General features: G+C 38.3%; 1 pseudogene; it reads left to right on the forward strand.

The window, feature by feature from the left end:
• Positions 1–16,721: 16,721 nt before the first annotated feature.
• On the forward strand, positions 16,722–45,414 carry LOC115275288 (annotated as a pseudogene).
• Positions 45,415–72,089: the final 26,675 nt, after the last annotated feature.

Genomic DNA, 72,089 nt, shown 5'->3' on the forward strand with positions numbered 1-72,089 from the left:
TTTTCTGTTTAGGCATGCCACTGTGACTTAGCCATAGTAGTAGCATGCATTGAGCTCTTACTATCTGCTAGCACTTTGCTAACCCCAGTAGTGGCATGCCGCCTCCAAGATGACCTCCGCTGATCCCACCTCTTGGAATTCACACCTCCTGTAATCCCTTTCTCTGAATGTGGACTGAATTAAGTGACCGTGACATGATAAGTTTTCAGCCACTAAGTTTTGGAGTAAATTGCTACACAGTAACCAATAACTACTACAACTTTAGATATATTATTTCATCTTTATAAGAGTCCAGTAAAGTATTATCATTACTATTATGAAGAAAGACTGAGAGGTTAAATATCTCATCCAAAGTAATACAACCAAGGTGAAATAAGGGTTTAAACTCAGATCTTCCTGTCTCCAAAGTCACTTCTTCGAACTGCTAAGCTATTCTGTCTCAGGTGATGGAAATTTTAAACAGTAATGCATAAATAAACCTTAGGCTTCTCTCATTCATCAGAAAATTGATGTCATCGAAATCCTTTTTCAGAAATGTAGGTGGCCATCATCTGAACTTTGCTTCTGGTTGTAGGTGCACATGGATTACAGTGTTGATGTGGGATTCCACGGCATTGCTTAATTTCTCATGCCCTCTGATTCCTCTACCTCCTGCAGAGCCTGCACTCTCTGTTGCTGGCAGCCCTTTAGGAAACTTGGCCATTTTCTCTCCCCACTGCTCTTCTGCTATACTCTTGAGAATCAGTCTCACTTTGCTATTGAGCATCGGTAATGCTCAAGAATTCTGGAAAAAAAAAACATCTCTCTTATTAAGTTATAAATATAACCAAACTCATCTTGATGATGATGATGATGTTAGATTAAAATGTTCCCTAGAGGTATTACTATAATAGTTTTTCTCCATTTATATATATTTAAATTCTCCTTCATTTAAAAAAGTGTTTATTGATTTATTTTTGAGAAAGACAGAGCACAAACAGAGGAGGGGCAGAGAGAGAGAGAAGGGATCAGAGAATCTGAACCAGGCTCCCAGCTCTGAGCTGTCAGCACAGAGCCTGACATGGGGCTTGAACTCATGAACCCTGAGATTCTGACCTGAGCTAAAGTAGGATGCTTAACTAACTGAGCCACCCAGGTGCTCCAAATTCTCCTTTATTTTAAAAATACTTTCTTTTCAACCTGGGATGGATTGCATGATTTATAGCAAAGTAAAAATAGACTCTGAATAGGGCTGAGAGGGATTTTCTTGTGCATGTGCTTGTGGTCATTGTTTTGTTCCCATATAAGTGCATGGCTCTGTTTTGAATGACTAGGATCTGCCAAAAGTTAATTTCTACCTAAGTAGGATATTACTCTAGTTTTTCATTTCATTTCATACTATTTCAAAAATGGACACATTCCTTCTCATTTTACTCCTGAGTAACTCCAGCAACCTTCTATTTTTTCTGCCAATCTTCCATTCCTCTCTCGTCCAGCCCCTCTGTGACTTCCTGAAACGCATTTCCAAAACCCTACTTACATCATGGTGTAACCTGATGGGGGCCTCCGGCATATCTTTATGAAACAGAGATCTCTTTCTGGGTTTAAATATTGATTGTTTAAAAAAACTAAAATGAAATTTTTAGAGTGAGGACATAGCTAGTTAAAGTTTATCTGTTAAAAATTATCAAATAGGTTTATGATGACCACTAATTGTGATTTATATTAAATTACATTCAAGTGTGAAAATAAGTAGGGAAAAATATATGATTTCTAATGAATAGTAACCTCTGATTACTAGCATTTAAATGGAATATAAATACTTTCAATTAACATATTGTGTTGCTTAAGGTGTATTAGTAGTAGTAGAAGCAACACTGGGGAGGCACTTGGCTGACTCAGGTAGTGGAGCATGTGGCTCTTGCCCTCAGGGTTGGGAGTTTGAGCCCCACATTGAGTTTAGAGATTAAAAATAAAATCTTAAAAAAAGCAAATTAACACTGGTGCAGTGATAGTAGGTATTTGATGGAATACCTATTGATTGTGACAAGGACCTTACAAACATTGTCCCTATGATACTAATATTATCCTACAATCTATAGCTTTATCTTAATTTAGTTTCACAAATTAGCTTACTCCTTTTTTCCCCCCAGATGCTTAGTAACTATCAGTCCTGTTTTTATCAGTCAATAAAAGTCTCATGTTTCTTGCTCTTCTCACATAGGCGTGTGCAATACAGCAGTTTAGGGAAATGAAATATCTTCTATCATGAAATATTACACTTCTCTAAATCAAGATGTATTATAGCTGTTTGAAACTTCCACCTGGGGGAATTTTCTGTCATACAAGTCAAAGAACTTCTATTTGTTCTGCCTAGTTTAGCTTTTCTCTCGACTTTGCTGAATAAAATAAAAAGATGTGACAAAGGGAGACATTAATATCCACAAATCCATCTCTGCAGAAGTGAAAATCGGTAGCTTTTATGATTCCTTTGGCAAGGGACTCCTTTTAAAAGGGAGTAGCAATTATAAATAATACTAATAGCTGTGGCTCTAGTAATAGTAGTCCATTTATCTTAGAACTTTTTTATGTACTTTTATTTTTCCAAGTGAATCAAGATAGAATAAAGTTCATACTGTCTTTATTATAGTTGTTATGTGGAAGTGGGTTAGGGAAAAAAAGTAATTTTTTTTTGTCGGTTACAGTGTGCCATAAAGAATCATCAAGCATAACTTGTTATAATGCTCTTAAAGTTCTCAAATCTCTATTATTTCCAAACTTGCTTGATTTAGAATAGTGACCTTGGGAGGTATTTTTAGATAACAAAGAACTGAAAGATAAAAACACTCCAATCTGTTAAAAATGATTACTTTTAAGTATGTGGTTAAATAGAAGCTAATCCTCCTAAGTATATCCTTCCCAAAACAAGTCCCCATATACTTCTTGAAAATCATGTGGTTGAAATAATTTAGAGAAAACTCAACAATTGGTTAGAAACATAAAATATAGGGGTGCCTGGGTGGCTCAGTTGGTGGAACGTCCAACTTCAGCTCATGATCTCATGGTTTGTGAGTTCAAGCCCCATGTTAGGCTCTGTGCTGACAAACAGCTCAGAGCCTGGAGCCTACTTCAGATTCTCTCTCCTTCTCTCTCTCGCTCGCTGGCTCTCTCTCTGCTCCTCCCCTGCTCATGCTCTTCCTCTGTCTCTCAAAAATAAATAAATAAATGTTAAAAAAATTTTAAAAAGAAACAAATTATATTAAAGGAATAAACAAGTTCACCACCACTGTTAGTTCTGCACTTTCTGTGTTGGGGCACATGATATGAAAGTAATATGTAGTAACAGTGGAGTTTTGAAGAACTACTGATTGAATTTTTGAAAAGTCAAGAGCAAGATGAACTATATCTGTTGAGAGAAATTTTATCACATCAAATCAAAAGATTCATGCCAATGAATGAAAATGAAATAGTGAAACAATTACTAGCTTAGGTGTTTTATATCTTCAAAGGATAAATGCCTTTAGTAGTCTCTTTGGTTTTGCATATGTGTGATCATTTGCCCAATTACATGTGGTTGTTTCAAAAATCACTTCATGCTATGTTCTTTCAACCAGTAGGTAATTCTAATAAATAATAAGCAATTTCTCAGTGATTTTGACTGTTTGTATCATTATAGTCATTATAGTGCACTCAATACGTTTGGTACAGTTATCAAATAAAAAAACTCATACCCCACAAGCCTGTCCACAGTCTTGAGTGGCCTAAAAGTCTTGTCAATGGTGTTGTCAACTCAGAATCAACAGAATTTTGCATCTTATTCTTCCTAATTAGTGTTCTCATGCAGGATCCATATTATCTGTATTTTTGTCCATACTTAAGGGCCTCTCCTAAACTTCCAGGCTTTGTATCTTAGTTTCAGTTTGGATTCAACTCTTACCCATATTGCTCACCTAGAGCCACAGTTTTATCAGTGTTTGCTTTATCATATGCATCCCATCCTCCTTTCCCCTTTATAATCTCATTCATTCAAAATCTTTCAAATCACTATGTTCTCATCATTTTGCATAAAATTGTTTAATACTACCCAATAACATATAGGACAATATCCCCAATCTTTAACCTGACATTCAAGATATTTCATAGTATAAACTAAAGTAAAGATGTTCTGTCTGATTTCCCTTTCATTTCCTTCACATTCTACTGCAACCAACTTTATCCTTATCTGTCTTGGAAAATACGCTTCTCTTTCCTGCTTCTGTATTTTCACTTCTGAGGTTTTCTTTGCTTCCATCCCCCAATGCCTGTCCCCTTTGAAGGCCTGATAACCTCCTTAGATCATTTTCATTTGTGGCAATCATTCCTGCATTTGAAGTCAGAGAGTCTGTTAATCTCCCTGTTACTCTGTGTACTTCTTTAGAATAGAACCACACATACATTTCTGTTGTCTCTCCTTTCGGCATATTTTAGGGCCCTTGAGATATTACCTAACCTATTATTTAAAGTGCCTACATGAAGCTCCTTAGGTGAATTCAAAATGTGAATTTTATTATTCCAAAAGACATGCTGTGACACCTCTTATACCTGTCTCAGATGCTAGTTTCATACTAAGTCAGAAGTATATCACTTAGGCTCTGAGATATGTGGATTATGGCACTCAGAAGTAGTGAAGATTTTTGTTAATGGAACTTTTCAATAGAGCCCTTGGTTCTACAGGCCCATTATTACTTCTATGGCCATTAAAGAATGAACAGCAAGTTTAGTTTGTTTTGGATGAATATGTATGTGGGACAGATTAACATGCAATTAATAAAAGTTCAGAGGCAACAAAGAATGAGATTTTGAAAAAAGTATGTCACAAAGTCTAAACTAATGAACTTAAACTTACTTTGGTATTTATTTTGAACCTCTAAATAGTGGTATCACTTTTTTCTTGAACTGTTGTGTATAGTTTCAAATGCTTCAAGTCTGACACCTACTAACAAACAGTCTTTCCAGATGTCCCCATAAATTATCAAAATGTTTCAGAAATTTTCAGTTTTCTGTACATTAAAAATACATTTCCCAAACAACCTCTTGCACATAGTAAATTATTTGACCACCTGTACATTTGTACAGGGAAGACAGTTATTGTCCACATTGGCTCAAAGGATTCCAAATGGACCAGAAAGTCAGTAGACTGAAATAGATAATTAAAAAGTAGCTATGTTTTAGAATAGATCTAAGTTCAACTAGACTGAATACCTAGACCTAAATGATAGAAGAAACTGGGAATTGCTTTAGGTTCAGAAATTGTATTGAGTAAGAACGTATCATTCCAGTAAGTTTAAGTCCTCATTAGTTATAGTATTTGACAATCTGAAACACTAAGTCATAATATAACTCAAGGGAAATAGTATAATTTTCCAAAATAGAAGTGTAGAGGAATATGATGTGTAGACTAAAATGAAGAGTTTCTGTTGATCCATGGGCTGTAGATTTATTTTGGAATCTTTTCTGAGTGGTTAATGGGTTGAGAGTGGGAAGGAGGGAGTGTAACCCATATGATGAGGAGGTAGTTCTTGGAAGACAAACTGATCTGTGTTCCAGACCTTGCTTTTCCATATAATAGATATATATACTAGGAAAACCACATAACTTCTTAGTATATATTCTCATTTATAAAGTGAGGATTCTAATACCTCCTTCATAGTGTGATAATGAGGATTAAATTAAGTAATGTATGCAAATTACATAGCACTGTGCCAGGCACCTGGGCAGTTTTATTAGCTCCTTTCCCTACCCTTGGTAATAAAAATGATCTAGTTATAAAATTATATTGTGGAAAATGAAGATTTTATTATTTTTAAGTAGTAAGTATTTGGATTATTGTTAATAGAATAATGATATATATAAATATGGCCATTTGCTCCCTCATATGCTTATCCAATAGAAATATAATGTGAGCAACAAATATAATTTTAAAGTTTTTAGTAGCCATATTTAAAAAGCAACAAGAAATAGGGGAAATTAATTTTAATATATTTTATGTAACCTAATATATCCAAAATACCGTTTTAATATGTAATTAATGTGGAACATTTTTTTAAGGAGATACTCTGCATTTTTTTTGTACTATATCTTTGAAACCCAGTATAGCCACACTTAAGGTGCTCAGTAGCCACTTGCGAAAGTTCTGCTCTATTTGACTATGCAGAACTAGGTAATTTTTGTGGAAGAAAATGGGAAGCAGGCAGAACTCTGCAAAACTTAAGGCCTAACCCTGAAACAGATGGTTTTAAAAAGTAGATCATTCATACTAACAGAAACTGAGATAGTGTTAATTGGACAGGGTTATCCACCAGGATTCTTACTTTCAAGTGATAGAACCAGCCCTGGCTAATTTAAATAGAAAATCAGATTTATTAAGGCTAGTAGATGATTAACAATCTCTGTGACTGCTAGAAAACTAGATCTGGATGACATCTCTAGACATAGAGATGAAGTCCAAATATTCTGCAGAACTGGTCCATCAAGACAACATTGCTGAGAATGCGTGTCTCCACTAGAATTGTCTCCTTGATCAATGCTGGACAACAGAGATAATGCTAGAACTACTTTCACTGCTGCTGCCTTTGGGAAATGGATTCATCCACTGTGTTTACAGCCAATATTGACACAATGGATTCTGCACACTTCCCGCTTCTTTGCATCCCAACTTCTAAGCTCATGTCTACTCTGTGTGCTATTGGGAGCATCTGGGTCATGTGACCTAGCTGCAAGGAAAGCTGGGGAAAAGAAGCTTTCAGTTCCTCGAATGAGCAGTAGTCACTGCCTCTCATCAAGATTCAAGGAGTAGGGAATTCCCCACTTGTCCAGTGGGGTGTGTGGGGCTGTTATAGTCCAAAAGGAAGACATTGTCTGCCTTACAAACCCTTACATGGGTTTTCTGACCCAGCGACATAGGATGACAGCTTCTGACGATTAAACAATTTTAGAAAAAATAATGTAAATTTTTTTTATACATGGAAACTTTTCTTTTTAATATGAATGCAATACCCATGGAACTTGGGACTTTGTTTTATGCCAAAAATATAATATGAGGGGATTTATAAAATCTGTATATTTGACTTTTATTTTTTTCTGAAAAGATGAAGTTCTAAGTATTTAGAAATCAGAGGATATTTCCAGACCAAATACATAGGAGTGAATGTTCTTTTTGATATTAAAAGTAATTGAAATACTTAAGATAATTAGAATATTTAGGAATCTGAGTAGACTGATAAGTAATACCCTTATTCTCTGCCTGAGTGCAGAACTATTGGAGACAGTTGCTTAAGTCAGTCAGATATTACTTTTACAGCTAGTTTGAAGAATGTGGCTTAAATGAGAGGAACAAATGAGGTTGCTACATCCATCTCTGAGGTAGATGGAGACCTACCCAATAGGACTCCCACCCACTTACTGATTTAGATGGCCAGAGAATTAAGAGACTAATCCTCAATGTTTAAGAGACACAGTAGGAGCCTCCATTTGATTTAGAAACCTGATCTACTGATTTCTCCTCACTAGGTACTGGGTGAGCAGTGAGAAAGTGCTAGTGCAAAGGTTTAGAAAGCCTTACTCTACTTGAAATCTCTCTATAGGGAATCTTGAAGAATGAAGTATAGTCTCCATAACATTTCCAACTTTTTGCTCTTTTAAACCAGATGACTTAGCAATTAGCCTATGATTCCCCAGGGATGTGATGTGAACCCCAGGGGAGATCACCTCTTACTCATATGGTACTTTGACCCTTTGAAGCCATTCTCTTAATTCTGAGCTATGCAGCTTCCTGGGACCACTGGTGAACAGTGTAGACTTTGGTCCAGAAGGTTCTAAAAATGAGTAAGAATGGTATGTTATTTCAATGACTTCCAGGACCTTGCTTTCCCCATTGCATAGAGATCATCTTATCTCCTCCCACATTATATTTAGACACATGGTCTACTAGACCTCACCAGATATGCAATCAGATTATAAAACCACATAAAGATATTCCAATAGCAAAATGCCACTAATACAAATGGGACCTACATGTGAATATCTGTGCTATGCTATTATCAGATTGCCTGGGAAAAACTAAAGTTCAAAGATTAAAAACGCAAATTAAATTCTAGAATTCTTAAGTTCAATTCCAAAACAATTAAAGCCCCAAATCAAATTCTCTTGTTCCTGTGAATTATAAAACCAGTGAATTAAAGTTCAGTTTTGTTTTCTTCTACCACTTTTTATATAATAAAAGTCTTTTAAAAACATGACCCTGAAGCTCACTTGGTGGCTCTGCATACATCTGTCCCAGGTCCAGAAACATTGGTCTATACTACAGTTCCCAACATAAAGTCATGTACCGTTTTAGGAGAAAATCTGGTCAGCGACGTGGTAAACATTGAGTGGAGCCAAACAGTTCCCAGTCACTCCTGATAGATGACTGTTCTAGGTGACATGTTGTTACATTTTGTAAGGAGCAGGGAATCTTCTGTTCCTAGTTAGAATGAGAAATCAATTTCTCATTTTTAAAGCAGGGATGGCCACTATTCCAGGGCAGAGTCTGCAGCCTTATGCTCCAGGATTTGCCTGGCATACGCATGTCGTTCATGCTACAATTGGCACGCCAGACAGCAGCTGACAGATCGAAATTCTAGCCTGAGCTTCTTTAGGTAATGGTTATGTTACAGGTAATAAAACACACACACACACACACACACACACACACACACACACACACACACAATGGTACAAACCCAGCAAAATTTCCTAGGCTTCCAGATGTCTGGAGGATATTTTAGAAGACACTCTCCTTAAAGCTGAGGTGTTCTTTTATACCTCCCAGTATTTCTCAAATTAAAGGGATTATCCAAATCAACTCTTCCTCCAATGCAATGATCTCATCCCTTTGGATCAAAGTCCCATATGGTAGCATTTAAGAGCATCCCTGTGCAGGTTCATGTGCCCGTGACCACTAGTAAACTCCATGGGTGCTATGGTGTAGAACATATTCTAGATCATTTGGATGGATCTTATGTATTATGTGATTGTACATTCTTGTATTTCATCGTGTGGTAAATTTTCATGGTCACAGTTCACTGTGTGATCAAACACCATTTTTTAAAAAAATACATTTTATAATACTTGTGTTATTTCCCTTTCCCTTTTTGTAGCAGAAGTCGAACTCTGAAATATTATTTTGATGATAACCAACCTAATGATTATTTTAGGAATCACTCCCTGATTTATGATCCTTTTCTTTTTAAGACAAAACAAAATGTCAGCTACATTTTTTCCTCTTATACTTGATACAAGAGCAACCGATGAAAGCACACTCACATATAGTATCAAAAAATATACCTATCTTGGGAGGAAACCAAGTGGAAGACCCTGAAGACTTAAATCTCTTCTCTGAACAGGTGTCAACCAATCTGGGGCACATTTACAAATGGCATCCTGCTGTTAGCCCATGATGCCTAGTTGTTGTTTTTTTTAATCTTCCTGGGAAAAGGTTCCATCCATTGGGATAATTGTAGCTTTTTAACACATTTCACTATAATTAGTGAATCTGCATGTCAATGTTTTCTAGCATATTCCCTGATTGAATTGGAGACCGTTTTAGTTCTCCCCATGACCCGTCAAAGATAAAGAATTTGTTTACTGTAAATTGCACACCACTCACTCCTATATGCCATCTGCCACACTTAACTGCACAGTGCTACAATTTTCTAATAATAGCTCTTTGAACTTAAGAAAAATAGTCGGAGGTGTTAATCATACATTCTAGGGGAATATTTGCTTCTATTATCCTTTTACTTCTTGATGGGATTTTCATTTTAGTGTATTACATTAAGATGACATTGTACTTCTATCCATAATGTACAGCCAAGCAGGATTCAGAGATTCCCCTAAGTGGCTGTCATTTAACATAATTTTGAGAGGTGCTTTTCCAAGAAAGAGTAGAAAGTTCCATGCTTTAGAATGGAATTTTGGTATTTAGCATGGTTCTTACTGTCAGGATTCAGGTCAAATCTGTGAAATTTGCTTCTGGAGCTGTTTCACCTCCTTTACTGTTTTTTCTTTTTCCTTCCTTTTTTATGGTAACCTGGGTAATGAGGTTTGTATGTTATGCTTTTAGTGTATTCTGCACATTTTTCATGATTCTAAATGGCTCTACATAACAACTATATTGGGAAGTTACTTTAATGCGTGATTAACCAGTAGACCTTGAATGTTAATAAGGCCTTCCTTTACAGAAATGAGTTCTGGGGCAGCGAGGTGGCTCAATTGGGTAAGCATCTGACTTCAACTCAGGTCATGATCTCACAGTCCATGGGTTCAAGCCCTGCATCAGGTTCTGTGTTGACAGCTCAGAGCCTGGAATCTGCTTCTGATTCTCTCTCTCTCTCTCTCTCTCTCTCTCTCTCTCTCTCTCTCTCTCTCTCTCTCTCTCGGCCCTCCCCTGCTCACACTCTGTCTCTGTATTTCTCAAAAATAAACATTTAAAAATTAAAAAAAAAGAAGTGAGTTGCTGAAATTTATCTATCATTGGCGATGTTGGACAGATGCGAGAAGGCTTTATTTGGTTAGAAGTACTTAGAGCCCTCAAATGTAGTACCAGCCCTCAAATGAAGTTTCTGTTCCTGTGGAGTTAGAAAAATTAAAATTTTGATTTATAAAAATGAAATAAAACAGTACCAACAACAAAACTACTAATTCAGCACCTCTTTACAAAGTACCACAGACCATTGTTCCTTGAGAGTTTTTTCAGTTGGATAATCTTAGAGGACACTGCATGATGGAGGAAAGCCAGCTGGCTGGACTTGAAGGGCAGATTGAATTCCTTTTTCAACATTTAATATTTATGTTCTCAAATATATCCCCAAACATTTGAGGATATTGATGTTACAACTTTATTTTGTTATCTCTGAGTCATTGCACTGCCAGAACCCTCATTTAACTAACTGTGATGAAAGAGCATCATAGATAGTCTGTCCTGCAGAGGACAAGCTGTAAACTTTTCCTTTGAAATTTATCTTTTGTGCTTTGATATTTTTGTTACCAAATGTCCCCTGTCCTTCACAAGCTTGTGGATAAAAATGAAATTGCATTTGTATTTATGGCCAAATTTCAATGGCTTTAAAACTTTACCCAGTTTACTAGCAAGGTTCCCCTTCCCAAGTGTTTCTAAAACTCTCCAGGGATGCCGACACATGCCCATGAATCAGTTGTTTAATTATTTATTTTATATATGTATATATTTTTAAATTTTATTATTATTTTTTAATAGTTTATTTTCAAATTGGTTTCCATATTAAACCCAGTGCTTCTCCCCACAAGTGCCCCCCACCATGACCATCACTCCCTTCCCTCCCTCCCCCTCCCTCTTCAGTCCATGGTTCATTTTCAGTATTCAGTAGTCTCTCATGATTTGTGTCCCTCACTCTCCCCAACTCTCTTTCCCCCTTCCCCTCCTTATGGCCCTCTGTTAGGTTTCTCCTGTTAGACCTATGAGTGCAAACATATGGTATCTGTCCTTCTCTACCTGACTTATTTTACTTAGCATGACACCCTCGGGTCCATCCACTTTGCTACAAATGGCCATATTTCATTCTTCCTCATTGCCATATAGTACTCCATTGTGTGTGTATATGTGTATATATATATATATAATATACATACCACATCTTCTTGATCCATTCATCAGGTGATGGACATTAGGTTCTTTCTGTGATTTGACTATTGTAGAAAGTACCGCTATGAACATTGTGGTACATGTGCTCCTATGCATCAGCACTTCTGTATCAGGGAAATTCAAATCAAAACCACACTGAGATACCACCTCACACTGGTCACAGTCACTAAAATGAACAAATCAGAAGACTATAGATGCTGGCGAGGATGTGGAGAAACGGGCACCCTCCTACACTGTTGGTGGGAATGTAAACTGAATCAGTTGTTTTAGAATTAATAGAAAGTAAGACTTTGTCTGGACCTCTCTGTGGCTGACACCTAGAAACTTGATCTGCCAGGTACATCCAATCAATCAGGTGTCTCCAGTTTCATTGGAGTCCACTCTCCTCAAGTCAAAGAGTCATAAGGACCAGGGAGATTCACAGAGATATGGCTTGGGTAAATTTTCTGTTCCTACTGATTCTTATATCTCACTTGCTGATCTCATTATTATCACCACTGAACCTTCCACTTGTTTGGATGTTTTTCCCAGCTGTGAGGTTTCCTCTTAGGGAGGAAGGGGGCATTTCTTTCCTCACTGTCACACTCAGAAGAGAGACCCACATCAAATTGCTTGGGCCCCAATTTTTATTAGACATAATGCTTTAACTTAAAAAAAATTTTTTTAATGTGCACTTATTTTTGAAGGAGAGAGAAATAGAGTGTGAGTAGTGGAGGGATAGAGAGAGAGGGAGACAGAGAATCTGATGCAGGCTCCCGGCTCCGAGCTGTCAGCATGAAGCCCAATGCAGTTCTTAAATGCACGGACCTCGAGATCATGACCTGAGCTGAAGTCAGATGCTTAACTGACTGAGCCACCCAGGCGTCCCATAATGCTTTAACTTTTTGAATGTACATCTGTGGAGTCATTTTTCCAGACATACCCATAGTACAAGAGTAACTGAGTAAGGATGAGTACCAAAGTTAACCAAACATGGAATCCAAAAGCAACATTCTTATGTGGAATACGGGTATACACCCCACTTTTCTAATAGTTCATTTTCAGTCAGAAGTTCTCATTGTCCTTTATTGCAAAAAGGCAAGATTTTTATCTTTTGAACCTTAATGTTGATGGTGACTTTGAGAGTGGGGAAAAGAAGAATCACAGTCCAAGTTCTGTATCTTTCATGAGACTCATATTCTTCTATATAAATTTGTGGCATTAAATATATATGTTGAGGGAGGAATTTTTTCCCCATGTCCTCTCAAGCCAAGCCATTGGAGAGAGAATGACATCTCATTTCTATCACTGATTACATCTAACTACAGATTTTTACTTATGCAAAACTCTTTGTACATTTTTATATTATCTATAATAAAATGTTTTAGATACTTAGAATGAATGCATTTATTTTGCTGAAGTAGGGTAAAAAACTTAAAAGGATAAAATGATAGTGTGAGGGTTGGTCATAATTGTCATGTAAAAAATGTATATGAACAACAGTCTCATATTTTTCTTTTTCCTTTTTTAACAATAGGCTTCACACCCAGTGCAGAGCCCAATGTGGGGCTCAAACTCACGACCTGAGTTCTAGACCTGAGATCAAGAGTTGGATGCCCAACCGACTAAGCCCCTGAGGCATGCCAGTCTAGTATTTTTCTAACTTGGAAAAATAGCATTAATTTAATTTAATGAAAAGCATTTAAGTAATGAAGAGAGTTGTAAGTTATGTGCAGGTTTTCCCTGACCTGTTTTTATCATAACTACTCATGTTATCATTAGATTTTTATTCAACTAACATCTATTTTAATTTTAAGTAGTTAGGTTTTAGAATTATCAGGATGAATTAGATAGTTATTACTCTTAAAGAGTTCGTAGTCAGAAGAAACTCAATAGGTTACACACACACACACACACACACACACACACATTGCACATTATCAAAAAGTGTCAGAGATTGTACTCTATGCTTAACAAGTGGACCAGCTACAGTTTCATAGATGCTGCCATAAGATACGAGATTGTTAGGGGAATGGACTTTATTACTCATGGTACATAAGCACGATGAACTTCACCTTCTGATGGATTCCTTCCCCGCCCTTACCAAGTTCCATGGGGTGATACAAAGTGGCTCAGGTAGATGTGTACACAGTAGGTTTGTAACACAGTTGAGGAACAGTAAGTTTAGGAACTTCTCCATCTTATGAAGGAGGCTACTGGCAAACTTGCCTCACCTTTACTTTGGTGGGAGATACTACTTTTATTATTAAGACAGGTTAGGAAAAAACCTGCTTTCTTCCCCCTCAAGAAGATACACTGTTTTTGTCTTGCAAGCCAGTTTGCCATAAACACATCCTTGAAAAGATAGTGGGAAATAAAATCTGTCAATTTCTTTGCTCAAATGAGCAGGAATGCAAGATCCCCATGGAGAAGTGCCTCTCAAAATTTACATAACAACAATAAGAAGAACAGTGTGATATATTCTGTAAAAGAGTTATGGGTATTCTATATAGGAGAGCACAACCAAGATGAGTCTAGGAATAAGGGAAGATACATTTTAACTTGCTATGAAGAGGAGAAAAATCTAGACAAAGGAACTTCCATCAGCGTGGAAAACACCAAGTGCTGCTCCAAGACTGCCCTCTAGTGTATAGAAAGCTTCGCCTCTGTGACATTGGGTTTTGATAATGACTTTGTGCAGTCATGGGAGTGGGTGAGGGGTGGTGATGCAATAGTTCTAGGGGCATTTGCTTTGGAGGTAAAATCCAGATCTTTGGTATACCACCTGAGGATCTATTTCTCTTGGTAGTCCTAAGAATTTACAGTACGTAAAGGTCCTCTCATATAAAAGTTTCCTTGCTTCCTGTATGTGATTAAGAGAATGATTTTTCTGGGAGTTGGAGAAAAGAAGAATAGCTTATTGGTTTTCATAGTTTATGCCTCACTGTATATAGATTATATGTGTGTAGCCTGAGAGTCTGGTCAAATAAATGAAATCATGAAGGCAGAATATTTGATCTGTAAAGTTCCTAGAGTTATCTAGTTGATCCCTTCTTGTTTTCCTTCCCTATTTCTTTTCTCCCTCAAAGACTTTAATTGCTTACTGTGTTTATATTTCATGCTGGGGATACAAGAATGAAAGGCAATAGCTTCTTTCCTTAAGTTGCTGACAGAATCATAGGAATGAAGAGACATGGCCAGTGAACTACAGCAAACTAAGACAAATTCTAAGACAAAAGGAATAGCAACTACTACCGGCTTAGGGCACCTGACTCAGATAGGGTGGCACAAATGAATATTCAGAGGAGATCATTCTTAAACTGTATCTGAAAGGACAGCCTAGAAATAAGAAGGGGGAGAATGGTTTAAAAAGAGGTTAATCTCTATCAAGGGCTTTTTATGTCCTGTTAAGGAGTCTGGGTTTTATCCCAGTTGGTATCAGGGAAATTTTGGAGGATATTTATCAAGGAAGTGATATGATCAGATTTACATTTTAGAATGATTACTTTGGCAGCAATGTGGAGAATAGATTGGAAGGAGAAGCACTGGGGACAGGGAAATCAATTAAGACATTGTTCCAGTGACCTAGGCAAGAGGCTGATGAGGCTCTGACTCATATCATTAACATGCAGATGGAAAGGAGTATCTGTATACTAGTAATGAAATCAATATAATTGGTAAAAGATAAGAAAAATGAAAAAAGAGCAATGATTCAAAAATACCTGAGGTTTATTGTTGGGTACCTGGGTAGATGGGCTGTTTTCAAACAAGATCTGGAGAAAGAAAATCTGGCAACAGACTTGAGATGAATTCAGGCTTTGCTGTACTGTGACTTAATCATCTCTCGATTATCCATAGAGAAATAATATCTGGACTTTGATATATTGATATAAAACATTTTTCTTTTCCCCTTTCATTGCTTAATCAGTATTTATTCCAATTTTTCATTTCCATCTGTAGCCCCTTTTGACGTCATCATGTTTGAGCACTGGACAGGCTTTTGCAAAGCATTTTGGGTTCTCTAGTTCAGTGAGCATATTTCTTTCATCTGAATGCTCATACACCTAAAGGAAGTTCTTTCATGTACATCTTGCTTCATATTGAATGTTACTTGAAATTATTACAAGGGTCACGTGGTTATTTGAAAGTCATTTAGTTCAGTGGTTCTATGGCATGAAATATTTTTCAATAGATCTGCTTTTCACAGGCCACGCCCTCCTCCACCTCCTCTATTGGAAGTGTTTTGATTGCTTGGCAAATTTGCATAGCATTCTCAGAACTCTATTCAGTTTGCCCAGTACTTTCTGAATCTGTTATACCTGGAATTGTAGATTCATGATGACAAACAGTACTTTCAATTCTTTGTTACTATTTGCTGTTTGTGGAATTTGGTTTCTGCGTTATATTTATTCAGCACAGATAATTTAAGAATAGGACATATGAATACAGGTGTTTTACATACTTTAAAAAACAAAATGATTTTGCTTTCCTTTCATAGTCACCCTTTGCTCCATGCTGTATGATTCAACCTCTTAATAATGTAATCTTAAGGTTATTGGCAACTTAGAAGCTACTTCATCCTTTGTATTATGTTGACTAGTAAGTCTAGATTTATTAAAAAATATATGTGTCATCTTTTTAAAAAACAGAATGACTCTAAGCAAGTATAAAAAAATTATTTCTTTCCATCAGAGAAATGAAACTTTTTGAGATAAAGATCAGCCTGAGAGGTATACTTAAGGTCTTCTCACATGTTTTGTAAGTCTGTACCTTTCCCTGGGCATGCATAATCTCTGGCTCCCAAAAGTAAAGATAAAAATGAAATGGGGGCGGGAGGAAAGGACCTAGCCCTTTAAATCCCCTAGAGATCACTTCAACTTGAGAAGGCTGGACTTGCACTATTAGGGGGAGGTGCAATAACAATGGCCAATCACGTCTCTGAACTGTGATCCGCAGCAGCGTTCAGCCGACAGAGCACAGACCTTTCTGCTTACCCTGTTTCCGGCTAGCTGTGGCGCAGGTTGCTCCAGAACATGTGCACAGCTTCCTGCTCTGGAGGTGGGAGATGAGTAGTGCTACTGTGCTAAGTGCTCAACTTGACCAAAATTTGCTGCAACTTACCGTCCAAGCCTTTGCCTGTAGGTGCAAGCCTTCTGTAGACTCTAGAGTTCCAAAAACAGTTATTCCAGAAAGACTCTGCGAGTGTCTAGGTGAGGACACAGATTCCTGGGGCTTCCGGTCCTCCCTTCCTTCCTTCCTTCATTCCTTCCTGTCTTCCTTCCCACCTCCTTTCCTCCCTCCCTCCTTCTCTCTTTTCATTCCTCACTTACTTTCCTGCTCTCTCCCACATTCTCTCCCTCCCCGCTTTTTTTATTCCTGGAGAGCCAGTTTACCAGCACACCACTGGGAAGGCTGCTGGTATGTGTTTCTTGGGAAAGGCTGGGTTGGCATCAAGTCATGGGTCAGCTGCTGTGATGGCAGTTCTCCCATCAGTCTTCTTCACAGTGCTGCATGACTGCCTCAATTTACTGACCGGACCGTAGAAGCTCTTTTAAGTGGGAGGGTTTGCATCTTCTCGTCCCAAGTTATTTTTTTTAATATGGATCCCATTCTTTCCTTGCACAGTGTGTTCAGGTATGTCCCTTTCCTGCCTGAGCCTAGAATTACTTTCTCTCACCATTGTTGGACTCTCCAGTGCTGTCCTTTATCATCAACTTATCATTATTGACTGGACCACAAGTAGACCTAAGTTTCATAAATTTCAAGTAGGCATTTGAGGAGGCATAGATGTTCCATCTTTTTATTAGAAAACAACAAAACCAAGCCTTACCTTGACTCATTATCCCTGTCTGACTGCCATCCCATTTACACTGTTTGCCCCATTTTCACACCTCCTACTTACTCTTTTTTTAATTAGTTTATTACCAAGTTGCTTTCCATATAACATCCAGTGCTCTTGCCCACAAGTGCCCCATGCCCATCACCCCCCTACCCTTCCGTCTCTCTCTTCAGACCTCAGTTTGTTTTCAGTATTCAAGAGTCTCTCATGATTTGCCTCACTCCCTCTCCCTAACTCTTTCCTCACCTTTCCTCTTCCCATGGTCCCCTGTTAGGTTTCTCTCTTAGACCTATGAGTGACAACATATAGTATCTGTCATTCTCTGCCTGGCAATGAGAAAGAATGAAACCTCCAGCTTAATTAATCCTACTCTATTTCAATGAAAGTGTCCTTGTCAAAGTCACCAGTGACCTCCATTCTCAAAATTCAGTGAGGTACTAATTGTTGGATAGCTTCAGAAATTGTCCTTGATATGTCTTTCTCTAACTATTTCATTCTCTCTACAGTTAAGTTAATCTAGACCTATTTTTAACATACAATTTATATACTTTAATCTAGGCCTATTTTTAATATACAGCTTATATACTGATGATTCTATTTTTTAATTTTATCTATTTTTTATTTTACGTCCAAGTTAGTTAGCATATAGTGCAACAATGATTTCAGGAGTAGATTCCTTAATGCCCTTCACCCATTTAGCCCATGCCCCCTCCCACAACCCTTCCAGCAACCCTCTGTTTGTTCTCCATATTTAAGAGTCTCTTATGTTTTGCCCTCCTCCCTGTTTTAGTATTATTTTCGCTTCCCTTCTGTTCATCTGTTTTGTATCTTAAAGTTCTCATATGAGTGAAGTCATCTGATATTTGTCTTTCTCTGATTGACTAATTTCGTTTAGCAAAATACCCTCTAGTTCCATCCACATAGTTGTAAGTGGCAAGATTTCATTCTTTTTGATTGCTGAGTAATACTCCAATGTCTGTACACACCACACCTTCCTTATCCATTATCCATCAATGGACATTTGGGCTCTTTCCATACTTTGGCTATTGTTGATAGTGCGGCTATAAACATTGGGGTGCCTGTGCCCCTTCGAGACAGCATACCTCTATAGCTTCTTTACAAGCCAGTGTTGAAGGAATATAACAGAGTGTGCCATTACATGCTCAAAACCTTCAGTGCCCACAACAAACTCTTCACATTCTCTTCTATCCCTTGGCCTTGGAACTATGCATTAGTTTTACACTACTTAATAAAACCAAATAATACTAAATATCCTTAAACATTTGAAAAAAATTTATAGACTTAAAAGCAGATCATGTTTGTGAATAGTATGTATCTAACTGACTGACTTAGCTAGTGACTTTGTGCAATGCCATTTGCTGAATGCCTGTGGTAGCCCAGGCATCTAATTAAGGTGGGGAGTGGGACTGAACTTCTGGAGTCTGAAAGTAGTCTGTGCCAAAACATAGGCTAAGTAGGAGAAGGAAAGGAAGTTCAATTAGTCTAGGAAGTAAGAGAGAAGAGAAATTATGTCTCATACTGAAAGAATAGTTTCACAAACTGATATACTGAAATATATCATTTTCTTAATTGTCTTATAACTAGACTTATAACTATCTGTCTTGGGCCCACTCTCTGTCTGAAAATAGGTAATTTTATCTATCATTCTCAGGTAAACTGAATAGTGTTCAGTGATGTTTATATCATTTTTGGTGTTCAGTATTTTGGGTTTCTATCTCCCATCTCCAGGAGTATATACTTTATACTTTAAGGAGCTTGGATTTCATTATAGGAAAGAGGGATTACATCTCCTCTTTGGAGAGGGATATCTGGTTTGTGCTGTCTTCTGTTCATTCTGGCTTCTCTTTGGGTTTTGGAGGTTGGCGTCTTTCCCACCACCATCTGCTACTGATGTCTGCATTCCTTGCATGGTTTCTGAGTCTTTCGTCCACTGTACCTCTGCTGGCAGTGTCCCTTTGTAAAAAAATCACGTGACCTCTTGTGTTTTTCTGCCTTCTCTGAGTCATTGCTATGTTTTTCTTGGGTGCTCAGGAAACACTGGATGCTTTCCTTTGTCCTGTGTTCATGGACCACTTGGAAAGTTGCCTCAGTTGCTTTTTTGTTTTTTGGGGGGACCTTTTTCTGGCTGTGGTGCCATGTTGGTGCAGGAAAGAACTCAGGGTGTCCTGTGGTCTGCTTTCAAGTCATTCTAAATATAAATGGAATTTCCATGTGCTTTCTGATTGGGCTGAGTGTGTGTGTGTGTGTGTGTGTGTGTGTGAAGGCCCTCTTCTGAAGTTAATACTAGAAGTTTATCCCATTGCTCTTTTTTTCACCTGCTATTTGTTCCGTAAGCAAATCTCCAAACTTTATCTCTTACTGATGGAAAAGTCAGTTCTTAAATTAACTTGCATCCTTCTGTATTCTATTCTATATAATTTAAACATTAATAACTTAGTTGGGGGGGAGTAAACATTAGAAGCAAATGAGAAAACACTTGTATTATGTGTTTCCAGTCACTCTTGTAATCAGAGGTCTGGGCCTTTAGATGTTTGTATTTGCTATAGATTTCAAAACCTGAGAATTTCACTCTTAATTCTTTTCTATATTATTTCCATGATAACCATGAGCCTAGAGACTTGTCTATCCTGGTTGATTGGAAAAGGTAAGAGGTACAAGGAAATGCGGAGAAAGACTCCATTAACTTGTCAGAGTGAAAGCAATAGATGATTGGTGAGTCTGTGAGAGGCAAGGAGAAGTTTCCAAACAAAGCTGGTAGTGTTAGTTACAAGACATTTAGACCAAGGGGGAAATCTAGGATGAAAAGAGGGCTAAGTTGTCAAAAGGGGCCTGACAGGTCTGGCATGTATTTCAAAAGGATGAGATGTAGAATGAAATCTGGATAGGGAAGAGAGCTGTAGAGGAGCACCACTGGGATGTAACTGACTTCAGCATAGGTTCTTATTATCTGAGCCCTATTCTCCTTAGGGAAGCTGGAAGGGGCTAGAGGGAGAGGAATGCTTTTCAGAGCAGTGCCAAGTGCTTAAGGCTGAGAATTGTAGTTCAGGCAGAGAGCTAGGATTTGAAGAAGTTCTTACAGTTTTAATATCCTAGTATCAAAGAAAATTTGAATTCCCTGATCACACGATTGGTGCAGGATGGGCCCCTGAATGACCTCATATCTGTAGTACCTGAGTCACCATTTCCTGTGCTAGCTCAGAACTCTGAGATGGTCACTGAGAATATTAGCACACTAAAGACAACCATCCTAATTAAAGGGTTACGTGATGTGATTTGTGGCTGGCAACCAAAATGGTAATGTATTTTCTTACCCTGTTGCTTGGGTTATAAACAACTGATAAATATAAATTATTGGGAAAACCTGACTTACCACCTTCTCCTACTTTTGACTCTTCCTTTTGTTACCTGGCTCTCCAGATGCCTATAAAGATATGTTTGCTGCTCTGCCCTCCATGGTTTGCAAGAGACAAAGAGAATGAAGATACACACATGTTGGAAAAGTCATACCCATCCTCTCAACTTTCTTGGTTGTGGATATAAGTTTTCATCTATTATATCAGTATCTCTCATCTGTGTGTTTAGATAGTACTTAGCCTATTTTTTATAACTTGAAGTTAAACATTCTATTATGAACTCTCCCACTCTGTAATCTTTTCACATATGATTTGTGTGTTCTTGGGTAGCCTAGGATTAAAAAAATCCCAAGGAGTAAAAATCTAGGTGTCACATATTTTTGTGGTAGTTGAAAATAAATTTGGGGCCATTTTAGTTACTGGTAGTTTAAGTACATTTTTATGTGCCCTAAGTAGGGCCATGATTTCTGAATACGTTATAAGTATAATTGTACCTGTTGGTCCTTTGAAGCAAACCACAGTCTCTCTGATGTACAAGAGGGGAGGCCAATGGACACACAGTTTTCATTCCCTCTTACTATATACTGTTTCTTCCCTCTCAATCACTATGTTTATGTAACATGATATTTCCTGACTACTTTCTCTGATACCCAAAATCCATTTGTGATATTTAATCCTATTCAGAACCTTAAACATGGGCTGGTTTTCCTAATTGCCTTGATCTCACCAGGAATTATTCATTGTTCTTATTCCTCCTGTTTAGGTATATGCCCCATGTGACCCCAGGAATGTCTGTCATGTCACAGGTGACATGTTGGTACTGATAATCTTGGAATTATCTTCCCCTCAACTGGTAGCTACGGTAATGATTATTTTGATGTGTCTTTGCTAAAGCTGTAGCAATGCAATTTATCTTCAACATTGTCATTTTTAAACATCTGTTAATAATTGACAATTTGCTCTTCCTTTTGCAAAAAATATTACTAAACAATATCGACTAATTAGTTATGTGCACATGCCAACAATTTTACAGACTTGTAAAATAGCAGGCCACTTCAAGGATTTCTGCTTTGGTAGAGACTTTATAGGGAAGAGAGGGTGAGATTCAGAAATAAATTTAGTTCCAGGCCAATGACAGTCATCTTAGTTGGATGGGTTACTATTTTATCCAAAGGGGTTTTTAATCTGGTTAACATCTATCAGAAGGTGCTTAAACAATTCATCAGGAATACCAATTTTTTTTCCTTGGGATGAGGAATTACATCTTGCATTACATTACATTACAAAAAAGATACGCAGGGCAGATTTGGGGCAGTTTTTAATTTAAAGTTCTCCTTTTGACTCAGTCTTCTAAGGTCTGTCTCAGTCAAAAATCAAGTTCTTAACTGCGTATTTGTGCTAAGATCATTCATTGGATTTTTTTTGTCCAGCCAATCTCTTACATTTTTTATAAATTTCAAAAATTAGACATAGGCTTAATTTATGCAACATATGTGGAGTTCATGCTTATCGGATCATCCACAGTGTTTCATTACATATTGATATTCTTTTTCCTCTATAATAGGAATATTTCCAAACAAAATCCTGGGGCAATTCACAATCAATATTAGAAAAAAAATTCCAGGCTACATTATTGTTCCAGAATTTCCTTTTCTCTCTTCCCTACCATGCTCCCGCTTCTCTTCTCATCCCACTCCTCATTCATCTCCTTCTTCCTCAACTTCTTCTTCTCTTTTCTCTCCTCATTTCTCTACTTTCCATTTCCTTTCTTTTTCTTTCAATTTTTCTTCCTTCCTCCCTCCTTTCCTTCTTTCCTTTTTTTCTTCCTTCCTTCCCTCCTTGCTTCATTCCTTCAGCTGCTTTTGTCACCTTGTCTACTCTGAGGCCAAAGGACCAAAGAGCAAGTGACAGTTTTCCTCTAGGATTACCCACTATTCCTAAAAATGTAGGATTATTATTATTTTTTTTTAGCTCTGAAGACCCCAAATTACTCACTGTAATTGGCCTGCCAGGGACGGTGATATGTCCTGTAAGTCTGGAACTGTGTGTCACAGAGTAGACACCAGACCAAATTCCATGTAAGAAGTGCCATCCTAATTCCTTCAGAGTTGGCTTGTCCTACTTAATTAAATAGGTTTTGCCTTCAATCTGACATTCTGTTACAGTTGTGATTATAAATTGTGTTTACCTAATTATGTTGGAACTGTGTAAATAACTACATTGCAACGAACAGGACAAGGAATCCATAAAGGCATTGTGCGTAGTATTTTACCTATTGTGCAAGTAGTTTTACACCAAGACCGATCCATGTATATGCTATTTTAATAGAATCATAAATATCATCAGAGTTTTGATTATTTACTGATATTTTGTGGTTATAATAAGTGAACTTTATCTCAATATCTTTTTTTAAAAAATGTTTATTTTGAGAAAGGAGAGAGAGAACAAACAAGGGAGGGGCAGAGAGAGAGGAGAGAATTCCAAACAGGCTCCATGCTGTCAGTTCAGAGCCCAATGAGGGGCTTGAACTCACCAAGTGTGAGACCATGACCTGAGCCAAAATCAAGAGTCAGATGCTTACCTGCCCAAGCCACTCAGGCACCCCTGTTTCAATATCTTTTAACAAAAAAATTATGCTTTTATTTTTCTGAGCTTGACCAATTTTAAAATCACTTCTGAGTTCTAAGCATTAGAGACATTATACTAAAAAAAACTTTTGAGAATACAGTGGTTATATTTACAGTTCTCATATTAAGAATTCATAAACTCAGTTTATTTTGTAGATTCCATTGAATTTCTATATAGGCAATTGCATCATCTGTAATAATGACAATTTTACTTCTTCCTTTCCAATATTAATTTTATTTTTTTGTTCTTCCCTTATTGTTCTGGCTAAAGCCTCTGATACAATGTTGAATACAAAAGGTGTGAGCAGACATCTCTGTCTTGTTCTTGATATGAAGGGGGAAACATTAACCATTTAGTATAATGCTACCTATAGGTTTGTCATAAATTCCCTTTGGGCTGAAGAGGTTTCATTCTATTCTTAGTTTGTTGAGAGAGGTTTTTTTTTTTTTAAACAGGAAAGGATGTTGGATTTTGCCAAATGCCCTTCTTCACATCCATTGAGATATCATATGCTTTTTCTTTTCTAGTTGTTTAATATGGATGTAGCAGGATTCTCACACAGAGTCGTGACACTGAGACTTTTCCTTCCAGGAATCAAATTTATTCTTGCCGGCACTGCTCAGTTGGGTTCATACCCGAAGAACTGAGTCCTGAATGCCATGTGGCATAGTTTTTTATACATTTTCTATTTCTTTGTCTCCCATATATGGTAACACACAAACATGCAGTCTGATTAAGTGGTCTCATGTTAAAAGATCGTGAGGGATATCATCACGTAAACGTACGGCCAGGTTGTCTTGAGTTGGTTTTTTTTTTTTTTCCCCCTCTCTCTTTAGGGAGAGGATCCTTCTGTATCCCTCCCCACTTTGAGGCTCAGGTTCCTCTATTTTGGATCAAAGAGCATCATCTTAGTTTTGAGGTTTTCATTTCCATAACTTCATTGTATGAATGGCCGTCTTTCTTTCAACCATGGCCTCAATGAGACTGGAGACAGACTGTACAACCAGGAGCACTAAACAAGGTAACATTAAGCACCCTCCAAAAAGTAGGAGGATAATTCCCAGGAGGGTTTGAATCTCCCAAAAGCTGAAAGCCAACCTCCAAATAACTCCCCGGGGTTTCAACCATTCCACATCTAGACGGGAACACCAGCAATCCTCATTCAATCTGTGATCTCCTCCAGGACTTTTCCGTCATCATCTATCTGCAGGCAGCAGTTGCTCAGGTTAAACTTTCACAAACTCCTCCCTCAGAAGCAAGCAGATAATCTAAGGCCAAGCAATTCTGATAGATGGCTTTGTGCATTTTGGTTTGCTGCTTGGCTAGTAAGTTAAGAGCTCTGGCAGTTTCATTGGTTATAATTTCTACAACTGCTTGTAGTCTGATAATGCAGTTTAGCATGTAAATGGGAGTGTGGGCCCATCCTCTGCCCAGGTGGCAGGGCCATAATATTGGATTATATGCTCGGGAGGCCACTCATCATCTTTCCAATTGCCAATTTGTAAGTCAGGCCAATTCCTTTGAGTCTCCCTATCTCCATATACTTGAACTCCAAGATGTTTCCCCTTGGCAAGTGGAACGAGGAAGAAAGATGGACGGATAGTCCCCAGTACACATGACCCTGGCCAGCCTGAAGGAAGTACTGTATAGGCTATTTCCCCACATATCCAATATAGTCAACCAGGGGCCTGCCATTCGATGGCTGTGCTGATGTTGCCCCACACCTCCTGGAGATGGAAGAAGTTAGACAAAGGGTGAGAAACTGGCTCAAAGTGACCTGGGAACTCCCACCGTTGGTTTTCCCAGGTGGGTGAATTATGAAATCTTTGGCCTAGGCCTGATAAGTTTCCAACAGGGATGGTGAACTTTTTTCTGCATCAGGCAAGGTAGTTCTTCCCAATGATTGAGGTTTTGAGGAGCCAAACCCCGGTAGTGGGACTGGGGCATTTTGTTCTATTAAAAGACTTGTGGATATCTAATTCCCTGGCCTCCCGTGGAATACATACCGTGAAGAGATCTTTAGAGTCTGTTATAGTCTCTGCCAGAGCTAGAAACAAGCTCCTTACTGTGACTGAAATGGGAGGGGGACTACTTCTTATTTCATCATAGAAGGAGTGGAAGACTTGATGGAACATGGTTGGGTGGATGATAGTAACCCTATTGAAATACAGCACAGTCCCTGGGTCTCTGCACCACCTATAGGATCCAGATGCCAGCTTGGGTGCTCCATTGCCACTTGTAGTCTCCTGGGATCATGATGGTAAAATTAACGGGATTACAGGCCTTTGACTGATAACCTGATGTAACACCCATCTTCTGAAGGAGTGTGGTTGTGCCTTGTTTTTTCCAAGAAGCTCATGAAGTACAGCTCCAACTGAGGCATAAAAACTCAGGTTTTCCTCACACATGTATTTGTCACTGAGTTGGTATTCTCACTCCCAATCTAAGCCTCCACATGGTATATCAAGAGTCCTCAGGCCCTCCATGATAAGTGCCTGCTTTTCTCATATGACATATGCCTCTGGGCCATTACTTCTAACCGCAATACATCAAACAGTATTGACACCAGTCATTTGGGGTTAGTAATTTGTGTCTGGCTGATCAAGGTGCCCCTTCTGATAGGATCAGATGCTAACCAGTCTTCACTGGGGGAGTATTGTGGGTCAAAGCAAGTGTGTTGACTCCCCCATTGGCAGATAGAATAGGTGGTCCTACTGTGTCTGCATGTCCCCAGGATCTTTCCCTTGCCTGAGAAGTGGGTATGGTATACTAAGGTCCAGGTGACTCCCTGGCCTGACCTGGTTATGTGAATGCAGGGGTTATATGATGAAAGATCTAGGTCTACAAATGGGGTCCAGATTAGAATCAACCAATACCAACACAACATCCTACCCACAAAAGGAGAGTGAGTGCTAACAGAAACCTCTTGCACACTTCCAGCTGGCTAGGGCAACCTCCAATAGTGATAAGTAGGGCAAAAATTGCAATAACAATGAGAGACAAGAGGTGACAGTGCATCACAGTAAGGAAACAGATATAGAAAACAAGGATAGTCTATTTATTTCACCAGACCATTGATTCCTCAAGCTTCTGCTTTGTGTAGATTAGTCAGCTTCCAGAGTGACTAAAGCAGGGCTGCCGTCTCTCAGCTTCTTCTGTATGGTCAGCTTACACTGCATGGATGGATCAGGAATGCATTCGCAGTTTTAGGATGCTGGCTTCAATTTGCTGTGGTGAATCCAGGGACCCACCTCAGCTCCCTTTACTGTAGTAGGAGTAGACAGTATGATGGTGTACGGCCCCCTCCAAAGGGGTTTGAGTGGTTGGACATTCCATTCCTTTACCTATACAGCATCTCCTAGCTCAAAGGTGTGAGTGTCTGTGGTTAAACTCACAGGTAATTGCTCTCTAACCCATCGGTATTGGGTGGTTATAGTAGAGTCCAGGGCCTGCATCTGCTGCCATAGGGTTAGATTGCCTATGTCATTTAAATCACGCCTTATGCCATTGATAATTGGGGGAGGGCATCCATAAAAGATTTAATAAGGGGAAAGCCCCATTTGCTTATTGGGTCTACACCTAATTTTTAACAAGGCTATTGGCAATACCTGGTCCCAGTGCAGGTGGCACAGTTTACTTAGTTGTAGTTTCAGGGGTTGGTTCATTAGTTCCTCCTTCCTAGAGCTCTGGGGTGGGTATGCATTTGTAATTTCCAGGTGATATTTATCCCTTTTGCCACCAGTTGCACCACCTCAGTCACGAATGCTGGCCTGTTATCTAAACCCATAGTGATGGGGATCCCAGATCATGGAATAATTTCTTTGAGAAGAAGTTTGGCCACTTCATGCCCCCTTTTCTGTTTGAGTTGGGAAAGCTCCAATCCATCCTGCGAAAGTACATACAAAGACCAACAGATACTTACAGCCCCAAGCCTGGGGGAGCTCAGTGAAGTCCACCATCACATTTTCATTTTTTTTAAATTTTTTTGTTTTTTTTGTAATTTATTTTTGAGAGACAGAGAGAGACAGCACGAGCAGGGGAGGGTCAGAGAGAGAGGGAGACACAGAATCTGAAACAGGCTGACAGCTCAGAGCCTGACATGGGGCTTGAACCCACGAACTGTGAGATCATGACCTGAACCGAAGCTGGACGCTCAACCGACTGAGCCACCCAGGCGCCCCTACCATCACATTTTCAAATGGGGCTCCCCTGACACTGGACCCAAGGAGCAGCCTTGGGTCCCTGATGTGGGTTATTCTGGGCCCAGGTTTCATATTGCTCACATACCTCCCAGGCTATGCTAGAGAATTGAGGGATGTAGAAATATTGGCTTAACATCATCTCAAGGGCTGTCTGGCCAATGTGAGTTTCCTATTGGAACTGCTTACACAGGCTGGAGCCAGGGTCTCAGGAATTACTACTTGGCCATCTTCAAATTTCCACCATCCACCATCCATTTTCAGTCTTAAACCAAGTACTTTCATGGGGTGAGTAATTGGGGTCCCATTCTGCCAGCGGGTTAGGCAACAGTGCAGTGGTTAAAGCTGCTGATCCCACTGCTCCTTTGGAAGCTGCTGGCTTTGCCTCTTGATCTGCCTTATGGTTTCCCCATGCAGCCAAGGTGTCTCCCTTTGATGTCCCTGGCAATGCATGACTACCACTCTTTTAGGGGTCCACACAGCATCTAAGAGTTCAAGGGTTTCCTTACCATACTTATGTCCTTCTTTCCTGAGTTTATTAGACCCTTCTCTTTGTATAAGGCCCCATGTACGTGGAGGGTGGTGAAGGCATATTTAGTGTCTGTGTAGATATTAACACGTATCCCTGCTGAAATGAGATGGCTCAGACTAGCACAATAAGCTCTGCCTTTTGTGCCAAAGTCCCCTTTGGCAGGGGCCCGACTTCAATGACAGAATTCAAAACTGTCACCATGAGTGAAATATTCAGGGATCTTGAGGGGCTGGTCCCTCAAGTCTGGTCAGCTGGAGAAAACCTGATCTATGACTTCAATGTAGTCATGGTCTGGTTAGGCTGGCCCGACAGGCAGGTGGGTTGAAGGATTTAGGGTCCACACTACCTGCAGGTGAATTCCCTGATATCCTGATGTTGGTTAGCAAGCATTGTCCCTGTATTCCACTAATGTCAATACTGAATGTGGCACTTGAACTGTCAATTCTTGTCCCATAGGTAACTTGTCAGCCTCAGACACCAAGAGGGCCATGGCTGCCAGTGCCTGTAGGCAGGGGACCAGCCTTGGGCTGTGGAATCAAGTTGCTTGGAGAGATATGCCATGGGGTGATGCCATGACCCCAACATCTGAGTTAGGACTCCCACTCCAATACCAGTGTGCTCATGGACACAGATATAAAGGCTTGGTCATGTCTGGGAGCCCTAAACCAGGCACATTAATGAGGGCTTGTTTGATTTCCTCGAAGGCCTTTTGCTGGACTGATTCCCATATCAGAGGTTCCCTTTCTCCCTCTTGGTAGCTTCATTGAGGTTTTTACGAGTACTGGAAAGTTAGGTATCCAGATTCTATAGAAACCTGTGGCCCCAAGAAACTCCTGAACCTGGCATCAGGTTGTTGGGGCCGGGATCAAGCAAATGGCCTACTTTCTCTCTGGGGTGAGTTAGCGCTGTCCTCGGGACAGGCGGAAGCCCAGATATTTAACCTTTTCCTGACAGATTTGGAACTTTTTCCTCAAGACCTTGTAACTAGTTTTCCATAGAAGGGTAAGGAACTGCTGAATCCCTTCCATGCAACCCTCCCAGGAACTTCCAGCCAGCAGGAAGTCGTCTATGTACTGAAGCAGGACACAGGTATATTGATCCACTGGGGAGGCTGTTAAGTCAGAGGCCAATGCAGTGCCGAAAATGGTTGGGGAGTTTATGATCCCCTGAGGCAACCTGGGTCTTGTCACTATTTTCATGATCCTCCCATTGGAAGGCAAAGATCAATTGGCTCTGCGGGCCAGGCAGATGCAGAAAAAGTCATCCTTAAGGTCCAAACAGGTGAAGGAGGTGGCTTCAGCAGGAATGAGCCACAAAAGTGAATAGGGGTTCGGGACTACTGGGTGTATGGTGACGGTTACTAGGTTTACTGCTTGCAAGTCCTAAACCGGCTGGTAGTTGGCTGTGCCTGGTTTTTGACAGGCAAGAGAGGCGTGTCCCAAGGCACCTAGCATCTAGGGCTGTTGGGGGCACAGGTGGCAGTAAAGGGTACAGTGGGGCATATGGTGGTGGAGTTTCTTCAGGTTCTCCTGACAGTATGGGCTTTTTAGATTCTGATGGTATTTGGAGGAAGCCGTGATGCGAGCCATCATAACCTCACAGTTCCCTTGAATACAGACTTTTAGCTGAGGTGCCCGAGATAAAACCAGTTCTTGCCAGCAGTCAATGTAAGGAAATTGGTCAGGGTGGCCTGAGTCCTCCTCAATTACCTTGAACACTTGGCCAACTAGTTCCATCAAGTGAGCCCTCCAAGGGCCAGCCCACCCCAAATGATGTCCAATCAATTTCACAGAATGTCTGGAGCTTTTCAGGAGTTAATTTCACACTATAATTTCCTGAATATCCCTTTTTGAAATTCCTCAACATACACTCTAGGGAAGTCAGTTTACTCTGCTTTCCACCCGTTTTCTCCCCCTAACAGATGACTTTCACACACACACAGGAGGGGAAAAAGAAGGAAGGAGGGGACAAGTTTGGAGAGGACGCACACTCCCTTTATCCATTTCTGGTCACCCTCCTCTTGGAGATATTTCAGGCACCTCTTAGCATTGGCAGGTTGTTTCAATCCCTGACCCAGATCAAACTCCTCAGGAAGCCTGACATTGCCTTAAGCTGTATGAGGTCGCCATGGAACTGTGGATCAGGACTCAACTCTTGCTTCGGCCCTTGGTCAGGTCGGAACCTTTCCCTTGTCTGTCTCATTCACACACATTCACATGATGACTCCAGCCCACTGCCCTACATTCGGCGCCTTAGAGTTGTGGCTTTGTTCCTTGTCCCTTGTGGAACTACTAGGGCATCTCTGGGAGGTGATCAGACTCCCCTTTTCCTTTTTAAAGGCAGGTGTTCCCCCCTCCCCCCTCCCCCCCAACCCTCAGAAGACAGGTGGTGGTGATGGTGGAGGGCACTTGAGGGGAAGAGCACTGGGTGTTGTATGGAAAACAATTTGACAATAAAATATTATGGAAAAAAAAAATAAAGGCAGGTGTGCCAAAATGAACCCAGCTTTTACCAGTCGGATGGATGGCACTAATTGAGCTGATTCCTGAGCCTTAGGGTTCCATTGACCACACATGGGCTCCTTCCCCCAGCACGCTGGGATAGACTAACCTCCTACTGATCAAAGGGTCTGCTGGTGTCAGGCGAGCTCACTTCTTCCTGTGCTCTGATCTTGCACTTTTGAATTTGAGTCCCACATAGGGCTTACTGCTGTCGGCATGGAGCCCACTTCTGATCTTCTGTTCCCCTCTCTCTGTCCCTCCCCTGTTCGTGCTCTCTTTCTCTCTCTCAGAAATAAATAAAACACTAAAAAGTTTTTGAATATTTGTATCTATGTTCCTGTGTAATAGTGATTTGTGGTCTTCTTGTAATGTCTTTGTCTAGTTTTAGTATCACAGTATTCTTCTCTTAGAATAAATTAGGAACTGTTCTCTCTTTTTCAATTTTCTAGAAGAGTTTCTGAATAATTGATATTTTTTTCTAGATATTTGGAATAATTCACCCGTGAAGCCATCTGGGCTTGGAGTGCTCTGTATCAGAAAGTTTTTTAACTAAAATTTTAATTTCCTTAATATGTAGGGGGATATCCACGTTATCTATTTCTTTTAGAGTGAGCTCTGTGGCTTTTAAGAAATTCTGAACTGTTAAATTTATTCAGTTTATTGATTCTCAGTTCTGTGGCAACTGTTTCAAAGTAGTTGGTTGGGATAATCAAGGGATTCATCTCATTTATTTTCCATCTCTCAAGGATCATTGTCTTTTATTGTCTAATGTCCAGTGTCTTAAAAATCTTCATGTATTTTGTATGTCTTTTGTTTTTTCAGGCAGGAGAGAAAATCCAGTTGTTTCTCCATTTTGACCAGAAACAGAGGTTGGAAACCAGGTGTTTTAAAATTAAAGTTTTAAATGGAATAGAACATTTCTTAGAAATCAGTTTGTTGGGAGTCACTGTGTCAGCCCCCATTTATGAACTTGAGTCCACTTCCATCTGTTCTCAGGAGTTATACGGTTACTAAATTATATTCACATTAATAACATCGTCCCTGAATGAGACTAATTACATTGGGTTTCTTGTCTTCATTTAACTAAGAAAATATGTAGCATGTCTATCTTAACTCACTATTGGTAGTGCCCCTCCTTTCCAAGACCAATCCTTTCTTAGAAGGAGAGGGAGTGTATTCTTTAAGAGAGTACCAGAGATGATTTGAAAGTGAGAAACTCCTGGTCAGTTTTATTATTTGTAATTTAGGCCTTATCCTGGATCAACAATGAAATTGCTGTTGGATAAAATCACAGTTCCAAAGAACAAGAAACAGCCACAGAGTTGGCTGTGTTATTAACCAGAATAGCAATATATTATAACTGCCAAAGGAATGTTAGCTTTATAGAATCAAGAAATTCCTTATTTTCCTATTCGTTTGCTTATAAATTTTTATAGTTATGAAATACACCAAAGTAGGTCAAATTCAATAAACCTTTTTAATAGTACACATATACACTATTTAAGCAAAAATCCTGACCTCTGGATAGAATATGAAGAAAACACAAATATTTTGTGCAGCCTTATATTTAAAACAGGCTGTACACTGAAAGACCAGTTTTCTTTGTGAGCCACCAGTGCTCCCTTTCTGTGTTATACATAGCTTCTTTTAAAATTTATTCTTACTACCTCCAAATGTTTTTATTTTAAAAATATATATGTATATTACACAATAATGAGATGATACCACTTAAGCTTAAATCATTTGTTTTAACATATAATTATTCTTATAAGTATATTTTAAGACAATATTTTCACTCCAGTAGTTTTATCCTTTTAAAAAAATATCAAGAATAACAAATAATAGTATATAGGTAAAAAATATCGTGTGATGACTATACTGTTGCTAGTGTCTCTACTTGCCAAGTATCACATTCTCTGTTGTTAAGAAGTTTCTATTTATTTTAATTACTTAAACATTTCTAAGCCTTAGGTCTTAAAGTTAATTAAGTCTGAAGTCTTAAAGTTAATTAAGCGTTTTAGAATTACAATTTAAGTTGACATTAAAGAACAGTAAATCTGCTTGGTCTTAAATGCTTATCTTAAAATTTTACTCAGATAATACAAATAAGGTAATTGTGGAGTCAGGTAATTTTTAGCATTGCTTGAAGTTTATGGCAACCATGTTTAAGATGTTCATTATTTGAACTCAACATGGTTTTATATACATATTTACATCTTTGCAATCTTAAAATCTCACCTTAATTAGTGATTACTTATCTGATCTATATGACAAATGCAAGTTGTTGCCAATAAATTAGGCTCCCTCTCAGAAAATAAATTAGAATCACGGATGAACTAAAATGTTTCCTGTATTTTATCCTGCACTATAATAGTATTTCATTTGTATAAGTATTGCCATAATTAGGAGTATTGAATAATGTAATTTTATATAAAATATTTATTCATAAAATATTTATTCATAAAATATTTATCAAGAATTAAAACATACTCATATTTTTAAAAATTTCTTTGAATAATGATAAAAACTCAGTATAGAAATGTTTCTTGGGGCACTTGGGTGGCTCAGTCAATTAAGCATCTGACTCTTGATTTCACCTCAGGTCATGATCTCATAATTGGTGAGACTGAGCCCCAGCCCCACTTTAGGCTCTGGGATGACAGTGCAGAACCTGGTTGGGATTCTCTCTCTCCCTTTCTCTTTGTCCCTCTTCTACTTACACTCACATGCTCTCCCTCTCAAAGTCCAGAAATAAAACTTTAAAAAATGTTTCTTAAGGATAACCTGATGACTGTTTATCTTTCATTATTTTTGTCTTAGTCACCAGGATCCTTTTTTTTTTAAATAAAAATTATTTTTGTTAATGTTTATTCATTTTTTAGAGAAAGAGAGAGAGAGAGAGAGCAAGCGAGTGAGCTAGTTGGAGAGGGGCGGAGAGAGAGAGGGGGAAATACAGAATCTGAAGCAGGCTCCAGGCTCTGAGCTGTCAGCACAGAGCCCTAGGTGGGACTTGATCTCATGAACTGGGAGATCATGACCCTACCTGAAGCCCAACAGGTGCCCTACCAGGATCCTAACCACTAAATATAATACAGTGGTACCCTTTTCAGAGATTTTCCTTTTCTGCTAAGGGGAACCTAATTATTTGTATGTTTTAAAAATTTTTTAATTTATTTTGGCGGGGAGGGAGAGGGAGAGAAAGACAATCACAAGCAGGCTCTGCACTGTCAACGTGGAGCCCAAGGCAGGGTTTAAACTCACAAATGAATCATGAAATCATGACCTGAACCAAAATTAATGACCCAAGCCTAAATTAAATATCTGACATTTAACTGACTAAGCCATCTAGGTGTCCAAACATAATTATTTTTAGAACCAATCATGGAAAACTTTCTTGCACCACAATTAAAGTATAAGTTATTATTTCTACTTAGGTTTCATTTTTTCAGTCATCCATTTCTTTGTAAATATAGAGGTGAATCCAAAGGGGCTTGACATTTACTGGGGATTTTGAAATGGATTTGTACTAATTCAGACATCTCTGAGATCTTTGTACTTGCTTGGATTTTCCTAATTATTAATTTCTCAAACTAACACTTATTTTTTGCAGACTTTTCATTGTCTTCTAAGATGTTATGTTGGCAATGTTCTTTTGGTTGTTGTTGTTGGCAATGTTCCAATGCAACTTCAGTCTCATCCAAAGTGACTCTTTTGCAATTGAACTTTTGCTTTTCACTAAGCTTTGAATTTTGGAATTTAGCCTTAAAAAGTCGCAATCAAAATGTTCCTATCTTTATGTTAGGATATGTGATATCAGAATGTTCTAAAAATAACTAATCAAAGCAGACTTAGTAATTTGATACTGGCATTCCAGAGTTTTGTATACAATTTTATATTTTGGTTCATACAGAGATGACTTAGGTTCTCTATTTCAAAAAGTAATTTTAAAATTGATTTTATTTATTTAATCTTTAATTATTTCAGGAAATTTAAAAATTATTTCAGGAAAAGTTAAAAAGATTGTCCAAAAAAATCCATATGAATTACCCTTTCTATAGATGCTGCAAATGTTAGCATTTAATCACACTTGAGTTGTTATTTTCTGTATAAATATGCGTGTAAGTATTATAATTTTTGAAGCTTATTTAAAAATAAGCTGCATGCCTATAATACTTTAAAGCACCATAAACACTTAAGTGTATATTTCTTATTAAGGGATACATTTTCTTGTATAACCATTGCACAGTTATCAAAATCAGGAAGTTAACATCAACATAATACTATTATGTAATCCAAAAAACCTCATTCAAATTTCATTGTCTCACTAATATCCTTTAGGGAACATGTGACATTACTGGATCCGATCAAGGAACACATGTTGCATTTAACTGTCATGTCTTTTTAGTTTCCTTGAATCTGCAACAATTCCTAAATCATTCTTTTTCTTTCATCCCCTTGGTATTTTTGAGTAGTGCAGTTCATTTATTTTGGTAAAATCTTCCTCAGTTTAGTATTATCTGAGATTTTTCATCTTGATGAAATTTGAGCTCTACAGTTTTGGCAAGACTATCACAGACGTGATGTTCCATTCTTCCCAGAGCATACCATCAGGGGGCCCATGACATCTGTTTTTCCTATTACTGGTGAACTTAACTTTGGTCACCTGGTTAAGGTCAAGTGTTTGCCAGGTTTCTCTTTTCTGTAACTGAAATGTCTTCATGGGGATTTACTTTAAGACCTTGTCAATACCACTTTTCTCATCAAACTAACACCTCCTAGTTTTAGTATCTATTGGTATTTCCCTAGAGGAATTATTAAGTGGTTGTTAAATGGAGATTTGCCTAATTCCAGTATTCCTTCTTTATTTATTACTTGACCAACTACTGTAAAGAATAACAGTTTTCTGTCCTAATATTTATTGGTATGAATTAATGGACTCATGGACTCATTTAATAGGATATAATCCATTATTATTATTATTATTATTGTTTATTTTGATACTGAAATTGTTCTTTCTTTTGCCAGTGGGAAACTTTGTGCCCTTTTGCCATGTCCCCATCATTCTCTGAGCACGGTTTTACAAAGCAATCAAATAGTATTTAAGAGGATTTCTCACTTGAGACTTGGGTTGTCTTTTTTAGAACACATTCCCTCCATGTTCTAGGGCAGACACTGACTTCAGGAAATTTTGTCACTATTTGATTTGAAGCTTCTCTAAGGTCATTTGTTGTAATCATATTAAAAGAGACCTTAAGTGGCCATTGTGATAGATTAAAAATTGTGATAGATTAAAAATGGCCATAACTTGCAGGCCTTTCCATCAAGCTTTGTGGCTTGCTTTGACTAATAGGATATGGCAATTTCTACTTTTGCCTTCTTGAAATTTTTCTCTGAGATCACCATGCAATAAAGCTAGTTGAGCGTATTGGAGGATGAAAGGCTACCTAAAGGGAAATCAAAGCTCGCAGTGAGAACAAGGACCAACTGTCTGACAACGTGAGTGAGGCCATCATGGATGTCCTAGCACAGATGACCCTCCAACTGATTGGCTGCATGAGTGAACTCAGACAAAACCACAGAAACTTTTGTCCAAACCATAGTATTGTAAAGAATAACAAACTTAAAAAAATGTTTTGAATATTGAGATTGTTTGTTTCTTAGAAATCGTTAAGCCATTGTAAATTCAAACAATCTCTAATAATTACATATTCTTAATTATCTTAGAGCTTTTCTCTATAATGCATAAATAGTAAAAAGTCCTCTTGAATCCCCTTGGATGGAGACTTACTTGTTTTGAATTAGATAGCCCCATGGTCACACAAGTGATGAACATTTTTTATGGAATATTATTTTTATTTGAAACAAAAACTTAGGTTATTCAGACTTCGGCAGTTAGCAGACATTTCTCTGGAAATGAATTAAGTGTCACTTCAAGAAAACATCTGAGGAGTACCTGGCTGGATTAGTCAATAGAGCATGCAGCTCTTATCTTGGGATTGTGAGTTTGAGCCCCATATTGGGTGTAGGGATTACTTAAAAATAAAATCTTAAAACAAAAATATATGATATTTGTTGGTAATGATGAGATTTCAAGTAAAATTTTTGAATTTTAGAAAATTTGTATCTACCACTAAAAGCTTCATAGCTTAATAATCTTTAACTTTGGTGATGATATCAATTAAAATGATTCTTTGTTTTTATTTTCTAATGAAATTTGTTAGCATATGGAAGGTCTGCATAATTCAGTGAATCCACCTTGTCCAAATGATATTACAAAATCATATGTGTCAAAAAGATCCATTTAAGCAAAATAGAACAATAAATTTGAATGTAATGACATATAAGTTCATTCATATGATAACAGGTTCCACATACCAACTAACCTTTTAAAAGCTACCACTCCTAGAGTTTTAGTGTGAAAGAATATTCACAATTATCTTAAAGGTTATTAAAGAATTATCTCCTTTCCAACTATTTATCTGCATAAATCTGAATTTTCTTCATTACTTAAACCAAAATAACATATTACAATAGCTGAACATAGAAGCAGGGATGAGAATATGGCTTATCTTCTACTAAATCCAACAATAAAGAGTTTTGCAAGAAAATAAAAACAATGCTAGTCTGCTCATTCAATATATTTTTGTTCTGTGGCATTTGGGTGTCTCAGTTGGTTTAGCAAGACCGCCTCTTGATTTTGGCTCAGGTCGTGATCTTACAGTTTGTGAGTTCAAGCCCCACATCTGACTCTACGCTGACAGAGCAGAGCCTGCTTGGGATTCTGTCCCTTTCCCTCTGCTCCTCCCCCATTCATGGTCTCTCTCTCTCTCTCTCTCTCCCAAAAAGAAATAACATTTCATATATGTGTGAATGTTAGTTCTTTTTCATAAAATATGCTAATATAAAATTGTTTTATTAGTTTTTAAAATAATAAGTAAATATTTACAATTTTTCTTAGTTATTATTTATAGTATATTAAAAATCAATGGATAAAACTCCCGTAAAAAAAAAAGCTGCTTGGAATCCTCAATTCTTTTTAAGAGTATAAAGGAATCCTAAGACCCAAAGCTTGAGAATAGCTGCTCCCAGCAAATGGCAGCTATTTATCTGAAAGGTTTTCAGGGAATTTCACTGACCATAAACACAAGGGCCTACAAGTAGCTTCCTAGATTGTAGGCAAACATATAGAAACTCCTGAGTGAAACAAATATTCTAGTCAAAAGATAGACACAAATGTGTCCAAAAACAAACTCTGCAGGAAGAAGACAATATATGATCATGAATTCCTCACATATCCCTAGAATTCCTCAGCCCAAACCTTAAGATTTTAGTCAACATCTAGCTCTCCTGTCTGAGGGAATCTGATATTCGCTCTGTGCCCAATCACTCGCTCTTGCTCTGAGGGAAGTCCCTGATAGGACCCGAACTACAGAGCCAAGTTACCTTTCTAAGCTCTTACCTCAGATGGCAAGATGTCTCAGAAGTAATCATCTTATAAAATGGATGAGTGATAGACCCCCAAATATGCCAGTGCCCTAATCCCTGAAATCTTTGAATGTGATATATTATGACAAAAGGGACCTTTCAGATATAATTAAGTTTACGACATTAAAAGAGACATTATCCTGGATTAGCTGGGCGATAGAGTTCATGAGCCTGTGAAAGTAGAGACTTCCTCTGGCTGCAGATGGAAGCATTGGGGATGAAAGGAAAGTCAGAACAATTTCAAGTATGAGAAGGACCTGATGCATTGTTCCTGGTCTGAAGATGGAGGAGGAACACATGACAAGGGAAGAAGCCAGAATTTTATTTAATTGGGGTTAACTAATAGCCTGGAAGGGTTATTTCAGTACTGTAACCACACGAACTGAATTTGTTTAAAAACATGAATGGGTTCATAAGATTCAGCCCCAGAGCCTCTAGAATGGAACAGTGCTCAGCTGACAGCGTGATTTCAGCCTATGAGGCTGTTAAGCAGAGGAACCAACTAAGCTACATAGTACCTGGACTTCTCACCTAAAGAAACAGGAGATAATAGATTGGTGTTGATTCAAGATGCTAATTTGTGGTAATTTGGTATTGTAGCAAAAGAAAATGGATATAGTAGCCATTGGACTTTGACATGTGAACATTCTGGAAATGAGCCCAATTTTTCACATCTCAGCAGCAACTTCCAGTCAAAGCTCAGATACCAGAAGGTTGGGGCAACAGAAAGGATCTCACCAGCACTCTTATACTGTTTCTTAATCCCTTTAACTCTGATGGGTCCTTTTAAGAAAAGCTAATCTTAATGGGTTCTCCAAGAGTGTTATTAATACTTTTGATGACAGTTACGAGTTTGTGTTAACATCTTATTACAGTTTTGCAACAACTGAGAAGATCTCTAGCAAGCAGCTCGAAAATTGATTTACTTCCGTTGCATAGTGATATTTATAGGAAAAAAAGGATGATTCAGTAATCATAGATGTATCAGACAGAAAGGGAAACAAATATCTGGTTAAAGGTCAGCTGACAGTCAACTGGGATATACGTATTCCAGATATAAACTAGATTATATTAAACTGAAGGTGCTGTCCAAGTCAAGGGTGGACCAGGTTTTTCTTCTGCAATGCTTGTGACTCCCCTCTTTACTGAATAAACTTCTCAAAATTCTTATGACGAATCATGTATTACTTCCTCACAGACACCTGTCATGACCTTCCTAATTACTAGCTCCCGATTATGCATTCATAATGTACTTCATGCTTCCAAAACTCTACTTACACAAGCAATTTTACATTTTTGTCATCAATTATTTAAACAATGCCTCTTTCAATTACTACACTTTAAACTTCCAACGGGTAGGGGCAATGACTGTTCTTGTTATTAGGTCCTCAGTGCTCAGTAGTGCTGTCCACATAGATAAAGGCTCAGTACATAGTTTTAAGTGAATAAATGGGTACTATACCATTTCAATGCGGTCATGTATATGAACATCCTTAATAGGAATATCAGACTTCTTTTTTCTTTCACAGTGGTTTACTATCACTTATGAAAACCAGTGAGATGTACAGTATGATTGAGAGCAGTTGCTTTAGTTCACCATGTTAAAAAGAAATTTTAGTCTGATTTAGATAAACTCTGATGAGAAACTGGCCCATTTTATAGTTTGAGAAAATTTGGCCTTTAGCAAGTTTACTGAAATCAAATAGAAAATCAGAAGTGAAATTATATTCTTAGGTTTCTCATCTATTACTTTAATAAACAGAAAAAGCACCCTTAGGAAAAGAAAATAACTTTTTACATTGCCAAGTAGCAACTGCAGAATGCTAATAGGAATGGGAGTATATCTATAAACAGAAAATTTAGTTTTCTTGATTATAAATAGGATAATATACTTGGTGTTCTACAAAGCTCACATATGCAGGGAGGGTTTTGTCAAGTCTTTGTTTTAGTGGCTTTCTATTCAGGATATGAAATATTGAGCCCACCCTCCCGTCTCCCTTTCTTCTCCACACTCCATTCTGCTGGTCACCTACTTGTTCTTTTAGTGAATAGCTGCTAAATATCATGGTGCTTAGAAAAATCTCTTTGTAAATGTTTTTCTTGGTTTCTTTAGCCAGGAGCCAAAAATATCATGTGTTTCTGTTTTGGGAGTGTAACAAAAAGAGCTTCTGAAAAATATGGATGGTGTAGCTGAGATAGGATGGCAGTATTTTTTAGAAACACATTTTTATAGAGCCAGATGGTCTAGTATATTCTCAAACAAATATGTCACCTATAATTTGATGAATACCTTCCAAAGGAAAATAATTTTTTCAGTAGATAACAGATGGTATCAGTCAAAAGCATATCGAGACACTTTAAGAAAAACTTGATGGCTCAAGTGATTTAACCAACAAGATTTTCTTCAATGTACCAAGCGTGTTTTAGGGTCTAAAATTTGTCATCTGCAAATAATTCAGCCTCTTTTCCAAACTTTACTCCATGGAGAATTGAATGCAACCTGTTTTATATGCTAACTATAAAAATGATGAAAATTCTGAAGTTGTTTTCTGGCTCTGTTTTTGAAGTATCTATTATATTATGATAAAAGAAAAAAGTACCTAAGCGTGTTAGAACTATAAACAATTTATACTCAAATATAAAAATATTTTAATAGAACTGAACTACATTTTACCTATGGGGGTGTAAGGTTGTGTTACCAGTGAACTTTTTGTTACTGCTTTTCTTAAAGCTATAGATACATGAACATAACAGAAAAAAAAGTTCTGAAGCTGCAGATATAAATTATTAAGGACTACTTAGAATAAATATGTCTTTATTGTGCTCTGGGTTTTTGCATGGTTCAAAAACCCAAAATAATGGTATGTTAATAGTAAGACCTTATGACATACACAAACATGGGTGGTAGGAGGTACAGTGGAAATTGGAATATGGTCATATTTTCCGTTTTCATCCCTCATATCCACATATGAACCGAAGTGTGACCACATAATGTATCCTTTAACCTGTGATATGTTTGTGAGTAAAAGAGACACTGCTTGTAGTTACTTAATGATTGTAAATATAAGCAGGGGCTTCCCAGGGAGAATGGGCATAGATATAGATAAAAACATAGATATAGATTGTCCGTCCCAGGTATACACAATTAGTGCCACAAGAAAAGAAGCGACTGCTTTCTAACTGGTATGTTTTTGAGAGTGGCCACATCTTGGCCACTTTAGACCTGGTTAGGTGGGTAAACACACTGATTTTATATTATCTAGAGTGTCATTATGAGTTCCAGAACTTTTTCAACATTATGGGCAAAAGACTTGTTTTTGAGATCATTTGCAATTCTGTTTTTTAACATGGGTCTCAAATAATTAAACATGTTTGTTCATTTAAGTGTAATAAGATTGAAATTATGATTACTAGTATGATGTAGTACAGCGTTGGAAGACAAAAGTTCCACTATAACAAATTTTTAAAAGAAGATAAATTGCCAAATTACGTTTAGGAAATATTAGATTGTATATCAGTAAGGAGAACAGATGAACTGAAATTCCAGAGAGGGAAGAGTCTTTTCCTGAATGAGTCCACGATTGCCAATTTCTTCTTTGGGGTCATTTGCTTACTTGGTACAGGTAGATGGACTTTAGTCTAAACAAAGGGTAATCTTACTGAGGAGATAACTGGGGATTTTTTAAAAAACTGAGATATAATTGCATATATCATTATGCTAAGTTTAAGGTGTGTGATATATTGAATTGATACATTTATATTGCAGTAAGATCGCCACTGTAGCATTAGCTAAACATCTCTGTTGTGCTACATAATTATCATTTCTTCTAGTGGGAGGGAAAATTAAGATCTAGTCTCCTAGCAAGCTCAATGTTTATACTACAGTTTTGTTATCTATAATCACTTTAGTGTATACTCGATATTAAACAGCATCACTCCTATTTTTCCATCTCCAGCCCCTGGTAACTACCATTCCACTGTTTTTTTAATTTTGGTTCTTCTTTTTGTTTTTGTCAACTTTGGTTCTTTTGGCAATTGTATAGGATAGTATGATTGATTGAATTCAGATTGGACTCAAAATTATAGTTCCTTTTCCCCAGGAAACATAGCTTAAGGACATGGTGAAGACTTCTGAAACATGAGTAAAATTCCTTGCAGTTTCCTCATGTGTACAGACAGGCGGGATTTAACTTAATTATGCTTAGGTTTCAGTTTTAAAACGCAGTCTACCTTTACTGCAAAAGAGGAGAAAAGAATAACCTTCCTTTGGGAAAGTAACATCCTCAGCAAGTGCTACAAGTTTTTTGTTGTTGTCGTTGTTCGTTTTGTTTTGTTTTTTGTTTTTGCACAGAGTCAAGCATACAATAAAAATCATGACATTGTGACAAAGTAGGATAGTATGACCAATAAGCAAGAACAGAAATAGACAATAAAAGCAGATTCCTCCAGCGAATTCACATATTGGATATAGCTAACAAAGACTTTAAAATAATTATTTTGAATACATTAAGAAATAGAGGAAAAGATGGACACAAATGAATTAAAAGATAAAATATTTTTTCATTTTTGACATCTTTATTGAGGTATAATTGTCAGTGTATGATTAAATCTTTTTAAGTAATTTTATAGAAATACAACTATCACTGCAGTCAAGTTTTAAGACAGTTTTCATTACCCCTCCCCATTCCCTTAGCTCATTACAGTCCAACTCCTGCCCCACTCTGCTTTCCTCAAGACTGAGAATTTTAACATAAGATTAAAAATTATAAAAAGAGAAGGAAATTGACATATAGGAGTAAAAATATAATATCTGAAAATCAGAATACTTTGGTGGCATAACACCAAACTGACTATAGTGGAAGACAGTGTTAGTGAAGTTGAAGACACATCAGTAGAAACTTTCTAAGCTAAAGAGAGCAAAAATAATTAAAGTACTAAGTCAAAGTACAGGGGATATAAGACACAGGGAAAGTTCTAACATACATCTGGTTGGAGTTTTAGGAGGAAAGTTGAGAGAGAATCAGGAAGAAGCAATATTTGTAGAGATAACATCTGGGAATTTTCCAAAATTTAAAGAAGGTATCAACACATAGGTACAAGAGACTTCAGTGAACTCTAATCATGTACAAAGAAACCTGTATCTAGGCACATGATATTAAATAGGTGAAAGCCAATGTATGATAAAAAAGCTTAAAACCATCCAGAGGCAAAATAAACACACCTTATCTTTAAGGTAACAGCAATAAGGATAATGGATAACTTTTCTGTAGAAACTGTGGAGTAAAATAGGTGAATGACATCTTTAAAGAGATGAAAGGAAAGTAATGACCAATTCAGAATTTCATACACAGTAAACATATTCTCGAAAAATAAAGGTGCTAGATGATGTACATTATCTCAGATTATATCCTAGGACAGAAGAATATTAGTGTAAAATATGGTGACATACAAATAAAGTATGTAGTTTAATTAATAGTAGTGTTAATATTTTACTTTTGAAATGTGCCATGGTTATATCACATGGTAACCTTAGGGTGGATGTGGGTGAAGGCTATAAAGAAACAGTACTAGCTTTGCAATTTTTGTGTAAATGTAAAATCATTAAAAATACATTATAAATAAAGTAAAGATAAAATTAAAAAGTTCTCAGATAAAATCTGAGAGTATTTGTCACCAGATGAAGCAGACTATATGATATGCTAAAGGAAATTCTTCATAGTAAAATATAGTCATTCCAGATGGATGCATAAAATTGCAGGAAGAAATATATTTTTTATTTATTTTTGAGAAACAGAGAGAGACTGCACAAGCAGGGGAGGGTAAGATAGAGAGGGAGACACAGAATCTGAAGGCAGGCTCTAGGCTCTGAGCTGTCAGCACAGAGCCCGATGTGGGGCTCGAACCCACGAACCATGAGATCATGACCTGAGCCGAAGCCAGAAGCTGGGTGCTTAACTGAATGAGCCACCCAGGCGCCCCTGCAGGAAGAAATAAAGGGCATTGGAAAGTGTAAATATAGGGGTAAATATGAAAAGATATTGGTGTTTAAAACAAGAAAAATAATATCTTTATGGTTTATAAAAATGGAAATGTAAAATATATGCTTATAATGGCATAAATATCAAGAGGCAGGTAAATGGAATTAAGTTGTCAGATTTTTGCATTGTTTGCAAGTGGTGAAAGTACTAATGTTAGGATGTTATGTGGAGGCAAAGATGAATATTGTAATCTCTAGGGAAACTTCTTAAAAATAATAAAAACAAGTTAAAAGAAGAAACAAAAGGAAATTTAAAAATTGATTAATTCTAAAGGAGGCAGGAAAAGATGAAAAAAGGAACAAAGACCAGATGGAGCAAAGAGAAATGATTATTGAGATGTTAAATGCAACTACATAAATTATTACATATAAATGGATTGAGCACTAGAAAGCAAATGGATTAACAACCAAATATGAGTATATGCTCTGTAAAGAGACCCATTTTAAATACAGATACAGATTGAAAAGAAAAGGATAAGAGAAGAAACCTGGGTCTTCCAGGGGCCCCATAGTTGCTGCCTTCACCCCATGGCACCTCACATGCCAGGCAGGGGGAGAGGAGCCAGAGGTAGTCGGTGCTGTGGGCCCAGGAAGTGGCCGTGGGCAGATGCAGCCAGATCTGGCACTGGTCATGATGCTGGCCCCTCCACTGTCACAGCCATAGCCAAGCCCAGCAACCCCAATGGCCTCAGTGACCACGCTGGACCTGGGCAGCCAGCAGGAGCACTGGGAGATGCTCCAGAAGTGGCAAAGGATCATCGTCCAGGGCACATTGTCTGAAATCAGAGCCTGGTGAGGCACACAGGAGACTGCTGCTGTGGAGCTTTGATGTTTGGGCTAAGCACACGTTCACATCTTTGACTGCAGTGGCAGCATTTGCAAGAAGAATAAACACTTCATTGTTTGGCTTCTCACTTCAGGCTCTGAAGGGGCCCTAACCAAATACACATTCAACAGGCACAAAGCATAATACACTTTTTGTAAGAGAAGTGGTGCTCAGAGCTTTTACACTCCATATTCAAACCCTGGAGGCTCCAGAATTGCCCCCACGCTGCCCGGATGAGGGCACTACCAGGGATGTGGTCATTGAGAAATCCAATGACATCTATTGGGAGAAAGTCATGAAAGAGCATATGACCATCAAGAACATGTCTAAAGAGTGAGCTCCTGCTTCTTCCTTCCTGTAAAGGAGGAATGATTGGGACCAGTAGCTTTGCTGTCTGTGGTGCTCATGAATGTGGCTGACGAGGTTGCTGGTTCTGTTGGCCAGTGGCCATCTTGATCTCTGCTGACTGCTCTCCTTACCCGTTTGTCCAGGCAGCACTTTGTCCTTCCTCAGTTCAGACTTTGATGTAGGCTGGCTAACATCCTCCTTTCTCTTCCCAACTTTTGTATGATTTTTTTACAAAATATTTTTAGCTTTAAAACAAAAGAAGGGTGTAAGAAGATAGATCATATGGACAAAGAAATTTAATGTGGCTATAATAATGTCAGGCAAAGAAGACTTTTCTATAAGAAATACTAAAAGATATAAAAATATATTTCATAATGGAAAAATGGTCAATTAAAAAAGAAGCCCAAATAATCCTAAACCAATATGCATTTAACAACATAGCTTTGAAATATATATAAAAATTGACAAAATTCATTGTGTTCATGAATTTGTCTATTTCTCATTTTGTTTGTCAGTGATATTCTAGATCTTGATCTAGAATTTAACATTTGTGTACTGTATATGTTAAACCTCCATAAAAATGTTTATTAAAAAAGTTAATAAAAATATATTATGGGCCAATTATCCAGGCAAAAATTTAATATAGTATATTTCTTTATTACTTTGCCAAATCCTTGAGACTGAGAATAATGAATAATTCTATATTAAATGTTGCTAGCATGTATAAATGATGTTTTATAGATAGAAATGTTCCTAAAACTCATCATAGTATTAAAGATACTGTGACACCCAGTGTTTATAAATGTTCCACTGTTCTAAAAACATAGACATATGGGTTAAACTGTGTTTTAAAATATTCCTCAGGAAATACATGATCTTATTTACTTTTAAATTTTTTAAATTTAAAATTTTAAATTAAAAACTTTTTAAATATTTTATTTATTTTTGATACAGAGAGAGACAGAGCATGAGAGGGGGAGGGGCAGAGAGAGAAGGAGACAGAACTGGAAGTAGGCTCCATGCTCTGAGCTAGCTGTCAGCACAGAGCCTGATGCAGGGCTCGAACCCATGAACGTGAGATCCGACCTGAGCTGAGGTCAGAGGCTTAACCGACTGAGCCACCCAGGCGCCCCTTAAATTTTTAAAAACATTCTTTTTTAATGTTTATTTTTTATTAAAAAAATTTTAACACTTATTTATTTTTGAGAGACGGAGAGAGACAGATCATGAACAGTGGAGCGGGGGTGGGGCATGCAGACAGAGAGGGATACACAGAGTCGGAAGCAGGTTCCAAGCTCTGAGCTGCCAGCACAGAGCCTGACACGGCTCTCAAACCCACGAACTGTGAGATCATGACCTGAGCCGAAGTCAGGCACTCAACCTACTGCGCCACCCAGGTGCCCGATATTTATTTATTTTTAGAGAGAGAAAGAATAGCCTACAGAGGGGCAAAGAGAGAGGAAAAGAGACAGAGAATCCCAAATAGGCTCCACACTGCCAGCTCAGAGCCCAGCACCGGGCTTGAGCTCACGAACTGTGATATCGTGACCTGAGCTGAAGTCAAGTGTTAGGCACTTAACTCACTGAGCCACCCCGGTGCCCCTTAATTTTTTTTTATTTTAGCGAGAGGGAGACTGAGAGAAAATGCATGTGCATACGTGTCTGAGTGGGCGAAGGGCAGAGAGAGGAGGAAAGAATCTTAAGCAGGCTCCACGCTCAGTGTAGAGCCCTATGCACAACTTGATCCCACAACCCTTGGAATATGATCTGAGCTGAAATCTAGAGTTGGTCATTCAACCAGTTGAGCCATCCAGATGTTCATATGTGATCTTCTTTATAAGAATTATGGAAATAGCATTTTACCATAAATGTTGCTAGATCTAGGAAAACCAATAAAGTGACTAAACTTTGAGGAACCTTTGGATAAGGAAATTCTGAAATTAGTACTTATTTTCTGGCATTGTGTTAGACAAGGCTATTGGGATAGCATATCCTAGTGTACATTATGTTCTTTAAGCTATTTCAATTTTATTCATTTCTCTTAACAACTGGTAGTTAATAGCTACCGTATACTTTTTCATGGGTTTTTTTTTTTTTTGCGATAATAGCTATTATTTACACAAGAATTTGGAGAAGTGCTATGAGAAATCTTTGTAGCGTGTACTTTGTTCTAAGAGCTCTATAAAGTGACTATGAGTCTTAGGATCTTTAAAATATTTATATATTTTTTCTAGTATGCTTTGTGACAATTACACACTTAGGAAGCAAGTGGGGTACACTACAGTGTTACACTTATTGAGGTATTCGCAGGATTAGCGTTGGACTTTATAGGAAGAGAAAGATACAATTACCTAAAATGGGAAGAAGAGCTGACCATAGTATCACACTAAGAAAGAAAATGATATATAATGAGATTCCCTAGTTAAAGCGTAGATGTTCACGTAGAAGTTGTGATTTGCTGCCTAGATTCTTTTTCAGGGATGAAGAAGTTATTCCCCTGACTATTGCACAGTTACTGACAGACAGCTCTCAGCTGTTGGCTCTTTTTAGGATTAATTCAGTTGAAGAAAACCATGTATCCCAGAATCATGCCTCCTTCCATGGAAACCTGCATTCAAGGACTGGTTGATGAGTTTGAAAAAAGACTTGGGTCCTTTGTCCTAACTTTAGACAATTCGGAGAGGTCATCCCAGCTTTGGAATACCCTGTAGTGTTGACTAAGTTCTTCACAGAGGTGACATTTTATTTATACTTCTTTTTCTGTCCAATACTTTTTTCTTTCCTTTCCCCCATTTAGTAATAATAGAATAAAATAATAGGATAATATGGATAATAATAATAGAATTTTCAATATGTTTTATAAGTTTTTAAATACCATTTCATTCTCCCCCTTAAATAATTTATTTGCAGTGGGCTGGAGACGGCAGTTTGAGTCAGCAGGTACAGATAACACCACACACCTGTGTCACAAAGGAGGCAGGAATGATGAGCTCTGAGTAAACTCTCCTCTTGCAGAGTGAGTTTGGGGAGAACGCAGAGGCCTGGAATGTTAAAGGGAGTATGATGGGTATAATTCTTTTTTCTTTTCCTAGAAAACAGAGGGCATATCCACTGTGTATAACTAGAGTTATTATAAAAGGGAATTATACTAATTAGAGGTAGGAAATATTTTGCCAAGTTAAAAAGAGAGGGCTGGGAGTCCATAATAAGAATGCTCCATGTTATTTTATTCTCAGACTGTGACTTTTTTTAACAAGGAAATTTTGCTATTCAAACATGTTATGGAGCATCTTGCAAATGACCACAAAAAATATGTAATAAGAGTCCGGTGGGTTCCTAGCATTGTGTTTGGCATACACAAGTAAAGGTCCAGTTTTTGCCCTTGAGAGGAAACCAGATTTTCTTTTATAGAGAGTGTTATGGAAGAACACAGTCCAAAGTAGTCCACTTATTGAAAGATGAACAGTACAGTGATATTCCATTGTAATTTCTCAAGTTCACAGACACTTAAATTGGAGATGAAATGCTGGTATTTTGTTTCCCATAAATTTTTTAAAGTTTATTTATTTATTTTGAGAGAGAGCATAAGTGGGGGAGGGGCAGAGACAGAGATAGAGAATCCCAAGCAAGCTTCACGGTGCCACCTACAGAGCCCAACTCAGGGCTCAAAACCAGAAACTGTGAGATCATGACCTGAACCGAAATCAAGAGTCTGATGCTTAATCAACTGAGCCATCCTTGGGGTGCCTAGGTATTCAGTCGCTTGAGTGTTTGGCTTCAGCTCAGGTCATGATCTTATGTTCGTGGGTTTGTGCCCCGCATCAGGCTCTGTGCTGACAGCTAGCACAGGCTCCAGCCTGCTTCAGATTCTGTATCTCCCTCTCTCTCTGACCTTTCCCTGGTCATGCTGTCTCTCTTTCTCTTTCAAAAGAATAAATAAAAAACATTTAAAAAATATTGAGCCACCCAGGCGCCCATTTCCCATAAATTTTTACATTTACTTCTTCCTAGGGATCAGAGGGTTTTAAGATTGGCGCAAGAAGTTTGAACCCTTGCTCAAAGTATCTGAAACTCCTATATTAGAGGATCTGTTAGGTTATTGTCTTACATTCCACCAAGGATGTCATGGAAAATTGCTCCTCAAGAGAAATAAAGGCAGTAAGAGTTGATATCTTTCCTTCTCATTTGAAAAGACAGATGTTGAGATTTTGTTAATCCTGAAAGCCATGGATTAGAAAGGGTTCCTTAGTTTTTAGTTTTTAGCCTAACATAGTCCCTAGTGATTCTTGATACTTCTTATGATTTGCACATCAGTGGCTTTGGTCTGACATTCTAGAGAGCTTGATGGTCCAGTTCTGTCATCTTCTCTGAGATGCTGATACATACTCTTGACATCTACTTCTTTTTATTCTTTTGTCTCTAGAGGCTATCACTCCAGTTGCAGTAGAATTATTCACTGGCTATGGATCTGATTTGATAAGATTTAATGAGCTCTTTTGAATTCTCCAGAGAAACATGGTTCTGTATGTTTCACTATGTTCACTATTTTCCTTTTTTACAAAATTCTGGACCATAAACTTTCCATAGTCTTTCTAGGGTTTACAGGGGATAACCTACTGTTGTTTTCCAGAAGTCTTCTAGGTTTGGTATTCAGTTGGTTTGGTACCCACCACAGGAATAGTTTTCACGCACTAGAGGAGTACGTGTACATTGGAAGTAAGGACTAAACTTGAGCTTCCTATTGCTCTCAGGGACAAACCTACAAATCTGAATTACAGGATCAAAGGGAAACCTAGCGTATTGACTATAAAAAGAAAAACTTGGGCATTTAAAAGGGCTCAGAACCTAAATGTCCATCACCTGATGAATGGAGCAAGAAGATGTGGTGTATATATATACATATGGAGTACTACATGGCAGTGAGAAAGAATGAAATCTGGCCATTTGTAGGAAAGTGGATGGACCTTGAGGGTGTCATGCTAAGTGAAATAAGTCAGGCAGAGAAGGACAGATACCATATGTTTGCACTCATAGGTCTAACAGGAGAACAGGAGAAACCTAATGGAGGACCAGGGGGAGAGAAAGAGGGAAAGAGAGTTGGGGAGAGAGAGGGATGCAAAACCCGGGAGACTATTGAATACTGAAAATGAACTGAGGGTTGAAGGAGGAGGGTGGAAAAGAGGTGATGGAGGAGGGCACTTGTGGGGAAGAGCACTGGGTGTTATATGGAAACTAATTTGACAATAAACTACTTAAAAAAAAGTGCTCAGAAAAAAATTTGTAAGCCTGTTTTCTTTTTTTAAAGATTACTTAATATAATATCATAAGTAAATTTGTATTTTCCTGTTCATAGTTCTAAGTGTATGATCATTCCTTCAGTAGTCAAAGACTTCAACAGAAGAGAGTTAAGATTGTTAAAGCAAAGAGAGAGAATCAATGGCTGTTGAGTTTTTGACTTCCAAAGTAGGCTCTTGAAATCTACATCAAAATCAATATTTTCAAAAGCTAAAGATTTTGTTTTATAAAAAGCTGAATTTAATTGGAAGCAAAACAGTCTCTTGAGAATCAAAAGGGAAGACTCTGAAAGAGGCAGGCCCACAGGCATTAAGACTACAACAATAGGAGCGCCTGGGTGGCTCAGTCGATTAAGTGTCTGACTCTTGATTTCAGCTCAGGTCATGATCTCAGGATTGTGAGATTGAGCCCTGAGTCAGGCTCTGTGCTGTCAGCGCCCATTCTCTTTCTCCCTTTCTCTCCTCTTCCCCAGTCATGCACATGCACACTCTCTCTTTCTTTAAAAAATAAACTAAAATAAATTAATAAAAATACTATAAAAGCAAATAGGAAAGAGAGCAGAGACAAGTCCAATTGCCTCTGAGCTCATCATAGACTCCCTCTAGGAGTCCCTAGGTGAGCAATGACTGGGGTTATCAGGTGGGCTACCTGATAGTTGTGTTTGGCTGCATGTAGCAGAAACCAGCCAAAGGTGCCTTAACCAAATGTGTTCATTTAAAAAGAAATCCAGAAAAGGTTGGTAAGGCAGTTCCATGATATCAGGGCTCTGTCTTTTTGCTCTGTTTTCCAGTTATCTTTGGTTCTCATTTACATGGTGATTTCATGGTCACAATATTGCCCTTTCAGCCCCATATCTGTGTCCTAGGTAGGCAGGAAGAAGAGGAGGGAAGCAATGAGGAGAAAAGGAAAAGCAAAACACTCCCAGAAGTATGCTAAAGTATTATAGGCCAGGGGCATCTGGTGGCTCAGTTGGTTAAGCATCCGACTTTCGTGCAGGTCATGACTCTTGGTTCATGAGTTCAAACCCTGCACTGGGGTCTGTGCTAACAACTCAGAGGCTTGCTTTGGATTTCATGTCTCCCTTCTTTTCTGCCCCTCCCCTGCTCACATTCTGTCTCTCTATCTCTCTCAAAATTGAATAAACATTAGGGAAAAAAAAAGTATTATAGGCCAGAGTTGGTTCTGTTATACTTAGTTGCAAAGGAGTCTGGAAAACATACTGTTTAAAAATAGAATTTCCCTAGGGAAAGAATTATATTGGGTCAGGGATGAAAGAATGAGGAGTTGGATGGGAAATACAGTAGGAGATTTGGTGAGACAAGATACATTAGGGGATTTGGGAGACTACAGCCCTCCCTGGGGCACCATATGGAAACAAGCTGGATGAATGTCATTGTGCCGATGCCATGTGCCTCATGGAGTCTGTGCAGAAAATCCGCATTAATTTTAGGAGTGGAGGCACAGAGAGGATTTTCCATTCACACTTGCCCAAGAATTCCCTCATTTGAAACTGACCTTTCCAATGGTTAGAAACTCATAGCCTCAGAAGTAAAGGGTGGGCTTCATGACACTTAAGATACAAACCAAGATAAAAGGGAAAACTGTTAGTGCTTACACTGAAGCAAGACTGGGTAGGAACAAAATTTCCTTTTGTTCACTGCTCTGCTAATAATTTATGCACAGAATATCTTGTTTGTGATTTAACCTTTTTTTTTTTTTAAAAGTGTATTTACTTATTTTAAGAGAGAGAGAAAATGTGCAAGTGGGAGAGAGGGGCAGAGAGAGAGAGAGAGAGAATCCCCAGCAGGCTCCATGCTTATCCCTGAGCCCAACATGGAGCTCGATCTCATGATCAGGAGATCATGATGTGAGCATAAATCAAGAGTTGGAGGCTTAACCAAATGAGCCACCCAGGCACCCATACCATGTTTTTTTAAACTCCTTTTAGTTCCAATTTTATTTTTAATAAAATATCAGTCATGAAAAAGTGTGAAAAAAGAATGGTAAAAATCCAAGAGGAAATTTCAAATAAAGCTGTATCTGAGCCTAATACTGCAATAAATTCAAGAGACCTTCACCAACTATTCTTACTGTAAATGCACTTAGAACAACTTTGGGAATGACCTTCATCATTGTTTTTAGCTTTTGTGTCTGTGTGCATTTCCCATTACCTTTGTTACCAAAGTTATTCTACTTCTGTTATGGGGACTTTCAGTAATGGATGTTGATATGCTTATCATTCTTTAAAAGAGTGTTGGGCAAACAGGATAATGTCTTTCATAGACTCTCATAGGGAGAACGTATTGTAAATAAGTAATGCACCCTAAAAGAAGAAGGGACAAAAGAAAGTGTAGATTTGGATAAATATAACCCTTTTAAAAATTTTACTTCCATAGTTTCAGAAGTGAGATGTTTTTGGTCCCCCTAAAATGCATTAGATGGATACTTCCGGAAGTGTGTGCTTTTATTATACAATTCACTTGATCTATGATTCATAAAGCATCTTTGTAAGAAAGCTGTTTAGTGTCTAAGCCAACACATTGACTTTAAAGGTATGCTTTGTCTGTATTTTTCTGTGCTTTGACTAGAGCAGCCAAGAATGCCAACAGAATTTAAACTCAGCTTTATTCAAAGTAAAATTTGATAAAGAGAAGCCTCCCTAAAATATTGTTGGTAAAAGTAAAAGGAAGTTAGTGACTAAGAAAAAAAAAAAAAGAAAACAGAATTGTTTCCTTTTGGAGCTGTATTTTGAAAAAGAATGGTTAATATTTTCATTTTCATTTTTTCACTTTCTCCAACCTTCAGAAGAAAATAGCATTATATTTGCACAAAAGGGTAGTTAGATTTAAAAAAAAATTTTTAAATGCTTTTTATTTATTTTTGAGAGAGAGAGTGAGGGCAGGGGAGGGTCAGAGAGAGAGGGAGATCCAGAGTCTGAAGCAGGCTCCAGGCTCTGAGCTAACTGTCAGCACAGAGCCTGACACAGGGCTCAAACCCACAAACCATGAGATCATGACCTGAGCCAAAGCCGGACGCTTAACCAGCTGAGCCACCCAGATGCCCCAAGATGTTTTATTTTTAACTGGAATCATAATACTGTGATTCTGTGTAGTTACTGCAAGTTTTAAAATATGAGAGCTTCATCTGAGCCAGAAGTACATATGGGCTTTTAGTGGACGGGGAGTTTGCCTGTTTATATTCTTCTTGACACAATTCCAAGGGTGCTGAATCCCAACAATCACAGACAAGTCTGCTCTCCATTTGTTTTGATGAGCAGAGCATTTCACACAATACCGATAAATTCTTTAAATGGTTTTTCTTGTATAATGGGCTTTTACTCTCTTCAGTAACACAATCAGAGAGGTAAATAATAGCAGTTAGAGCAGAATGAAGCAATGTAGCCCAGGGAAGAACCCACTATTACTCTTAGCATTCTATCCCACTAGAGCTAAAAAGCTTTATAATAAACGCTTTTTCAAAATCATTAAAATTTTTTCTACTAACAAAAAAGGGCATCATTTGGGGGATATATTTCGTGGTAGCCATATATTCATAAGCTTTAAATATATACTAAGCTGTGAATAAGGAGGAAATGTTTTGTGTTCAGCACAAATAGAATTCCTTAGATTCTACATTTAGAGTCTTGGTTAGTAGTTGACATTATTGGTGAAGGATAAGAAAGAAGAATCTCCAGTTCTATTCCACCTTGCTACAGTCTGCTTGGAAATGCTGCTTCAGCCTGTTACCTTTTCTCTCTGTGACGCCGGCAGCAGGCATATAGAAATCATACAGTCTAGGTCCTTCCAGATTAGCGTGGGAGTAGCTCTTCATTTTTCCCTCCAAATAATAACCACTTAAATAATACATACCTATATATGGAATTTTTATCTTTTGTTTTACAACAATGCTTGATGATAATAAGAATATGTGATATTCCCTTTGGCAGATGTGTATGAGTTCTTAAGGTTTGAATAGGTTAGGTGACTTACCCACAAGCTTAGAACACCCTTTGGCTAAGACTAGGGTATCCTAGAGTCTGTAGTTTCTTCTTGCTGTTAATATTCTATGGTTTTCCACACCAGTAAGATTGGGTGACCTCCAGAAATTCATCTGGGCCAGTACCCAAGATGTGAGGCCAATTGGCTTGATTTCTGCCTTGGTGGAGGCCAGCTGCTCACTCCCCAATTTGAGAGTGAGGGAGATCAACTGAAAGGCAAATATTGGATTCCTGTCTGGAGCACATTGGCCATTTAAAAGTATGGATTCAGTCTTCTGTGGTAGTTTTATGTCTAGCTCAGAGTTCTGGAAAATATTCTTATGAAATACTTGTAGAAAAAGAGAAAGAACTATTTGCCTTTATAGTGCTTAGATCATTCGGCTGTGAGTAAGCAATGTGTAACTGCATGGAGATTGTCATGAGGAATAACTAAATCAATTCACACATGATGCCAAGGAATAAAGATAATGGCACCTATGTAATATACAGTTAAATGCACCGTTCAATGCTTTTACTTCCCTGACCTGAATTGCTATGCTGATTAAAACAACTTTCTGTTATTAGGTGTTCATTTCAGAAGGAAAGGCTTTATATTTGGGGGCTATTTTTCATTTTATTTATGGGGTGCTAATATATAAAAAAAATTAAAATATCATTAAAGAATCCAAATTATTAACATATTACAAATAGTAATCCCATCACATAGCATCATCTCAGAGTGGGAAGGGTCCTTGGATAACTTGAGAACCCTATCTTATATATGAATTTCCTCTACAGCATGCTGAATGCACTACCTCCAGCCTCTACCTAGCTCCCAAGATGGACAAATTATTTTCTTACAGAAGTTTATTTGAGTGTTGGATTGCTATCATTGTTTTAGCCCTTTCTAATACTAAACTGAAATTGACTTCCTTTGATTTCTACCCTGCTAGTCTTCTTTGTTCCTCTTTCCTTTCCTTTCCTCTTCATTTCTTTTATTCCCTTCTTTTCTTCTAACAACTTCCTTCCTTCCTTCCTTCCTTCCTTCCTTCTTCCTTCCTTCCTTCCTTCCTTCCTTCCTTCCTTCCTTCCTTCCTTCCTTCCTTCCTTCCTTCCTTTCTTTCTTTCTCTTTCTTTCTTTCTTTCTTTCTTTCTTTCTTTCTTTCTTTCTTTCTTTCTTTCTTTCTTTCTTTCTTTCTTTCTCTGTCTTCTTCCTTCCTTCCTTTCTCCCTTTCTCTCTTTTTTATCCTTCCTTCCTTTATCTCTCTCTTCTTTCTTTCTTATAAAATAGCTCTAGTCTTGATGGCATTTAAAGTTTAATTGAGAAATGAGTGTGTGGTGTAAGGCATATATGAGTGCTGAAATATACTCTGTAAATAATAAATAAAACAATATATAAATATATTATATATTATATATATTAAATATGTAAATAATATATAAATAAACAATGCAAAGTGGGTAAAGAAAAAATTGAGAATATTTTGTTTTTTGCTCATTTGTTGTATTTTTAAGCACCACCAACACACTGTTTAACTCATCTGAGTGAAATGGAGATCTCATTTTTGGATTAAAGTGGATTTCAAACATGAATGGGCATGATTGCCATCTGGTGAGTGAGTCTATGAGAAGTTTTGTATTTTAAAATGTGAGGCGGCACGGGGGGTGGCGTTGAGGAAGAAAGTGGTTTGTTTTCTTCGGGCAGTTGATTTAGGAGTCGAGATGTAGGGAGCAGCCTGGCATTTGCCTGTGAGACTGTGCCTACCTGAGTCTAAGGAGCTGCAGCCAGAGGTGGAGGACCTCTTTGCATAAAGGACTCCGTGAAGTATGGGAAACCTGGTAGTGCCTTGGCTTCACCGTGAGTTACAAAATGTGAGACAGGGAGAGACCAGTCTGAGAATTTTTGGTAGTGACACTTTTGCTCTGGAAAAATCCCACTGATGGAGTTAAACAGACAATGTGAGTGATTCAAGACCATCGTAATAGGGGAGAAAGACTAAAACTAAACCACACTGAGACAAAAAGTGGGAGAGTTTTTAAACACTGAGGTGTGCTCGTTGAAAGTAACTGGAGGATGTTAGTGCGTCCATCTGTGTTTGCTATTTGGCACTTATCAAGGTCAGGCTCCTGCTTTCCAACAGACAGGGAAACAGGTGCCCTATCTTTTGGAATGATTATATTTCAATGGGATGGCTCCCAAGTCCTTGAGAAAGACATTCCTGAGTTGTAAAACTGGCAAGAGGCTGGGAGGAGATTTACATCTCAAAGGGGCAGGATGGAGTTTATGATTGCAATTTTCTGAGAAAAGGGAGATAGCGGTGGGGGTGGGGGCTAGAGTCAGGAAGACCTGTCTGAAGTTTAGTCAAGCTGAGGGACTGGAAAGGCCAGTTTGATCAGACATCCACATAGTCATGGGATTCAGCTCTAGGAGTGGTCCTGAGAGCCACTGCCCTCAGGCGGTTTCAAGGGAGTGGGCATCACTGAGAAGGCAGGGCTTGGAGATGGTAGGAGTACAGCTTGTGATATCTGGTGAGATCCTCTCGAAACTCCTGGATGCACATGGAGAGGTTTGCAAAGGGCTGAGGGTATGTGTAACAAAGGTAGGAGGCAAGACCAGTGAAATCTGAGTTCTTGCTATTGAAAACGTCCTACAGATAGTCAACAACTGGCAAGGCTTGGGGAAATACTGATTACGGAAATAAAACATTTCAGACTGATTTAAAAATTATCATACCCTTCAGTCCTGGATGGCACAGATTGTGACATCTTGCTTCTCTGTCCTTGATTATCTGAGTGCTGTGGTAGAGTGGAAGTAGCCCTGATAGACAGCTGAAAGATCTGAGTTTTTGTTTTTGGCTTTTATTTTTTATTCTACCTTTTATCAGCCAAATGAGCTTGTATGAGTAGTCACTCATATTTCTTTTACTTCCTTATCAAGAAATTGGTTACAATATATCCACCTCACAGGGTTGTTTTCGAGATGAAATCAGTGTACGTGAATGACAAGATGCCTTTCTTTTGGCCTCGAATGTTGTGTGCATTACTTAAACACAGCCTTGCTGTGACCCCAGTTAGGACCATTGTCGCTTTTCATAATCAGATCACTTCTCCTAGTCTCTGTTTATGCAAATTTATTCCAGTTCCCATTAATTTCAGCAGAACATGCATGTTTTAAATAGTCTTTTTTTCCTATGTCATCTGCCATGCTTTCTCTATCTCCGATCTCACCCAGTGTTGGACTTGGGCTTCCTTCTTTTCTACATCCCGCATCTCGCAGGAGGGCTGCGTGAGGATATGTGAGTCAGAAGGAATCTTGCCCCACACACTCCCACCTGAGCACACACGTCACTATTTGCTTGCCAGTGTCTCAGTGTTTGGTTAGTGGTTTTTATGTTCTTTATGCATCTGCTGGAATGTGTCCAAAGTACACTATGTAGCCATAAGCTGCTGGACATCATGATCTATTGTGATAAATGTTCCAGTTTAAAGAACATCTAAAGAAGATGCCAAAGAAAAGCCTGTAATCTTTGGTAGAAAATGAGGGTGTGGATAAAATAAAATCATCGTTTAATGGGAAAGTTAAACATTTGCGAATCCAGGAAAAAAAAGAAATTCCTAACTTCAAAGGAATTGCTTATTTTTTCATTAAATCCTCAGGATAAAAAAATAACTATTTTGAGAGGACTATCTAAAGATGCAGTTGCAGTTACTCTGGTAGTTGGCCCTTGTTCTGTAGTAATTTAGTCTGAACAAGACCCGAGTGTGTGCTATTCTTTGGCTTTATAGTCCTCTAACCGTAGGCACTGATGGCATTCATGATTATGGATTAAATAGGGCCAACTCTTGTCAGTAATTTGTTAGAAAAGTCCCACAGAGATACCCATGGTGCTGCTGAACAATGATGTTGGTAGTGTGTTATTTTGCTTTAGGAAAAGCTATAGCATTCCAACATGAGGTTCAATGCCTGGTTCTGGAAGCCTCCTCTCTATTTGATGTAAATTAAACCTTGAGTACACTCAGCCTGGTATTGCAATTAGCTTCTGTGCCCTGACCAAATTCTAACATGTGCAATTGTAGATTACTTACCACTGGATAAGAAATGCACTCCGTCATAGCTTAGCTTTGTTATGTAATTTTGCCTGGGGTGGCTAAATCACTGCTGCATTCTGACACTGTGTGTAGCCAGTGGGCTTTTCGAGATTTCAGCACGAAAGGCTCTCAAGAAAACATGAAAATCTTTTAACATAAGGTTATCTCCAGGAGACTACTTTTTGGTTTAGTTATGTGATTGTATTTGAAGAAATGTATTTTTCTTTAGTTCTTACTCAGTGTTTTTTAAATTGATGGACTTTAACAATAGGTTTTCAGATGTTGTGCTTTCAATTTCATTTTGGGGGAGTAGAAGTTTCAGAGTGAGATACAAAGTGTTTTGTGAGATGAATAAATTAAAATGGTCAATTAGACAATATTGTGCTGATCCGATTTTTTTTCCTGGAAATACAAATATTAGAAAGCTGGTATTCTTAAGAGAAAATAAAATTTTCGGAGGGCAGCTGCTTCATAGGCTAGTTTTTTATCTACTGATGAAATCACATTTTGAAGAAAGTATTTTTGAAGTGCAGGTGGATTCTTTGGGAGGGGGCAACAAAGGGCTGCTTGATTAACCCCAGGGTCAGCAAACTACAGCCCACAGGAAAATCAAGCCCACCACCTCTTTTTGTAGTCAAAGTTTCAATGGAGTATGGCCACACCCGTTTGTTTATATATTTCCTATGTCTGCTTTTGTAGAGACTGTATGGCTTAAAATATTTATATCTGGCTGTTTCTAGAAAAAGTTTGTCAGGGTACCTGGGTGGTCCAGTCAGTTGCGCGTCCAGCTTCAGCTCAGGTCATAATCTCATGGTCCGTAAATTTGAACCCTGAATCAGGCTCTGTGATGACAGCTCAGAGCCTGGAGCCTGCTTCAGATTCTGCATCTCCTGCACTCTCTGCCCTTCCCCGACTCTCACTCTGCCTCTCTCTTTCAAAAGTAAATAAACATTAAAAACAAAAAGTTTGCTAACCTCTGGTTACACCATTAACTTTATCTTGTAGAATCAGAATTGAGTGTGCACATCCTCCAAAATATGGGAGAATCAAACCACATATTTGACACACAATAATAACCTGGGACTTTCGCCTCCCTTGGTCTCTGGTTAGACGTTGGTGGCAATTGCAAGCTCCCCTTTGTCTTTCCTCTTTCTCACGTTACTGGACCCTAGTTTTCATTTGTAATTGTGGCACCAGTAATTTGGAGATAAAAAACTATTGTTGGACTGAAAGTGTATTATTTTTACCCAAACCACTGGAGTTACATTTTGAACCCAGTGGCAACATTATGTGTTTTGCAGCAGCTTCACATTATAGGTGGCCTGTTTAGAACTGCCTTTGTGCTACAGTTTGTTACATTGTAAAGTAGAAAACCATACTCTTCTTTTATCATTGGCTCAAGCTGGTCACACATCCTTTTCTAAAACATTACTGTACACTAATCAGTAGATTAGCATTTTGGAATAGGCTTACTTACCCCTGCATCACTTGGGACCAGGAGGGACACCGAGAATGCTTATTCTCCTTTGGTGCCTCCAGAACTACCCATTCTCCATCTATTTTATTACAAGTTCTTCTAAAAGCAGAACTTGAGAAAAGGAATACAGGAACATAGTTATTTTGGGATATGATGTTCAGGAACACTAACTGGGGACTGAGATTAGTAACACAGAGAAGGAGGTAAAGCTAAGCCAAGAATGGAATTACTGAGGTTGAGTGTTAGTTACTGTTATGGACAACTGGGCCTCAGTCTAGCTAAAAATTCTATGAAGAGTTCCGTAGTTCCACTCCCAGAATGGTTTGCTCAAGACATGGAGGAGGACACATTTACTGACTGGCTTCCAATCCTGATTGGAAGGTCAAGGGTTGCCCCTGCATCCACTAGCTTCCTTGCATGTACACTTGGAGCATACTGCAGCATGGATAGGTAGGCTAGTTTCATGCAGAGATCTCTCCCAGTGAAGGCAGAAGATTCCTGAGGAATAGGAGATAGCTGAGTCCAGAGGCTATTACCGCAGCTGGTTGACATAGAAATGGCCAGAACAAAATGGTGGGCCAGGGGAATGTGAGACGGGACAGAAAAGATGGAGGTCTCACTGCCCTTCTTAACCTGCTCCCCACCTCGGGGCGGGGGGGGCCTGGGTCTGGGTCATCTGAACTCCCTGGCCCAATTTGGCTTCTCATTGAGTCTTGGTACTAGGAGACATGACCAGATATCTGAAGGCAGGAGAACAGAATGGTTGGGTATTTCCCCTGCTTCCTCCCTCCTGGCACCACCACTGGATGCAAATCCGATTGGAGGCTCCAGCTCTCTTTCGGTTTTGGTATTGCCACTCTCTGTATACCACAAGCCACACATACTTCCAGGAGCACTTCTCCCACAGCTGTTGCTCTCCCTTGGATTCAATAACCTTTTGTCCCTTTTTTTTCTTCAGGCCTAGAGTAGATTTTTAGTTTTCTGCTGCTGCTGATCCTTGGATCCTACCCAAATGACTCTAAACAGTCTTTTCATTAAATTTTTATCTGTTTAATCCTTTGTGCTTTGTTTTCAATCTAAATAAATTGAGGTTTTGTTAGTAGTAGAGAAGGGGGGAGGCGTTTTGGGGATTGGCATTAAAGAGCATCCATTATTCCTGTTATAAGGGCCAAGATCAACAGAAAGTTTTCCCCAGTGTAATGGCTTCCGTACACTTTGAAAAATGGCATAGAGATAAAATTCCTATTCTGGGACACTTTTCATCGTTATTGGTCCCTATTTCCATATTTTGGATTGTTGAACTGGGGAGAATGCTGTATTTAAAATGCTGTATTTTACATTTTCATTGCATTGTTTTTTCTTCTTCTAACATTGTTTTTGCAGTGTAATGAATTAAAATAATACAAAATGGTATAAAGATAAAATTGAAAATTTCCTTTAATTCAACCTCCCACAGATAAATATTAACATAGTGGTGTGTTTTCCTTCTAACATTTTTTTTAATGTTTTATTTATTTTTGATACAGGGAGAGACAGAGCATGAGAGGGGGAGGGGCAGAGAGAGGAGGAGACAGAGAACCGGAAGCAGGCTCCAAGCTCTGGAGCTAGCTGTCAGCACAGAGCCCAACGCGGGGCTCGAACCCACAAACATGAGATCTGACCTGAGCGAAGGTTGGAGGCTTAACCAACTGAGCCACCCAGGCGCCCCACCTTCGAACATTCTTGAATGAGTCTATAAGATAAGTCAGCACCTCCATTTTGTGTGTGAAAGGAGGTCACAGAAAAAAAATGTAGGTGGGTGAGAAGAAAGGAGAATTAAGTCACTTTGTTGCTAGGCAAGCACCAAGTTTAAATATCTCTTATTATTCAAGGATGTACAAACTAGAAAAAAGGAAATAGAAGGGAAAAAAGAGAAAAAAGAAATAAATATTTGTAATCCACCCCTCTCCCCAAACATAACTCAACAATCAAAGGAAGACCATGCTTTTCAAGAACATTTTCTGTAGTTAAATACTGTGGTAACTTAATGTCCATCATGAGGATTTGGATGAATAAATTATGGTGGACTTATTCAGTGGTACCTGCTCACTACTTTGAGAACAGTGTTAAATTTCTGACAACAATGTTATTTCAATGAATGGATGTGATAGCCATTCTGTGATGCATTTGAAGTGTTTATAAACATGTTAAAAAATGTTGGTTCAAATGCTACTTCTGCATTACATTGAAAACAGTGTTATCTGTTATATGTTCATAGAATGAGGTAGACTACTATATGCTAATATGAAATGATCTTTAAGATGTAGTAAGTGAAAAAGCAAGGCTAACATAAAATGATCCCATTTGTGTTAAACCCAGAAAACAGAGGCATCTGGGTGGCTCAATTGGTTAAATGTCCAACTCTAGGTTTTGAGTCAGTCATGATCTCACGGTTCGTGAGCATGAGTCCTGAGTTGAGCTCTGTGCTGACAGTGCAGAGCCTGTTTGGAATTCTCTCTTCCTGTCTTTCTACCCCTCCCTTGATCTCTCTCTATAAATAAATAAACTTTAAAAAAAAAAGCCTAGAAAACATAAATATGCATTTACATGCTCTTGTATACATAAAATATTTCTGGAAGGAAATAAAAAATTATTAACAATTTTTGATTTTAGGAGAGGGGTAAATATTTGGGATGAGAGACTTGCTTTTAATTACATATATTTTTGTCGTGTTTGATTGCTTTTTCTGTTCACATATTACTTATTCAACTGGAGATTTACTTGAGGGAACAAAATCACATCTTAATTGTACACTCAATTAACTTTCAGAAGGCACAGAATCTCTGAAAATGTGAGAAGAAAGAGGACATAAAAAAGTGGAAAGGAGTTTCTACACAGTTGTAAGTATAAAGGGAACTGGCAAGAAAACTTTAAATTGGAAAGAAATTTAAAATGTAATGAGGAAATTAAAGTATATGTTAGAATACAGATAAAAATAATTTCTTAAGAGAAGTAATGGTGACTTGAAAGACTTCTTTCAACAATTTCCCAGAATTCAGAAGATAAGAAAAAAAGAGAAGATAACAAGAAGAGGACAGGTGTATAAGGCAAAGAACAAGAGAAGAGACTTCCAAGAGAAGAGACAAAAAACTGAACAGAGCAAGCATGAGGAAATAATGGTGTAAAACCTTCTTGAGATGAAGAACATCCTGCAACAACACATAAAAATTGGGCAAAAGAAAAACAATATCTAAACACATTCTGGTGAAATTTTTCAATTTTAATAGTAAATAAAGAATCTTCAACAAAGAAAGAAAAAGTGAGAACTGACTGGCTGGCCTTAATCCAGCATAACAATGAACATTAGATGTCAGTGGGGTGATGTCTGTAGAATTTTAGGGTGAGTAAAAATTTGAGATCTAGCCCTGAATTTCCTGTTTAGTCATGGTATCAATCATGTATAAAGGGAGACTTTTTATTTAGCATATATTGATGTCCTTATGATGAACTTCAGAAAACATACTCCACATATTACTCCTGATGTAAAGAGGTTCCCCTAAGATGAACTTAAACTAGGCAAGATTTTTAAAGTAAGTTTATTTTAAAAAAAATTAGATCTTTTACATCCTTTTTGCTCCTGAAAGGATGAAGTAGACATGCTTTTCTTTATTCTTCTCTCTAAGTACAAACTCCCTGAACATTACATACAAAACAAACATAAGAAGACTTTGAAAGAAGAGAGAAGAGAGAAGTCAGATTGACTGAGCATCTTGGGACCCAACAAATGACACAGTGCTAAAGTCCCTGGGTTTTCTCTCTGCCTCTGACATCCTAGATTTGGACTGAGGAAGCCAGCAGCCCAGAAAAACCAATGGATGCAGATTTAAAAATCCCACCAAAAGCCTCCTCCTTCTAGCTAGAGGTCCAGGTAAGGGGAAGCCTAGAAAGACTGAAAACTTTTAGACAATAAGCACTCTAATAGCAAAAAACTCAGAAATTCTTTGACCTCTCTCTCACCCATGACAACAGGGGTTGAAGGGGATCCTAGATTTTTGTCCTTGCCAGAATGTGACAAGGTTTTTCATCCTTTTGGTCAGGGTGGTGTCAGAGAATAAGGAGCTGAATAAGAAGCTGAATAAGGAGCTGAAACTTCCATATATGTCGGACAGTAAGGAGGCTTCACACCCTCTGCTGTATCAGTGGATACCACATAGAAATCTTGGTGTTCCAACCCCACCCAGCAGTAATGAAGCACTTCTATTCCTCTTCCTGGAGTAGTGTCAGAGGACATGTAGAAGGGAGCCAAGGGTCTCATCACTGCCCAGGTTAAGAGGGACACTCATATTTCCCATGTTGTCAGTTGAGACCACAATGAACAATTTTGTACACATAAATTTGATAACTTAATATAAATGGACCAATTCCTCAAAAAAAAAACCCCACCAAATTACCACAATTCACCTAGTACAAAACAGATAATTTGAATAGCTCTGTACCTATTAAAGAAATTGAATTCATTATTTTAAAAGTCCCCAAACAGAAATCTCCAAGCCTAGATGGTTATTTTGGAGAATTCTATCAACATTCAAGGAAGAATTCATATCAGTTGTGTACAAGACAAGAAGGAAGTATACCCCAATTCACTTTATGGCACTAATATTATTCTGATAATTAGAAAAATTAGTCAAGGGGTGCCTGGGTGGCTCAGTCAGTTAAGTATCTGACTCTTGGTTTTGGCTCAGGACATGATCTCACGGTTCATGAGATTGAGCTCTGTGCTGACAGTTTGGAGACTGCTTGGGATTTTCCCTCTCCTCTCTCTACCCCTAACTCCCACTTTCGAAAATAAATAAATAAACTTAAAAAATTAGTCAAAGACAGCACACAAAAAAAGAACTATAGGCCAATATGCTTCTTGAATTTAGAGGCAAAATTCTTAATATATTAGCAAGTAGAATTCAGCTAAATATAAAAAGTATTATGCATCATGAATAAGTGAGGTTTATTCCAACAGTGCAAATCTGGTCTAATATTTTAAAATCAACCAATGTAATCTGCCATATTAACAGAATAGAGAAAAGAAGTTACGTGCCTATAGCAAGCAATGCTGAAAAAGCATTTGTCATAGTTTAGTATCTATTACGTCAAAAAGCATTTTACGTAATTCTGTACATACTTACCACAAAGACTTTCAGAATAAAAAATCTCTCAGTTTTTAACAGATGTTTAACAGTCAAACATAAGGAAAAGAACATTTAAATCAACTAATCATAGTATTTAATAGTATAATTTATAAGATTTATATTTATGATATAAATATACTATGTAGTATTATGGTATATAAAAATATAGCATATGAATAAAATAATTTATAATATATTTCATTGACATGCTTCAAACTCTATTCAATACTAACAAAATATACATTTTTGTCAACCCACAATAGAACATATACAAAAAATTGAGAACTTATTAGTAAACAAAGAAACCATAAGTTCTAGAAAGCAGAACATAATAAGTACATTTTTGGTTCTGATGCAAATAAACCTTAATAATAAGGAAGCGAAATATCTCCAACTTCTTGTTTGTTAAGATTAAACAAACATTAATACAAACTGTCCTTATGCAAACTCTTATGTCAAAGAGAAGTTCAAATCAATTATTAGAAAAAACAGTGGCAGGGAAGACATTAAGTAAAAACATTAATGGTATATTATCAAGGCTGCAATCAGAAACAAATTCACAGTTTTACATTTTTTCATTATTAAGCAAGAAAAAATAAAGCAATTAACTCAGTAAATATGTAAAGGTAAAACCAAATAACATGAAGTTAAGCAGGACCTTGTGTGTTTTGTACAGAGCTAGGGGTGGGCTTGTGTCCTGAAGCTAGCACATGGGAGCAGTAAATGTTTGTTAAATTGATATGTGATGAGTGATTAACTGAATAAAAATAGAATTTGTGGAATAAAAAGAATACTAATAGAATTGAAAATCTATGACTTCCTGAGGAGGCTCAGTCTGCATTCTTCTTTAAAACAACAACAAAAAAAGTTTTATTTATTTATTCTGAGAGAGAGTGAGAATCCCAAGCAGGCTCTGAGCTGTCAGCACAGAGCCTGATGTGGGGCTTGAACCCACGAACCTCAACATCATGACCTGCGCCAAAACCAAGGGTTGGACGCTCAACCAACTGAGCCACCCAAGTGCCCCATCCAGCTGCATCCTTGAAGAGGACTCTACCCTCTGTGCTGGGAAGCTGTGAAAATGGACAGAATGGTGCAAGGGCCTGTTTCCAGAGCAAACAGGTGAGCAGAGCCACGTGTGGTTTCAGATGGACCAGTGGGGGTGCTCGAGGCCTCGTGGTTTATTTCTGGAATGTTTGGGCCCTTCTGGGAGGAAATCGGTCACAGAGGGAGGTTTGCCTTAGAACCTTTCCTGAACAGAATACGTAGTTTTTGGTAGGAGAAGGTTGTTATCCTGCTGGGCCTGAGAACCGGAGGGAGAGGGAGGGTTTTCATTGCTACTGGAAAGAATGTAGGATCATTAGAGACTCATTTTGATTACTCACTCCCAGAAAAGAGCAACAAATAGCATCCTAAGCTAATGCCACACTGTGGGATATATTGACTGTAGAAAAAAATCGCTTTTCACAGTTTCCTGTTTTAAGTCATTCTGACTGGCTGCCTTCATTTCTATGTACAACATTCCCAAGTCTTCTGATGTTGAGATGAAATGAAATATTTTTATCCACTATCAATCCTTAGTCCTCAAAAAATTCCTATTCTTTTTACCTGTTAAAAAAAATCAACCAAATTGAAATGAAAGCCTTCAAGTTTCAAAACATTGAATAATATAGATAATTGAAATTTCCTATCATGGCCTGGCCTCCCACTTAAAAGAGCCCAACATACTCCTTTTTAATTAGATAGTATTTTTCAAGATCCTGTTTAGATTCCTAGTCAAGCCTCCTAACATCTCAGGTGCTTCACACAAAACACTAGTTTGCCTTTCTGCTTTTGTTTGGAAGGTCACCTTTATCAGGACTCTAATTAATTCTTGCCAGGCTAATAGTGTTCCCTGTGATTCACACAGGTCTTGAGGGGAGAAAATTGATAATCTAATAACCATAGCAAAGTGAGACATCCTCACCTTCCAGACCAGGTATCTGGCTTTCTCTTTTTTGGCTTACAGCGTGGTCTATGGTTATGAGCGCTGCTAGCTGTAGGAGAAATTAGAAGAAAAAAAGTTCCTTGGCTTTCTGCAGGTTAGCAGCATGTCCGGTTTCCAAGTACAAAGTCAGATTCTGAGTCAGCCCATCGCCTTACCTGGAATCGGAAGCTTTTCATGCAATAAGATACAACAGCTTAGCTTGCATGAGGTTTTTGGGTAAAAGCCAAATATTCAAAAAACCATCTGCTTGCACTGCTCATAAATCACAGAAATGATTGCCCTTGATCTGCAGCCATTCCCCATTATAGAGGATATTGGTTTCCAAAAGATGTCACAGCATATTGAAATGAGACAGTCTCTTCCAAGCAGAAAATTCCTCTTCACAATTGCATTATACAGTGGAGTAGAATTATGTCATGTTAGCCCTCAAAGGCAGATAGGATCTCAGAGAAGATGCAGGTGGAGGGGTGGTTGTAAATTTTGCAACTAGCATAAAGGACAAGCCACTAACATGTTTTATGCTTTGCTCCAGTCAAGTGCTGTAACAGTTTGAAATGATTGGGAGCAATGAGTTGTGTTTCGGAAGATGTCTTTTAACCAGGTGTCCATCTTGTCATTCATAATACTGTTTCACACCGCGTGAAGACAACAGCAGTTAATAGAATGAGTATAAAGAATGACCGTACCGCAAACAGCCCTTGAAAGCTAGACACCATTATTATTTAGCACTTGGGGAATCATCTGCAGAATACTTGGCATTGTGCAAAGCATAAGGGATGGCAGGACATCTGGCCGATGGCTCTGATGATCTAAGTGAGACACAACCTTCTGAGGAGCTGGCATGGCACATGCACACTCCACTCTTTTACCCTCTGTTGTAACAGCTAGTGAAGGACTGGGTCTGAAATCCACAAAGCATTGGGAAATTCCTAATACGTTCTTCAACACCCAGGGTTCATACCTTCTGGACTGATCTGACAGCATGTTTCTGGGTGATCTGTAGGGAGTGACTTGCAGTAACAGGCTTGTTTGTAGCACCTTCGTGGAAGAAATGGTTCCAATGGGGGTTCCCTCAACCTAAGTTTACATGCCATCTGGCTTGAAGTCACTCATGTGGTGTATACCTTCCTTGATTGACGTGAAAATTCCATTGTTATTAAGTGGTGTTATGTATCTTAGGTAAGTATTCAGATGGTCTTCAATAAGCAGAAAGTACTATAAGTGTTAACCAACCTTGATTATCACTTTTGGTTTAAATTTGTTTTTCGTGACAGTCCTGTGAGATTTTATTGACCTGTTTTAGCTACTGAGGATGTTGGGCTCTATTATGTCTCATGCTTGGGGTTGGGAAGTAGGGAAAAGTCCAGAGTGGGAGAAAAGAAGAAGATATTGGATAAGAGAAAAGATTTTGGTGTTCTACAGACCTGGGTTTGCATTCCAGTTCTCCTGCTTAGGAAATACGACGTGATGTTGGAGAAATTATATACTCTCTCCATGACTAATTTTCTTCATTGATAATAATAGTACTACCTCATAAGAATGTTATGAGGATTAAAATATGCATATATGAATACATGTGTTGTATATGCATGTATGTATATGTATATGCATATGTATAGCCCAATTGAGTACTCACTAGTGGATAGCCACTATTACTCCCATTCAAGAAAGTAATCCAGGACAAACTCTGATACAACAAAGACGTTAGTGTCCGAGACAGAACTGAACAACCAAAGTGAAAATAAAGGCTAGGGCAAGATCATTTCCTTTATTCCTCAAATGCTTGTGTGTTTCCTCAGTTCTTATGGGGGATACATTGAAAGTTCAAACCAAATTAATATTGAACACTGTGTGTGTGTGTGTGTGTGTGTGTGTGTGTACAGACACACATTCACATGCATGTGCTTGTCTGTGTGTGTACATGTTTCAGTTTGCAAGGAAAAGAAATAGGCTCTGTACGTGAGGGATGGAGATCTTTTTCAAGGACTCTTGGAAAGTAAAGAAATGCTGGGAGCTCTTTGCAGCTACATTGGGCTTCAAGAGCCTGGGATGAGGCTCCCAGCTATTTAGTCTACAGCAACAGTTTCAGTGACTGCCATGTGTGTGAAGACTCGGTCATTCATCATTCCTCAGAAAGATGCCTATTACCCACTGCCACCGTGCTCTAGTGAGCACAATTGTCTTGGCTAAAGTTGTACCTTACCCTCCTTCTCTTGACTTTCAGAACAGCTCATTGTCTTCTGTTGCTTCTCTCTGCAGACTGAGTATCCAATTGTCTCGGACTCCAAGGTCTTGCCTCCTTGGCATAGTTGATTGATCCAAGGGTGGACACCTAAACTGGGACAATATTAGTCTTTCTCACAGGAATTACAAAATCAGGATGGATAGCTAGGGAGGAGCAGCTGAGTGTTGTTAACAGCCACCTTCCAGGCAGGGGTTCTCTGCTCTTGGCAGTTTGACATTTTAGGCTGGACAGTTTGCTGTGGGGACTGTCTTATCTGTGCATTATAGGATGTTTAGCTATATCCCTGGCTTCTACCCATTAGATGCTAGTAGCATGCCCTCTGTACCCCTCTCTCCCCATCTGCCACAGTGTGACAATCAAAAATGTATCCAGATCTTGCCACATGTCCCTTTGATGGTGGGGGGAGGCACTCCTGGCTCAGAACCATCACTCTAGAGCAGTGTTAGAAAAAATGTGGTCTGAGGACTTGACAGTGCCTCCATCACCTGGCAGCTACTTAGGCAGTGAAAATGTTGAATCTCACATCAGAACCAAGGAATCAGAATCTGGTGGTAGAGTACAGGAAGATGTATTTCACAAGGTTTGCAATGACTTTTATGCTGGTTAAATTTTGAGAACCACTGCTCCACACTTTACTATCCCAAGTGTAAATGGAGTATCCACAGCCTCACATCACATCCGAGTTTGTTAGGAATACAGAATCTTAGGCTCACCCCAGACCCAGGTTCAGCATCACCTGGGAACTTGCTATAAATGAAAATCATTTCTAACTGATCCTTATGTATATTAGAAACTCTGGGATTGAAGCCCAACAATCTGTTTTAATAAGGTTTCTAGGTGATTTCAATACAGGTACCTTCAACAATGGCTGCCGATTGGAATCACCTCTGGGATTAAAATTTTTTTTTAACTTTTTAAATTTTATTATTTTTGAGAGACAGAGAGAGACAGTGCAAGCAGGGGAGGGTCAGAGAGAGAGGGAGATACAGAATCCAAAGCACAGGCATAGAGCCTGACACAGGGCTTGAACCCACAAACTGTGAGATCATGACCTGAGCCGAAGCCAGACACTTAACCGACTGAGCCACCCAGGCACCCCTGGGATTCTAAAAAGAATATTGATACTTGGGTCTTATTCCAGCAGATTTTGATTTTAACTCATTTAGGGTACAGACTGAGTATCAGAACCAGAATTTTATAATTCTCATGTAATTGTAATATGCAGGAAAACTGGAGAACTACCACCAAAGACAAAGGGTCTTCAAACTCAACTGCAAAGGTCTCTGGAGTTTCCATGGTTTATTCACATCTCAAATATTCATTGTTCAATCCCTATTTTAATTTGGGAGCCACTCCTATACTATTCCAATAATGTTTTCAATTAAGCTAGCTAGAACCCATTTCTCTTGCTTACAACCCTAATAACCTCTACCCGAGTAGCCTTCATATAGGGGAGAGATTGTGGTAGAATCTCAGGAAATGTATAAAGCCAGGTTTGGAATTGGCCATTGAATTGTGTGTGTGTGTGAGCACACCAGTGTATTCTGGAATGGAAACCTAGAAGCCTGTGATACACAGTCAGCCATGAGGGACACTGTTCAAAAAATGTCTTCCTACCTGTAGCCACTGGGCAGAAGGTTGCAGCTAGAAGTCATTGGCTTGTAATACTCAAAAGAGCTGAGGGATTGGTGCACTGACTTAGACAAGGAGGTTTGGGTAAAGCCATTAACAGTAGCTTCTATATGGGTTCATTACAGTGATGATGTTAAAGTGATGGGTCTGGGAGAATAGGAAATGGGGGATACAACAGATGTTTGGGTCAAGGGCTAGGAGATAATGCCTACAAAATTTCCGGGATTTGATACTTTGACATTTCTATGGCATTGATAGTTTAGAGTATTCTGGGATCTTATTTCTGTTATTTATTTATATATTTATTTTTAAATGTTTTTTTTTAATTTTTGAGAGAGAGAGAGAGAGAGACATGAGCAGGGGAAAGGGGCAGAGAGAGAGGGAGACACAGAATCCAAAGCTCCATGCTGTGCTCTGTCAGCACAGAGCCCGTCATGGGGCTCAAACTCATAAACCCTGGGAACATGACCTGAGCCAAAGTAGGGTGCTTAACCAACTGAGCCACCCAGGACACCCCTGGGATATTATTCCTAAAGTAATGGACACATGTATATACCTGGTGTCTTCTACCATGGGAAAGGAGGCACAATGCAGGGCACTGTGGTCCTCTACATATTCTGAAGACAGTTTGTGTCATATTTGAAAGAAGCATGTTGTGTATTGTCTCTGACCTCTTTATTAGTTATTTGAGTCAGCTTTTGTAGGTCTTACTGTGTAAAAAAAAAAAAAGCCTTGAGAATCTAAATGGCTTGCAAAAATAAGCATTTACTTTTCCTTGACTTGAATCACACATTGCCAAGG

This window comes from Suricata suricatta, chromosome 2 (assembly GCF_006229205.1).
Source record: "Suricata suricatta isolate VVHF042 chromosome 2, meerkat_22Aug2017_6uvM2_HiC, whole genome shotgun sequence".
NCBI classification, from domain to species: domain Eukaryota; kingdom Metazoa; phylum Chordata; class Mammalia; order Carnivora; family Herpestidae; genus Suricata; species Suricata suricatta.